Consider the following 60,912-nt stretch of genomic DNA (forward strand, 5'->3'; position numbering starts at 1 on the left):
GGGGGGGGGGGGGGGGGGGGGGGGGTAATTCTTGTACTCAAATAATACTATACTCAACTAAATATTACTCCGGTAACATATTTACCGTCAACATGTTAGCTACATGCACATAATATGTAATTGCAGACACACATAATATGCAATTAACATATTATGTGTCTACAGTTAACATATTATGTGCATGCAGTTAACATATATGTTTTTATTTACAGGCACATAATCTATTAACTAAATGTGTATATATATATATATATATATGCTAACTGCAGACACATAATATTTTTACCAGGCTCCATAATGCAAGGTGAATCCCATCTATGATATAACAATTGCATAAATATTGCACCAATAATGTCCTTAATTACAATCTTGCATTGCTATAAGCGCATCCTCAACATGATAAATTATACCATGGACTAGAGTCCAACTTGCATTGTGACCTCTGGTCCAAACTAACATTCAGATTATATGTCTACATTTAATTTATTATGTGCCTGGAGGTTGCAGATTATTTATTTATAAATAAATAAATTGCAAACAAATAATATGTTAATTGCAAGCACATAATATGTTATTTACAGGAACCTAATATTTAGACTAGAGTCTACAATTCAAGGTGGACCATTGTCCATGGTATAACAATTGCTCCAACCCTTCTCCCTTGGAAATTTATATCATGGACTATGGTTCACATAGCATTGTGAACCCTGGATCAAAACGACAAGATATAGAATTCATACTTGTAAAGTACAGAATTTCATAACACAAGACACAAAAAATCACAACACAAGACATACACATGTTATATACTTACTTATTTTTCAAATCTGATTTAGGTACATAATTTGTATTCATAGGCATAGAATTTCACAACACAAGACACTGAAATTAAGAAAATAAGACAGAATTACTAATTTGTTTGTAGTACGTTACAGAATTCATACTCTTAAGGTGCAACATTTCATAACACAAGACACAAAAACTCATAATGTAAGACATATACACATGCACCAGGTAGGGTCCATAGTGTAATGTGAATCCTGGTCCATGGTGTAAGGATTGTTCTCCCCTTATCTCTCTATTTTGTGAGTCTAACTCCTCCACATCACCCTATAAATCTCCTCTTTTTTTTCAAATCTTTCTCTTTTTTTCTCCCTTTTTAGTGGGTCATATACTCCTATAGTCCTACACATCATCTATTATTTTATTTATTTTTCAATAATTAATAATTCCAACTTTATAATTATAATTCCAAATTAAAATAATTTTTTAATAATAAAATATAATCTCATAAACTAATCAAAATATAATTTCATAACGAAATAAATTAATATTCAGAAATGGATACAAAATTTAAAATACTAAATATACAACAATTAATATAATTAAATTTTTTAAAATTAAATTAAACTCAAAATTTAAAAATAAACATAAACATAAAAATAAAAAATATAATACAAAAAACAACCTCAATGGTCAAATAACCATTGAGGTAAAAAATTTTAAACAAAGCTAAAAACAACCTCAATGGAGATTAACTTTTAGATAAACTATGCAAGCTTAAATAATATTTAGAGTTGTGGAATAGTGAATATTATTTTAGTTTGGTAAAAAGTTAATTGGGACTTACGAAAAGTTAAACCAAAGAGTGCTCAGTTTCGCTCAGTTTCAGGTTCGGAAGGTACGAAAGGCGAAATTTCGGAAAGTGCGAAAGATGAAATTTCGGAAGATTTGAAAAGACCGGAACATAGATATCCGGAAGGTGCATTTTTGGAAGGTAACCTTCCGGATGATTGCACTGCAAGCAATGAACGGAATGCACGTTTATCTTCCGATTGTTTTGAACGGAAGGAACGTTTGTCTTCTGATTATTTTGAATCTCTCAAAGCTGATGCTTCGCATCTGTGAAAGTTGACAAATTCGCATGAATGAAATATATTATATATTCTATTTGCATGGTCAAAATGCATCTAAGTTCTTAATGTATTTATATTTACTCATTAATTTACGTAAGTTCTGAAGTTACATACATTAATTTGTTTAAATCTCAAGTCAGATATATTTTATATATATCTTTGGAAGTTGGTTTCTAAATTGCTATAAATTTTCAATAACCTCTCCTTTTATCATTATAAAATCTTAAGGAGCTGAGAGACATATGATGATACATGCAATTTACTTGCAGAATATCTTGATATTTCACAGTTCTACAACTCTACAAAAAGGCCGCCTAGGCGCTAGACGCCCTTAGACTGAGGCGAATTGCTCTCTAGGCGTCTGCCTACGTGACCGCCTGCCTAGGTCCCAATTCGGCCGAGTTAACTCGCCTAACTCGGCAGAGTTAGCAGAGTTAACTCGTTGGTCTTGTTAATTTTTTATTATATTTATATACTTTTAAATTTATTTATTTATATAAATAAAAGAAGTAAGATATATATATATATATATATATATATATATATATATATATATATATATATATATATATATATATATATATGACATACACCCACACACATGCATTATTTTTTATTTTTTATACGCCGCTGCCTAAGTACTGCTTAGGCGCTGCCTAGACCGCTTAGGTGCTAGGCACTAATCTACCGCCTAGCGCCTACTACAACATGATCCCATAAGATTAAATCTTAAACCTCGTTGCTTTTGATAGAGGAAGATTTAAAACCTATAGAAAAATGATCACACGCCTGAAGATCTCTTTTCATCATTTCCCTTTGCCTCATATCTAAATTAACCAACAAGACCAACCTCATTAGGGAGGTTTTTTCATCCAGTTTTTAGTGCTCCAGCATCAACCTCATCATTCACTATCTCACTCAATCTCAAAAACTTCTCATCCCAACGGCTTGTTTTTTTTTATTTGTTATTTTATTTTTTAATTTCTATATTAAAATTTAAATTTATTATTTTTTGGTATTTAAAATTTGATTATTAATTGTTTTTATTATTTAATATAAAATTAAATTTAAAATTATTAATTATAGAGGAGTGAATAAAATAATAGATCATGTATAAAAGATGAACCCACAAATAATGATAGGAAAATGAAGAAAGATTGGACCTAAGGGGGTGTTTGGTTGGGTGTAATTTGGGGGGAGTTGTAATTCATTGAATTACAATTCAATGAATTTGACAACTACGGTGTTTGGTTGGAGGGAATTGCAATTCCGCGGAATTGCAATTCCCTCCAATTGGTGAATTACAATTCATGGGGGTACCCCCATGAATTGTAATTCACCAATTGGAGGGAATTGCAATTCCGCGGAATTGCAATTCCCTCCAATTGGTGAATTACAATTCATGGGGGTACCCCCATGAATTGTAATTCACCAATTGGAGGGAATTGCAATTCCGCGGAATTGCAATTCCCTCCAATTGGTGAATTACAATTCATGGGGGTACCCCCATGAATTGTAATTCGGTGGAGAGGAGGGGCATTTATATTGGTGTAAAGACCATTTTGCCCCTCCTCTCAATCCTTTGTCTTTTTCTTTTTTTTCTTTTTTTAAATTTTTGAAATTATTATTATTATTATTATTATTATTATTATTAAAAGAAGTATTGTTATTATACTTATTATTATTATTATTATTATTATTATTGAAAGAATTATTATTATTATTATTATTATTATTATTATTACTACTACTACTACTACTCCTACTACAACATAAGGGCTTTTTAGTCATTCTGTCGCTTCTTACCTTTCAATTCCCTATACTCCTATTCCTGCATACCAAACACTGTAATTTCAATTCCTACCTTATTCATTGAATCACAATTCCACCGAATTACAATTCTTTTCCCCCTTAATTCCCTCCTCCCAACCAAACGGCATGTAAGTGTTTGTAACCAGTTGATTTACCCCTAATAAGTGTTTGTAACCACCGAGGTTGCTATTATTGGTCACTAATTGATTTTTTGACTTTAATGTCCCAAAATAACACTTTCATGGGTTTAATTATAAATTTTAAAAGTTTATTGACCTAACTAATTGATTTTTCGAGTAAAGAATATGATCTATTTGAACCTTTACTCAAAAAAAAAGGCCAAATACATTCCAATTTTAGTCTCATAAGTTATTATAAATAAAAAAATTAGGGTGTGCTCAGTTCGCACATGGAAATCGAATCGGAATGGGTATCAAATCCTTGGTAATGGTAATGGGTTTTGCTGAAAGTATTTTGCATGTTTGGTAGTAAGGTGGAATGGGAATGATTATTAATAGTTGGTGAAGCGGAGGAGGAAGGGAAATGAAACATTTATTTTATTACGGAATAAGTTTTGCAATTAACGGGTAATCAAAACCCATAGTAATGTTCTAAAAACCTGTTAACTAAGCAATAACAATGACATTGATACTCATTTCTAATAGTTAAACCTGTCAACCAAACACACTCTTTTTATATTCTTCAATAAATATGTTTGTTAGGTAGTGGATGTGACAAAATACCCCAAGTGCCTATATAAGCACCTGTATTTTCCATACTAAAAACTACACAATAATAGGCAGAAGTAGAAGATGTGGAAGCTTAAGGTTGCGGAAGGTGGCGGGCCGTACATGTACAGTACAAACAACTACGTTGGCAGACAAACATGGGAGTACGACGCTAACGCCGGCACGCCAGAAGAACGAGAAGCGCTTGAAAATGCCCGCCGAGAATTTAGAAAAAACCGGGAGAAAGGTTCCCATGCCTGCGGTGATTTGATAATGAGGATGCAGGTATATTGTTCTATACTTTCTCAATCTTTTTCGATTTAAAGAATCAATACCTCAACATCAGGGCTGGATCTTTAAGCACCTATTTGGAATAATACTAGATGTGTTATCAAAAAAAAAAAAAAAAAACAGATGTATTATCACACTAGTTGTTGTAAAAATTGAGCCTAGGTGCCGACCGGCCTCTTAGATTTTCACTGTAGTCATGTTCTATGCGCGCCGACTAGGCCACAACAGACTAGGTGGCCAATTAGTTATTTGTTCCGTTTTTCTAACGAGTTATTTCTATCAAAATAACCCTAAATCATTCTATCCCAAATTCAAAAATGTTTTTTAAAAAAAATCTAAATCAACTACATATACTCTAATATTGATACTTTTTTTTTTGAAAATAATATTGATACTTTTAGTTGTAATTTTTTGGAATTTTGTTTTGATTTTTAAATTAAGACCCTGTTTGGTAAAATAATTAGCTTTTCAGCTAATTTTGACTTATTTGACCACTATTGACTGTTTGACTTAGTTAAACAATCAATATAAGTGTTTGGTTAATCAACTTTAATTTTTGTAAATTCAAAATGCTAAAATTCAAAAATCTATTTAAAGAACTTTTTCAATTAGCTTTTTGAGAAAAGGAATTATACCAAGCAGCTGTAAGCTAACAACTAATTTACCAAACATCATTTTATAATCACTAATGTTATCAACTAGTCATACCCTCTAACAGCTATCAGCTAACCGTCATTTACCAAATATGGCCCATATCTTTATACAATTTACAATTTCAGATGTTTTTTAAATTAATAATTAATATTTTAGTACTGACTATTAAAGTATTTAATAGTTTATAATTATCCAGTCTTAAAAATTTAAATAATAATAAAAAAAGATGTGAAATGAATGCATAGCAATTTTCGCAATTTTGATCACAATAAATAGTAGTTAGACACATTAACAATGGTTTATTTGTAGTAATTTCCAATTTGTTCATGATTAGCCAATTATATAATCTTTTATCTGATCTATAGATGATCAAAGAAAGTGGGATTGATGTGTTGAGCATTCCCCCAATAAGGCTAGGAGACGAAGAAGAAGTGAACTTCGAGGCTATCACAACTGTTGTTAGAAAAGCCGTACGATTGAACTGTGCACTTCAAGCTAGAGATGGGCACTGGCCAGCTTTGAACGCTGGCCCTATGTTCTTCACTCCACCCTTGGTATTATTCTATACATTTTTGTTCTAATTAATAATTTCTTTAGGGAGACGGTTTGTACGTTTAAAATAATTGTTTGAAATGACTTCTCCCACAGCTGATTGTGTTGTACATTTGCGGAACAATCAACACAGTTTTAACCTCAGAGCACAGGAAAGAAATTGTCCGATACATATACAATCATCAAGTACGTCTTTCTATCAAAATTTTATTAATTACAGTGACTTCGAAGACAAGACGGTTTCACTAATTCTTATTTGTAAGACGGGTCAAGTTAACTGTGTGGACCATACTATAAAATAATATACATTCAGTATAAAAAATAGTGTGCTTTTAGTATATTAAAAATGTACATTGTGCTCGTAAGGGCAGCCCAAGTGGTAAGAGAGTTACACCTGCAGCCAAGAGGTCGTGGGTTCGAACCTCAAGCCCTTGGGTTTGAGCTGGACAGTTATGGGTAACTTAGGCTGGTTACCTCCTTGTGGTCCTTTGCCGGCTATGGGTAACCTAGACTGGTTACCTCCTTGTGGTCCTTTGCCGGCTAGAGTCATAGGGCGAGGGTTTACTCACATACTCACACAGTGAGGAGTGGGGTTTACCTTGTTAATCCAAAAAAAAATGTATATTGTATTCAAGAGATGTACATTTAGTACACAGATAATGCACATTTTGTATATTAAAAATGTACTTTTTTATGGTCCACACAACACTATGTGGGTCATGGTCCACACAATAATTTTGCCTTTTCCAATTGACCCACCCTGGCTCACAGATAATGATCCGTGAGTAGAGCCGTCAAAACGGGCTTAACCCACTGAGTTAGCCCGTCCCACTAAAAAGGCGAGATGGACTTTGATATTTTGGGCCCGTATTTTAATGGACTTTTTAATTACCTCGGCCCGCCTAACACGCAGAGTGGGCTTGGACGGATCCTGAGACAGTCTTACACAAATTTTTCTCTATTAATTATTTTCTGGTATAATACAAGTACACAACAGCTAATTAGTAGTGGATTAGTTCCTTAAATTATGTGAATTTGTCATATTATGCTATTGTTTGATTGAAAGTGGGTTGTTATTTTGGTATGATAGAATGAAGATGGTGGATGGGGATTGTACGTAGATGGGCACAGCACCATGATTGGATCAGCACTTAACTATGTGGCCTTGCGTTTGCTTGGAGAAGTAGCTGAAGATGATGATGGTGCCATTACTAGGGGTCGCAAGTGGATTCTTGACCATGGCGGCGCCACTAAAATTCCTTCTTGGGGAAAGATTTATCTCTCGGTATGCGATATCAGTAAAATTTTCTTCAGATCGGGAAAAGATTTAGATACATAATTGAGATGATGACGCTAAAAAATGGCATACATTATTCAAATCTAAACCTAATTCATTACAATTTGATTATTATATGTTGCGAATTAGGAATGCTTCAAGGAAAATAATTTTTCATTTATTAAAAATAAGAAAAATTATGATTTATGCTCCTCACAAATATACCAATTATTAATGTCACTCATGAATTATTTGTAGTGTAAATGTTACTAATCAATTTTTAAAACGGGATAAATATTGCCCCTCTGGTCTCTTGGATTATTGGCGGTGTAAATGTGATTACCCGTCGTTTTCTCTATTTGAAGACCTCATTTTTTTCCTTCACTTATCCTTTTTTTTTTTTTTCGTTCGTTCTCCTTCCAACGACAACAATGTTTCTCCTTTTTCTATTAGGAGAGGGCTAATATATGTTAATGTTTTAAAGATTGAGATGCAACATTTACACCATTAATAATTCATGAGTGACATTAATAATTGACATATTGATAAAGAGTATAAATTACAATTTTCTCTTAAAAATACTATACTACGTGGTTAAAATTTAAATATTTTTTTGGAGCAGGTGCTTGGAGTGTACGAGTGGGATGGGTGTATGTAATCCACTCCCACCAGAATTTTGGCTTTTTCCTTCCATTTTCCAATTCCATCCTGGTAATTACTTTAGCTCTTAATTGCTTAAAATAGAATAAATTAAAGTACTTAACATAGACATAGAAATAATTCTCATTATAATATAGCAAAAATGTGGTGTTACTCTCGGACAACATACATGCCGATGTCGTACTTGTATGCAAAGAGATATCATGGGCCGTTAACCGATCTTGTTCTCTCTATAAGAAATGAAATTCATGTCAAAGCTTATGATCAGATTGATTGGAACAGTACTCGCATGGATTGTTGTAAGGTTGGTTCACACACAAATTTTTCAAGCCCCTTTTTTGAATTGTAGATAAAAACAAAGAGTTAATTCTATTTTTTTTCTTAAATTTATAGATGATAATCGTCCACTATTAGTTTTTTTTTTTTTTTTTTTTTTCATAACATCACCCTTTGATCCTAGTATTATTGTAGCATGACCATATTTGGTCCTCCATCAATAAAATCGTTTTGATTCCGTAAAATACAAGAGCATTTAGGTATTCTATTATGAATTTTTTTTCAAACAAATATATCTATAGTTTCAAATGTGAACCAATGCCATAATGTATGTGAACCAGTGTACCATTCAATATCGTTGATTTTGCTCAATCTTGTGGTTTATAATAACGATTTTGACAAGATAAATATACATCACTACACCAATTCACCACATCACTACACAACTGCACAACTGCATCGGATGCACCACTCCTCATATCATGGCCGTCTAATCTCACATCTCAACGGTGCGTGGAATTTCACAGGTTCACATGATAGTAACGGGTCAACCCAGTTTATATATTTTAAAATCAAAATGTCATTGTATTTAATAGCATTTCAATGATTTTGTTGACGAATGATAAAAAATGGTCATGCTACAATAATACTAGGACTAAAGGTGATGTTCTAAAAAAATACTAAAAGTGGACAATTACCTGTAAATCTAGGACAAAAAATAAAATTAATTCTAAAACAAAAATTAACTTGCATAAATGCAGGAGGACATGTACTACCCCCATAGTTTCATACAAGATCTGCTATGGAACACCCTTTAATATTGCACTGAGCCCTTCATGAGGCGTTGGCCTTTCAACAAAATGAGGGAAATGGCTATGAGAAAAGCAATCAAGTATATGCGCAATGAAGCAGAAGAGAGCAGATACATAAACATTGGTTGCATAATAAAGGTTAGAATATTTCCTTGCTATAATAATAAAGAAAGTTTGAAAAAGTATATGTGCCAAAATCTTATTAGTTAATTAATTGGTTAATAGTATAAGCATTATTATTATTATTATTATTATTATTATTATTATCATTATTATTATTAACTATTAAACATTAAATATTAAATTATTTAATATATATAGAAGTTTTTATGATTGCAATAACATATCTAGTAATCAATAAAATACTTGATTATTTATCTAATAATATTATTATTAGTATTATCATTTTTTTTTTGAAATCCAAAACAAATTTCAATTAAACTGAGAGAAAAAAGTAGCAAATAAATACAGTCAAGAGGAATATAATCTCAAAAACGAGAGTCAGATTGAGAGCCTACTGTGCTTGCTAACGTATGGGCCATCATGTTCACTGATCTCTTAATCAAACGACAAACAAGCAATAAGATCAAAGCTAGCCATGATGTTATAACATTGATTTACAACGTTATTAGTACTATCAATTATTAAACTATTTATATATAACATAGTTAAAAGAAAAATAGAAATAGCAGTCTATGTGTCACATTCTTTTTGGTTAATAATATAATAAATTATTTACCAAATATATTAAGAATTTAGTAATTAATTTAATATTTATTAGTTTAGTAGTGATATTTAATTTAATTAAGAGGGTTTTATTATGTATGTAATCAAAATTACGAGTTACATTCTAAATGACATTCCAATACATAACCTCCGCCATTTTTTATACTATCATTTGTTCTTTATTTATTTATTTTGGCCATTTTCTTTAAACAAATAAATTTTTATTAACTCTAATTTTTAAAAGAAAAAAAAAAAGAAGAATATAGATTAATAAAATAATGATAAACAAGGCATAATAATCAAAAGGAAAATGTTTACTTTCCTGCAATTTTTCACTCCTAACGTCTCTCGATGCTACTATGCTACTATGTTAAAATAGCCCATTAAACTAAAAACGTTGAATAGTCAAAGTATATTTAATGGTGAAAAGCATTCCCAAGTCAAGCAATTTTTCACTCCTAACTACCCACAAGGTTAAAACAAAACAAATCAAATTATAAATTATATAGAGTTAATACTAGCCAAGGTGTTTTGAGTTTGATGGTTTTGCCATCTATAGTCCTAAACTTTCAAATTGGATTTTGTAGTCCTCAGAGTTTCAATTTTTTACCATCCTTGGTCCAAGTTAATCACCATGGTCCTTCAAGTATTAAATTTTAACCAGTCATAGTTCTTTCAAAAGGATTGCGGTTGGTTAAATTTCGAAAGGTAAAGGACCATTGGCGGTTAAAATTTAATAGCTGAAGGACCATGATGATGGTCAATAAAAATTGAAACTCGAAAGACTACGGAATCCAATTTCAAAGTTTAAGACTATAGATGATAAAAGTATCAAACTCGAGGGACCTTGGCTGGTATTAACTCATCAAATTATTATTTGGGTATAGAGTTTGCAAATGATGTGCTGGTGGGCAGAAGATCCAAACTGCAATGAGTTCAAATACCATCTTGCTAGACTTCCTGATTACTTATGGCTCGCTGAAGATGGAATGACAATGCAGAGTTTTGGGAGTCAGAATTGGGATGCCACTTTTGCCACCCAAGCTATAATTGCCAGTGGCATGGTACAAGAATATGGAGACTGCCTGAAAAAGGCCCATTTCTATATTAAAGAATCACAAGTATGTCAAAAAATTTGTTGCTCAAAACCTAGCCTACATTTTTAGCTATACAATCTGATGCAATGCAGGGCCGTCCCAATAAAAATAAAGGTCTTGTGTGATATTTGAATTTGAGCCCCTTTTCACAGGAATATTTATTAATCTATAGAATCAAGGACATCTTAATTTTTTAGATCATATACGTCAAATAAAAACGAATCATTCGGTTTATCATTGTAACCAACATCATCTAAACAACCATCAACATTCCTATATCATTTTCATCGTCACAGTGATACTTATCATTTTTGTGCGCATTAGCATTTAAATTTTTTCAAGCCTCACAATCACCTTGATCTTTTTTATGAAGATTAAGTATTAGCATCTAACAAATTTTCATTGGCATCATCTTTTGCTCATCTATTTGATATTTTTTTGTAATGAATTTTTTCAAGAGCTCCTTTTGTGATTGAGTTAATTGCTCAATCCTTTTTTTCTTTTAATGCTTCTCAAACCCAAATGAATATTATTTTTAGAAAACATAATTACAAAATTCTAGAAAAAAATTATTTAGAATCTCTATCAATAAATAATTTATCAAGAAACAAAATCTTGAATATATTATTCAATATTTAAAATTATTAAGCCAATAAGCCATATTAATAAATAATAATTGTGAAATAAATTAAATAATATGTACAATTAAGTTAATAAGTTTTAATTAATAATTACTAGATGTCTCATGGTGAAAGTATATTATTTATGCATGTAAAGTACATTATTTGAATACTAAAAGTATACTATTCTATATACTTTCAAATAATATATATTCAATATACAAATAATGTACTTTTAGTATATTAAAAATGTACCTTAAATTCATGGTCCATACAATAATTTGTCCATAATAATCTCATATTATATATGTATATAATATTTTCAAAAACAAATTTGGGGCCAATTGTAAAAAAAAAAAAATGTATATATACTATACAACAGGCTACTGACTGTTGTATAGTATATAAACATATGATGTATTATGGCCTATGGGGCCCCCAAAAATTGGGGGCCCTGTGCAATGGCCCTGGGCAAACATGCCCAGGGCCGGCCCTGATGCAAGTAAAACAAAATCCAAAAGGAGACTTCAAAAGTATGTATCGTCATTTCACGAAAGGATCATGGGCACTCTCTGATCAAGATCATGGTTGGGCTATCTCTGACGGCACAGCAGAAGCGCTTAAGGTAATCTAGTTTTAAATTTATACCTATTATTTATTTTTATTTTTTTAATTTTTTAAGACTAATAATTATAAAGTATTTAATACTTTAATAGTGAATACTAAAATATTGAATATTAACCTTAAAAAATTAGAGTTTGAATAATTTAGGGTTATTTAGCTCAAAACAATGTCATTTTGAATGAAACAACCCATTTTTATATATATATGAGGTCTAGTCGGCGCCCAGGAAGTCTAGGCGATTAGTGACTAAACGACGCTTAGGACCACCGATTATAGTGATACGCTAGGCGGCTGGCCGATGTTAAGACACTGAAACAATACCTGTGTGAACGTTGCTGCAGTGCCTGCTCCTCCTTGGGCAAATGCCACCCGAAATTGTAGGGGAAAAGGCCGATGTTCAGCACTTGTATGAAGCTGTAGATTTTTGCCTTTATCTTCAAGTAAGACTTTCCCACATTCTTTTGTTATCTACATATAATTCTGTAGTTGAATACTAATCAAAATATATTTCATGTTGTTTACATTAAGAGTCCCGAAAGTGGTGGTTTTGGTGTATGGGAGCCTCCTGTTCCACAACCATACATGCAACTGTTGAATCCCTCTGAACTCTTTGCAGTTATTGTCGTGGAGAAAGAGTAAGATCTCAAGTCTTCTTACCTGAAATAACAACAATAATAACAAAAACAATAAATAAGTAAAAGAGTTAACTCCATAAGAGGCCCCTTGTCTTTGACGGCTCAAAATTTAGTCCTAGACCATCGTTTTTTATATTCAACATCTAAGACTAATTTTTTGGGCATTTTTAGTCTTTCTCATGACTTTTCTTATTTTTAATAAGGGCATTTTTGTCTTTTCATATTTTTCTTTAATTGGTTTAGGACTTTAGGCAACCTCTGAGTTTTAAGAATCATATTTTTCAACCGATTTTTAGTAAAGTCCTAAACCAATTAAACTGGTTGAAACTGGTAAAAAAAAATATGAAGAGACAAAAATGTTTTTACTAAAAATAAGAAACGTCATAAGAATGACTAAAAATGTATTAAAAATAGTAATAATTTGGAATGTTAAATGTCAAAAATGACAAATTAGGACTAAATTTAGAATTTCAACCAAAGACAATGACCTCTGGTGGAATTAACTCGTAAAATCCTTAATCTTCATACTAATGATTGTAAATGAAATTTTTGTGGTTAGGCACGTAGAACCTACTGGAACTATAATCAGTGCTCTTGTAGCCTTCAGATGTCAATATCCAAATTATAGAGCAAAAGAAGTTGATATCTGTATTAAAAAGGCAGTAGAATACCTTGAAAAACAACAGCAAGCAGATGGGTCATGGTATGGGTACTGGGGAATTTGCTTCCTCTATGCCACTCGCTTTGCCCTATTAGGGCTGGCAGCTGCAGGAAAGCATTACGAGAATAGTGAAGCCATTCGCAAAGCTGCTCACTTCTACCTATCAAAACAGAATCAAGAGGGTGGCTGGGGAGAATGTTTTGAACCTTGCCCAACCATGGTGGATTAGTTATTATTATTATTATTATTATTATTATTATTATTATTATTTTTTAAGATTAGACCCCTAGATGTCCTAAGCATGCCCTAACTATAGGAGGGCCTTTAAACTCTCAGACTAATCCTTGTTCGCATTGGGGCAACCTTGTAAGAGGGGTCTTTAACCTCGTACCATACTCAGACTAATCCCTGTGCGCATCGGACCAACCCTGTATGAGGGGTCTTTAAGCCCGTACCATACTCAGACTCAACTAATCCTTGTTCGCACTGGGCTAGCCTAATTAAGGGGAAAAGTGGACTCGAGCCATATCCCTTACTATAGCCGGATTGGTTTTTCCATACAAGAGGGAATTTGAATTCCGAACCTCTGATCTCTTAAGAGATAAGAGTGCACGGTCCCTCACGCCAACCAAACTGGTTTGGTAGATCAAATATTCAATATGGCCCATGTATAGTAGATACAACACTTTACATTTGTCAAATTCTCTTTCTCAATGGTAGACAATTTTGTGGAGCAGAAATACATACCATTGGAAGGGAATCGTACAAATTTGGTTCAAACATCATGGGCAATGCTAGGACTAATGTACACTGGGCAGGTTAGTACAGTTTAATGATACCAAACATTGCTAACTGTTTGATGTATGCTCAAAATACAGTGAAAGTGTTTTTTTCCTGTGTTTCCTTGTTAACTAGGCCGAGAGGGATCCAACTCCTTTACACAAAGCTGCAAAGTTATTGATTAATGCACAAATGGATAATGGAGATTTTCCTCAACAAGTAAGATCAACTAATTAAATTTGAACTTAATTACATGATTCAATAGCATTTTAAATTTATGAATTTCTTTCTTTACTTGCCAAATCTTTTTCTAATCATAAGTAGGAAAACAGGAAATCACTGGAGTCTTCGTGAAGAATTGCATGTTGCACTATACACTATATAGGAGTTATTTTCCATTGTTGGCACTGGCAGAATATCGCAAACGTGTATGGACATCAAAAAGCTACTAGGGTATGCTTGAAAACCAAGAAAATAACTTCTGAAAAATGTTTTCTGGAAGATGAGTCATTTTCCAAAAAAAATTTCATTTCTTGTATTTGGTTGTATTCCATAAAACTATTTTGTGTTTGGTTCATTTTCTGGAAAATAAGTAGAATTGTATAATTAAAATTTTAATTGTTGTTAACTAAAAAAAGATTTGAGGACAACTATATTTTGCCAGCTATTTTTTTTTTCAAATAACAAACAAAATATTAATTAAAAAAAAAAAGAGCAATGGTTTGTACTGGTTTCAGACGGAAACCAGTCTAGTTTTGTCAAAAACCAGTCAAGGTAGAAAGTGGATGATGAGAAAAGGAAGCCGAGGAAGCATTCTTAGAAGAAGCAAGGAAGAAGAAGCAGTTTGATCCAGAAAATGACTCCCCAAAATATGGGAAAGTCATTTTCTAGAAAAACCAAGCTATTTTTCCTTTGACCGGAAATCATTTTCCATTGAATTCAATTTTCCACCATCCCCAAACACTGAAAATTCAGAAAATGATTTTCATAAGTCATTTTCTGGGATTCCAAAGACACCCTAAATTGAATTCATATTAACAACGATATATTAATATGGTTGGATCGATAGATATATTGATTCCGGCCACATTTATTTTCTTCCCAAACTTCACGCATGTGACCAGTTGAGTTGTCAATGCGGACTCCGACCACATTTATTTATTCAAGTGATGTCCAGTACCTTACTATAAGATAGAATAATCTTTTATTTTTGGGCGACGAGTAAAATTTCCAACAACTACTTGAGGTTGTGTAAGACAGAATAATCTTTGTATTTCTTGAATGATTTTAATACATTTTATAGTAACTTTATATGGGTTTTGTATTTAAATCAATATATTTATAGTGTTTAAACAATAAAAAAATTTAACCATTTCTCATATATTAAAGTTAGTCAATAATTACAGCAAGCTGAGTAAAGTAATGTGCAAATTAAAAAGAAAAAACAGAAAGAATGAAGAAAGAGCAAAGCGGAAAGTGGAAAAGAATGACTATTTCATGGGTAACTGGAGCTATTCAAAATAATAAATTTTGCAAGCCATCATATCACACTATAAAGCCATTTTGTAAAACTAGTCTAAAGTAGATATCATAGGACATAATATTATTAGGACCATACTAAATATCACTACCATTATCATGTTAGAAAATATTACTATGAAAATAATATTTCTGAAAAAATAACAAGCACAAGAAATGAAAGGGTTTTTCATTTCATTCTTATAATGAATGAATTTTTTTCATGGCTTCATCTTTACTTTTCAGCAAATAAACATAACAAAATTGTGTGCTATCATCAATAAATGTGATAAAATATTTATTACCACCTCTTGTTTGTATCGATCTAAAATTGCACAAATCACTACGAATTAATTCAAGTGGTTCAGTTTGCCTTTCAACCGATTTGAAAGGTGCTTTCGTTAGCTTTGCTTCAACACAAATTTCACACTTAGGTTGTTATCTATGTCTATTGGAAACGTAGGAATATGGTTCATGCTTATTAATCTACGCATAGAATTAAAATTAACATGACCTAGTCTACCATGCCACAAATTGGAAGACTCAAGCAAGTAAACAGAATTAACTTTGCTCTTATTGATGATAACAGACATTACACTGAGCTTAAACAACCCATCAATTACATAATCTTTACCAACAAACATTCCTAGTTTAGACAAAACTACTTTATTTGACTCGAAGACCATCTTAAAGCCATGCTTGTGTTGCAACGAGCCAGACACCAGATTCTTCCTCAGGTCCAGAACATACAACACGTTAATAAATGTCAATTCCTTCCTAGAAGTCATCTTCAGAACCACTTTGCCTACGCCCTCCACAGTGGACTGAGTAGAGTTTCCCATCCAGACCTTCTCGCCCTCAACGGTCTCAAAGGTGCTAAACATCTCCCGGTTGCAACACAAATGCCTTGTTGCACTGGTGTCGATGAACCGCTTGCACAGGTTAGAGTCCACGAGGTTCACCTCCGTCACTATAGCCGAAAGGCTAACTCGGCCACTTTCTGACATACATCTCCAACAACGTTGGCTTCAAAACTCTTGTTCTTCTTCCTTGGAGCCTTGCATTCAGACGACTTGTGGCCAGACTTACCGCAATTGTAGCACTTACCATGGAACTTAAACTTGGTAACGGCACCTTTCGGACCTAGCTTATGCTTGTCCTTTTTAGCCTTCTTGAAGTTTTGACCGTGCTCCACCATGTTGGCCTTAGCGTCACCAATGATAGAACATTTCCTGTCAATCTTCATGTTCCCCTCCTCAACTTTGAGTCACTAGATCAGGTCTTCTACGCTCATCTCCTTTCTCTTGTGCTTAAGGTAGTTCTTGAAGCCCTCCTATCCTGGTTAGATTATTTAATTTCAATCTTGGAATCTCGAATTGGAGTTGGATTTGTTCTTCATTATTAGTAAAGTTCTCCTCCTTTATTTACTTTCTTTTCAGATTTTTTGCAATGTTTATGGTTATTTATTATTGCTCTACTTTATTTACCTTTATGAGACATGAGTAGTTAGCTTTTGGGTTTGGATTAGGGTTCTATTGCTATTCTTGATACTAGGTTTATGATTATTGCATAAAGGGGATAATTTATTAATCTAGGGTTTTATGTTTGAATTAGATTATAAATTCCTCTTATTGATAATTGATGCGCAGCTTTTATTGATTTGCTTTGGAGAGGATTTCATCACAACGAAAGTTCGGTGGAAGACTCAAGCCTTACCAATTTCAATCCAATTTTTCCTACTATGAGAATAGGAATAATTTGGGGGCTTACAATGCTTTTGCGTTTAAGGTTATGATTGATACATCACGAAAGGGGGGCAATCCTAGCCTAATTCTATTTTATTGATTACGAAAGTAGCTAAACTGAATTCTTGAGTGCATTGCTGATAAATCCATTGGTTAATTGTTTTCCCCTAATTTTGAGATTGTTATAACATCAAGATTGCAATACCCCTAATCTGACCCATTCTTTTATCATATAGTTTTTCCCTCATTTAATTTTCATCTTTTATTTTAATTCTTTAATCATCATTTACTTGGATTCTAGTAAACTCCAATACTTTAGTGTCTAGAATTTTACATATCTCACAAGTACGTGCCATAGCCCTAATCCTCAGCGGAACGACATTTTCATCTTCTTTTTACTATCACCATTTTACTCATCACAATTTTGGCGTCGATGCCGGGGATTGATTTATTTGGTTGTATTGTGTGATTGTTTTATTTCTAGCATTAGAGTTAGTAAATTCGTAAGATATCAAGTTTTTGTTTTTAATTTTTTTATTGTTATTTACTCTAACCCATAACAAAGTTCTTCCAATTGTGTTTTTTATGGTGCCTGTTAATAGGTTTTCAATCAAGAACTTGTAATTATGGAGGGGTACGATTTACAAGAGCAAAGAATGTCATTGCCCAATTTCATCAAAATGGGACGTTAAACTTAACGTTTCATGGGAGGTACCCCATGTTATCCTTTACGTTCTTGCATTTTATTTTATTGCATTTACTATATTTACTTTGTTAGATTTAAGATTTTAGTCTTTATTTGGTTTTCAAGAGGTTTGACTATGGAATTTTTGAGTGAGGATTGCTATATTTTGGCTTGAAGAGTGTGGGGAATGGTTAGGTATGGTGTGTTTATGATTGAGGGAGAGTGTTGGAGTGCTTTGGGGTTGTTTTGGATTGATCTACAGATGAAAATAGGCATTTGGCGTGAAAACAAGACTTTTTGCTAAATAGAGTGTCACCCTCACGGCCTCGCACATGGCCATGAGGGAGGCCATGACCTTTTTGCCCATTTATAGTACTATTTCGCATTTTGGGAGCCCGTGCACATGGCCATGCACACGGCCATGTACCTTGTCATGTGCATTTTCACAAAAAAAAAAAAAAAAAAAAAAACNAAAAAAAAAAAACATCTTTTGTTTTTCCAATTTCATCCCTAATCTCCCATTCTCCCATCTCCCTCCTTCTTCCTCATTTCCTTGCGAGCACCATTGTTGTCTTCCTCAGGTTCTACTGCTTTTTCTTCCATTTTACTTCATTGCATCAAGACTTCAATGTTCGATTTCCTAACTTGTTTGATTTCTATTTCTATTGTTTTTAGATTTTGTGCTTCATTATTGATTTTATTCTTTGAATGCCGTCTATTGTGCTCAACTGTTTGTCCATCAAGGACGATGTCCAGGTTTTAGTGTGGGGAGGTTCTGTTTTGGCTTTAAAAATAAAATTTTTGTTGAACTTGGCTTGAAGAACTCATTGTGCATAACTGTGGGTAGTCTATTTTCCATGTTTTGAAATTGTGACAACTTCCCTCTTGTTGGTTGGTGGTTTGTTTTGATGGTACTTGTGCAGCCTTGGTGGTTTGTTTTGATGGTACTTGTGCAGCCTAACTTGTCATGGATGATTCAAGGTTGAGCTTTTGTTTAATTCAGTCTCTTGTCAATAGTTGAGTTAACATCTAACTTAATTCTTGATCCTATGTGTTATGCATTGCTAGTAAAGGCTTATTGGAATTCCGGTGATATTTGATTTGCTATAGCTTGTCTCAGTGCTCTGATAGTGAAATCTAAGATTTGCATGCTTTGAACTGATTTAAGCCATTGTTGTTAGCCCAAGCCTTTAAACTTACCCTTATTATAATTGTTTTCCCTAGTTGTCCCCTTTGAGCCTTATTTTTGTTTAATAACTGCTAAACACTTTACCCCGTTCTTTGTTATTATTTTTTCTTGTTTAACCCTATTATGTAACCCTTAGCCTTTAGCCATATATTTTCATCCACCCTTAGAGAGAATGTAGCATTTGTTCTGTAGTTTAGAAGAAATTTCTTTTTGGAGCTTATTTTTATTAGAACTACTCTTGATATCTTTGTTCTAATGTGGGGGTTTGGTGAAAGGAATTAGTTGGTTGTTTTGTTTTGATGAAAAAAAAGTTGTTTGATGGTAGAAAAGAAAAAAAAAAGATTGAAAGAAAAGAAAAGAAAAAAAAATTGTTGTTGAGAAAAAGTTTGAAAAAGAAGAAGTGAAGAAAAAGGTTGTCAAAGAAAAATAAAAGTGCAAGTGGTTTACTTTGCTAGATAAGTTGAGTCCAACCCCACTATTTTAGAGTGTTCTTGTGTTCTCAACTGTAGTTTGCTCCATTGTCCATATTTGTAGTGTCTCTCATAGATTTAATTAGTTGTGAATAGGTGTGAAATTATCTGTTTCGTTTATTTTCCATACCCCTTCTTTGTTTAGCCACTCACCCTTAGCCCCATTACTTGATCTTAGCATGCAGTTTTAGAGTTGATCTATGAGATCTCATCTTAAGCCAAGTTCTGCATAATCTCAACTGAGTACTTGTGCACACAGGGTCCTAATCCACCTTAATTTTGGTGCCCAGTTATTGGCCTGAGATGAAAACTCATTTGTGATACTAAGATATTCTTAAAGTAGGTTAGGTTGTCATGAGTTAGTTGGTGGTTTGTTTGGTTGTGCAGGGAGGAAGTGTACGTGATCAGTCTTATTACTTGGAAGGTGGATTGTCCTTGGTAATTGCTTGAGGACAAGCAAAAGTTCTAGTGTGGGGTTGTGCAGGGAGGAAGTGTGATCAGTCTTATTACTTTAGATTTTCCTAGCATAATTTAGATTAGTTTTACATTAGATTATTTAATTTCAAGCTTGGAATCTCGAATTAGAGTTGGATTTGTTCTTTATTATTAGTAAATTAAAGTTCTCTTCTTCCTTTATTTACTTTCTTTTCAGATTTCTTGCAATGTTTGTGGTTATTTATTATTGCTTTGCTTTGTTTACCTTTATGAGATATGAGTAGTTAGCTTTAAGATTTGGATTAGGGTTCTATTGTTATTCTTGATGCTAGGTTTATGATTATTGCATAAAGGGGATAATTTATTAATCTAGGGTTTTTATGTTTGAATTGGATTATAAATTCCTCTTATAAATGTCTTGGTTAATTGTTTTCCCCTAATTTTGAGATTGTTATAGCATCAAGATTGCAATACCCCTAATCTGACCCATTATTTTATCATTTAATTTTTCACCCATTTAATTTGCATCTTTTATTTTAATTCTTTAATCATCATTTACTTGGATTTTAGTGAACTTCAATACTTTAGTGTCTAGAATTTTACATATCTCACAAGCACGTGAAATAGCCCCAATCCTCAGCGGAACGACATTTTTATCCTCTTTTTACTATCACCATTTTACTCATCACCCTCATCACGGATTTCGTCAAAAATTAACTGCAAATCCTCAACTTGACTTAGCACGATCTTTGAATCAACCATTTTAAAATCAAGGAACCGGCCAACAACAAATTTCTTTGCGCTGGCATCCTCGCTTTTATACTTATGATCCAAAGCTTCCCACAACGCCTTTGTTGTGCCAATTTTACGATATACATTGTAAAGGGCATCACACAACCTGTTCAAGATGTAGTCGTGGCAAAGGAAGTCTGAGTCCTTTCAAAACCCAACCGCCATCACGGAATGTGGATCATGTTCCTTCAACTCAGGAACCTTCTCGGTCAAGAACCGTGACAAGCCGAAAGTTGTCAGGTAGAATAACATCTTTTGCTGCCACCTCTTGAAGTTCGATCCCATGAACTTCTCCGACTTTTCAGTCGAACCACTTGGTACCGGAGGTACCCGCATCGTGGGGATATACCCATCGGTGTTCCCACCGTCATGTGAACTAACATTCACTAGTGGTGCATGGGAATGTGCAACATTGTAGCCATTCCCACCATTGTTGTTCTCAACAACATTCTTGTCCCCATCGTGAACTGGCAAAGCGGGGTTCTCCATTTCTTCGAGGAAATTAGATACAACAAACAAAAGGAATAAGGTTTTAAGTTTGTTAGGAAATATTACTACGAAAATAATATTTTTGGAAAAATAACAAGCACAAGAAACGAAAGGATTTTCTGGAAGGTGGTAAGCTTGAGTCGTGTAATCACTACACTGTCCTTAAAACCTTATTTGCTACCTCTCAAGGTGCTCGGAGCGTTGATATTGCATCCAATTGTGTCTACCATGAAAGAACCAAACATATTGAGGTTGATTGTCATTTTATACAAGAAAAGGTTGCATCTAGAGACATTATTACCACATTTGTTGGGTCAAATGATCAACTTTTTGATGTCCTCATTAAATCTCTTTGTGAACCTAGGATTGAATACATTTGTAACAAGCTTGAAACATTTGATTTATATGCTCCAGCTTGAGAGGGGAGTGTTGGAAATGTTGAAAATATCTTTCTTTGGGAAGCCTTTTTTCTGTAGCCATATTTGCTCTAGTTATTGTAGCCTTGAGGAGAGAAGTAGCCTTTCCTTGGGCAGTCTAGTATTTATTATGCATTTTTCCAATGTTTTATTTATGCCTATATATATGGTTGTAATCTAGATTACTTGGAATATAGATAAGAAATATTGTTTTGTACTTCTACACAGCTTCTTAACCTCTACAATCCTAATTCCTGAACTTTATATCATATACACTGAAGTTAGATACCTTTTGTCTATTTGTCTTCAGGGTAGACTCACTCAAGATGCTAAAATACTATAAACTTGATTTGATGTGAGCTAATGACCTCTAATTTATTGGTTAAGAAAAAGGCATTCAAGCCGGCATTGACAGTTCAATTGGTTTCTGAGTGGTAGATTATGGACATTCAAATAAAAAATTTAATTCCCCTGCATATATTGTGAAGTTGGAGTGTATCTGTCCAATTATTTGAGGACATTTGATCTTGAAAACTTGAGTGTTGCAATAGGTTATAATTTGTTATACTTTATGCAAAAGTATTGTATGAAATTGAAATGATATTGCTTAATAATATTGAATTTGAATACTGAAATTCATATTTTTAAATGAACTCTTTTCTGAATGTTGTCAAATGACTCACTTGCACTGAATGTTACCAACTACTAAATATTTACCTTCCCTCTAGAGCATGTTTTTCTTGGCCAAAAAATTATCTCTCTCAGTCTCTCTGTGGATTTTGGTTGATCAAGAGATTTAGAAGCTGCCTTCTCAACTGCTCTCTTAATTGGTAATTCAGAGCCAGATCTCTGTCCACACTCTCTTTAACAGTTAGGAGTTCTGATTTTCTTCTCTCGGCTGCAGCTATCTCAGAGTTATTTGAATGGTTAATGTTGCCTTTGAGTTCTGAAAATATCAACTTCAGCTGAAAGAAGGATCCATGTAAACAGTAACACCACTGACTAAGTGAACCTTATAATTTGTTACATACTTATATGTATTGCAATATTGGGCCAAACAGCTTATTAATCAATTTCATCGACTCCATTAGTGAGAAATGTATGCAACTCTTAAAACAAGGAAACTGAAGCCTAATAGTAACTCTCATGACTCATGGACTTCAATCTGCACTACTTCTAAGCTGTTTCGTTACAAGATTTTCTAGCATGATGAATAAATTGATAAATACTCATATCACCTAGCATGAGTTAATGTCACCTGGGATTCTCTGAGTATAGTGATTTTGTCACGTTTAGTCCTAAATTTTAAGCTAACCACACGTAGTCTTTCAACTTTCAAGTTAACCAACTATGGCCCTTCAAATTTCAAATTTTAACCATGGCCCTTCTAAAAGGACCACAATTGGTTAAGATTTGAAAGTTGAAGGGCTATGGATGGTTAACTTGCATGTTGAAGGACCATGGATGGTTAAATTTAAAAGTTGAAAGACCACGGTGGTTAATTTAAAAGTTTAGGACTTGCAGAATACATAAGCATTATTCAGCAGGCGATATTAATGAAAAGAAGCAAGCATAAAAAGGGCATGAAACAAACTTTACTGACCTCATTGGCATGACATCTCAATTCCTCTATTTGCACTTGGCATTCAAGTACAAAATTTTCCACTTGCTCCATGAATTCATCCATCTCCTTATTTTCTGAAGCGTAATACTTCTGCTTTTCTTTCTCTAGTTCCTCCAGCTCCTCTACCTCATTCTTCAAATATCTAATCATTATAAATGCCCTAAAAATCAATCTTCATTGCCTGCAATTCTCCCTCTACCAGACACCTAAATTGCATGAAGATAAATTCAAAATATGAATGCAGAATTGTTCTTTATCTGCACAAAGAATGTCTCTCCAAACAAAACTATGTTAATACCAACTGGGTCCTCCAAGTATAGTGGCACCGCCATATTTAGTCCTAAACTTTCAATTTAACCAAATCTGGTCCTTCAACTTTCAAATTTAACCACCCATGGTCCTTCAACTTTCACGCTAACCACTCATGGTCCTTCAACATTTTAACCATCCCGGATCCTAACTTTTCCCTTACTTAAACTAAGGGAATGACCATGGATGGCTAAATTTGAAAGTTGAAGGATCACGGATGGTTAAATTGAAAGTTTAGAACTAAACGTGACAGTGCAATTATATCGGAGGACCCCAACTGGTATTATTAACTCAAATCAAATGCTAGCTTATGCACAAAATTTCCCCACAATAAAAGGTAGTCAAGTATTCATAACACAGAGTTGTATACTGTGTCCACGAAGTAAACTCACTTGCCAAGTCTCCACCAAAATAAATTGATCTCTGACCCCTCTTATCTACCAATAATGATTTACTACAAACTTTGATTCATTGTTTCGTATTGCCAACAAAGAAAAATAATGGCAATTCTCCTGTAACCTTGACTCTCTCATTCACTAAGGCATTTCAGCATACACATTATGTGAACAGCACATATTCAGGCTTGAATTTGAACCTCGAATATACAAAAGCCTAACACATACATCATGTGCAGAGAACACTTTTGGCTATATTTCTGGGTAAGTATACGAAGTATCTATCACAATGTTCTAATCAAGCAAATGAACTAACCAAATTAGAATGACAGAGGAATTGCAGATATTCATGCCTGACTTTCTGTAGAGTGCTGAGATAATCAGAGTCAAGGCGATCCATTTCGGATTTGAGAGAAGAGATAGCGAAGTGTTGAGAAGAGATCTTGAGGTCGAGATTAAGGCAGCGCCGTTCTAGGGATCTGATATTCGAGAGCCTTGCGGCTAACACCTGAGATTTGGTTATCTGAAGCTCTTTCTCCGCCTGTACAATCACTAACTACGGATTCAAATTTTGCATTTCTCGTGAGGGTTTCTACAGAGAAAAATCTCGAAATGCGAGAGACCTGAAGTAGAGAGAGACGTTGATTTCTGGTCTGTTCCATTTGTTCCAGTCTTTCGCGAAACCCCGACGGAAGCGCCATTGCTAGCTGAGCTGAGCGTCGTGAGTAAGATTTGAGGAGTTGGGTTTCCCTCCAACCAATATAATAAGACTGAGGAAAATGAACTCAGAATTGAAATTCTAAGAATGTGAGGAAAAAGCATTTTATATTGTGTGTTTCATAAAGCAAAACTTTTCATTGAATTCGAAATTTTCAAATTTGGAGAAAGTAAATGTTATAATTATAAAATATGACACAAAAATATGGCTCATTTTGAGATTTGATTTACACTCCACACGAGAGAGCCTTTATGTTATACAATTTCCTATGTCTAAAAACGACTCTTGTATTAGCGGTGCAAACTCACTTTCCCAAATTAATGTGGGACAAAGGCATACTTTAAAGCTTTCTCTCCATTTTTCCAACTCAAATGAAAAAATGTGAAAATCAATTTCTCATTCACCCATTATCCGTTTTGTGTGTACAATATATAATCTTTTCGTCTAACTACGAAGAATCCGAATCCACTTTGACTTGACCCGAATCGGAAGTGGACCCCACTTATATTTGTACCACAAAATAACCACTAAAATTTTTCCATTTTATGTTATTTTTTCAACGGTAAATTCTTTGTTTTGTGACAAAAATACCTTTAGTCATTTTTGTTAATTACTTAATTAATATAGTAGTCTTTATACATGTTATTTCTTAAAGCAATATTTTTACAAATCAAATAATGGAATTTGCTTCGGCAATCTGAGTATGGTAATGTTATATAGAGTATTACTTTATTTGGTTTAAGTACAGTTATGATATTAGTTGGTAATGTTATATTACTTCAAAGTTAATGTAGTTGTACTGTTTCAAGTTAATATGATTATCTCCATTTTTTTTAGTTAATATAAGATTACCTCAAAATATTTCAAGTTTTCACTTGGTAACTAATCCTGATATTATAACAACAACAACAACAACAACAATAATAACTATAAAATGAATATATGCTTATATCAAATATACATATAGATGCCAAAGACCTTGTGGTCTAGTGACACCTGGTTTACACTCCCACATAAAAGGGATTGGGTTCAAGCCTTAGTGGAGGTGATTGTATATACGATGGTATTTCTGTCTGTAATTATGATCACACATTTAGAAATGTTTTACTGTGCATTTTTCTCTTATTTTTCTTTATTTTTTAAACGTTAGATTTACTAGATCGATGGGATTTGTAAATACTTCTCACCTAGAGGGTTGTAAATACTTCTCACCTAGAGTCGTCGGCCTTTGTACTCTTCATCAAGCACGACGTTGACTATAGACGTGGGTAGAAGACGATCAGAAAAGAAAAAAATCGCATAGATGGCCAAAAACACAAAAGTTTTACGTACGTATTGCAACATGGATTATTGTCGACAATATAATTTGTCATGTGTGGTTTTCTCACTTGAGACCTATAATATTTTTTAACTAAAATATAATATCTTTTTATAGATTTTTGAAAAATAAAAGAATTGCAATCTCATGTGAGCTGATCTAATACAAATTTTTGAGTCAATTAAAAAATTATTTCAGGCTATAGTTGTATCAATTGTTTGATGCAATATAAGGGAAACAAAAGAAATTTTTAATTTTAATTTGGAATATGCCATTTAAATTTTCAATTTTTCATTATTTATAATCTTATTTCTAAATTAAAAACAAGCTACAAGTATACATATTCTCAATTTGTTTCTTTTCTCTAATTTTTCATTTGTCTAAAAAGAATTTAAAAAAATATATCAGATAATTTCTACAAGTAATAAATGCACATTAAGTTTTACGTCACCTTATTATGAATTTTCATATAAGAAGTGCTTCATTTTCAATGATTAATTATAAATTGTACTCCGTATTATACAAATTCTTGATCATGCGTGCATTCAAATCTCACCAACCGAGATTATGTTCCGTAGTCCCTCTTTATAAACTTGTTTGAGAAATGAGATGCAATAATGGTTGATTATTCAAAATTAATAGTTATAAACTGTAATTATAAAAACCAAGCCATAATCACGCCCCGTCTGGCCCGCCACCCAAAAAGAATGGATGAGTGGATAAAACATTATTTTTGTATTTAAAAATTATGAGTTTGATTCTTGTCAACATCTTTTCAATCGAACCCACAACGCACAGGTCGCCCTATTGTAATTTACCTTTTATGTGTGATATACGAAAAATTACACAATAGCGAAGTTTATCCAATCTACACCATTGAATAGTGACAGCATACTTCGCTCATTAAAAAAGAATTAATAAATACATGTTCACAAAGCACTAGCCGCAACTACATGCATAAAACTGGTTTGAGGTAAAAATCTTGAATTTAGTTGGGCTAATTACCTAAATATAATCTTGACCTTTTTTACCTGACAGCCGCTGATGAATTATTACCACTAATTACATTAGTGGATATTGGATAATTTATTATGTGCTTTATTCCTTTTCATTATTGTTGACCCCAACATATATAGTTGTTCCACTCATCAAACATCATACAATTATTAATTTAATTTGGACTATGGTCTAATTTGGTTAGGCCCCGTTTTGCAGCGCTTTATCGACGTGTCGGATGAGCTAGCTAGCTAGCCATACCTTGACTGAATGGTTAGATCTTGTATGATGGGGGAAGAATGACAAAAAGAAAATCTTCATATCCAATTTCTATTTAACTTTTTCTTCTCTTTTTATATAATAATAATTGACAGGATAATTGGACAAGACACCAAACTCGAGTTCGCACTCACACTCTTGATCTAACCTGTCAAATAGTAACGGTCATGATCAGATAGGAAGTGGAACGGTACACTTAAAGCGCACTTATTGGTACGGCGACCCATAAAGAACAGAAGTTATAGAGGAGAGTGCACAACAATTACTAAGGAGTCACGACACTTAGTAAGGGGAGCCGTTGCACTTAATAGGAGACCATTGTGCCATTATACTAACCGTTATACTTAGTAGCTCACTATCCAGCATAAAAAACTGAGCCCCTTTGACAATAGGGGAGGCACGCACACAAACTTGTACTCAAACTTAGAGAGATACAACGTAACTACTCTACTTAATTAATTAAGTTATTTACCGTCATTAGTGCTCTCATCGAGAGCCTGAGATCAATTCTCAAGTAGGCTAATGCACGTCTTTCTCTCCCATCAACAAGCTTGAAGCAATGGCACGAAGTAGATCAAACAATGCCTATGGTTCCCGCAACCTCAACCCCAATGGTAGCTAGTGGAGGTGCTCAATCGACAAACTCATGTGATCTTTGTGACCAATTCAACAATAATCATATATACCCATGGTTGCAGTAGGCGCTAAGTGCTAGTCGGGTGGTACACTAGCGCCTAGCGCCTAGGCGGTCTAGGTAGCGCCTAGGCAGTGCCTAGGCAGCGACCTATGAAAACAAAAAAATAGTGTGTGTGTGGGTATATGTCATATATATATCTCTTACTTCTCTTATTTATATAAATTATATAAATAAATAAATTTAAATATATATAAATATAATAAAAAAAATTAACAATACCGACTCGCCCGAGTTAACTCTGCTAACTTTGTCGAGTTGGGTGAGTTAACTCGGGCGAGTCGGTTGCCAACTCCGTCGAGTCAACCTCCAACTCTGCCTAGTCGGCTGTGTTAAGCTCTAGGTGGCCACTTAGGCGGTCAACCACCTAGGCGGCCTAGGTGGGCAATTTTTGCAACAGTGATCATACCAAAGGGCAGCAAGGGCCCGGAGCACCAACTACACCATTGGACTTCCATTCAAGCTTCCATACCATTCAACAAGCAACAACAGCGCTGACCCATTTGGTGACAAGAGTGCAAAATCTGGTTCCCTCGCTGCCGCCCTTAGGCGATGTTGAAGTGATGTCATCGCTATGAGAGAAAACCCAACGGCAAGGAGGAATACGTACACAGGGCGGCCAACCTCGTTCTTAGGGAAAAGAGGCTGAGGGCCAAGACCAACACACAGAAGTGAGGGATGAATGTGTTCAAAGTGGAGGGTCGGCGTACGACCTATCGACTCCAAATGCGTCCTAGAGCGGTTATGCGAGAGGGCACCGGTCCGGGAGAGATTAGGCCCACAGTTAAGGATCGAGGGGTCATCTACCAAGGGACCACACCAAGACAGAACCAAGACATTGAGTGAGGGAGAGCAACTTCCTTGGTCATAAATAGTGTATGAGTTTGGAGGGCCGCTCCTCGTCGATCCACTATGCAAAAGCGAACCCCAAATGTGCAGGAGGAGGTGGTGGAGCAACTATAGTGGAAAATAAAGGAGTTAGAAAAGAAAATGGAGGTGAGGGAGCAATCACCGGAACCCAAGGTAAGGATGGTCACATACACCATTTATCCTGAGTATAATGGACGCGCCCCTTCCTAAGGATTTTAGACTTCCAACTATCAAGGCATCCACCGGGACCTCTGACCCGCACACACACACATGACGCGATACAAGGCGGCTATGGTTATTGTTGGGGACAAAATGACGCGATCATGTGCAGGGTATTCTGGATGGCCTAGGATTAGTTCAACGCAATCCCAAATTTGTCAATATGAATGTTTGTCGAGCTTATCAAGGTGCTTAGATCTGGAGATTTTCACAACCAGTTGAACACCTACTCCCTCGCTCCTACAAAGATTTGATGAGAACGACGAACCGCTACGCAGAAGCAGCAGAGGAGGCCGATAAGAAGAAAAAAGAAGACGAGGAAGACAATGGAGGAGGAAAGTCTAAGAAAATGAGTCCAACCAACCAGATGTCATGCTCGGCTCAATCATAGAAGGGAGGTAGGGATCAGTTCTCAGGAGGACCCCGTTTGGTCTCCTTGCACCATTTAACCCCACTGACTCATCCAATTAGCGTGATCTTGGATCATGCCAAAGAGATGGGGATAGTGCAATTTCTATATGAATGCATGAAAGTTTCCCCGAAGGAGACCAAACTAACTAATGCCTGTTCTACCGACATGTTGGCCACGACGACACTGACAAGTGTCATGTTCTCAAGAGACAGATAGAGAAACTAATTCAGCAGGATACTTTAGTCAATTTGTTAAGTGCTCAAGGCAACAACAAAAACATCAACAAAAGGGTTGACCCAAAAATGTATGGTTAAAGGGCAAGGGTCCCGAGCCATCTACCTCTAGCACAAAAAAGATATGGTACGGTCATATTGCGGAGGAGGGGGACAAGGAGTTAGAGAAGGAGCCCACGCAAGGTAAAGAGCAAGTTAATTATTCGCTGAGAAGTGGAAGATCGGCAAGAAGATTATAAAATAATCTTGTAACTATTTATCATGGTTTGCTCTGATCAATCTTCTTGAATAAAAATAAAATAAAATAACTTATTTAATTTTAATTCATAGAGTCCTCTGTGTTAGCAGAGCGGGAGCTCGAGGCCGTGTCTTTGGCCACCATAATCGAGGCCTGTTCTTGGCAACTATGACTGAGGCCTATCCTCGGCTAGGAAGAAAAAATGGGGAGTTAGAGGCCGTGTCCTCAACCTCATTTGACCGAGGATGGGGAGATCAGACCTCATCCGATCCATCCAACAAAAGTAGTGGTCCCTAAGCTACAAGAGCATTGAAAGTGTTACTAAGGGCTCTCTATTGTTCGCAACTCTAATAGGAGCATGGGGTCTGACCCTTACGACACACAACAAGTAATGAGTTCCATTGAGAAATTCATGGTGATTTGCTCGATGACATCCTAAGCACACCCATATCCAAGTTCAAACCACGACAATTCGAATTAAAATTTCGTGGCTTATCTTGTTACCAAAAAGCAAAACAACAAAAAAAAAAAACAAAACAAAACAAAAACAAAAACAACCAAAAAGACAAAGAAAACAAAAAATAAAAAATAAATAAATACTCACCGAGGCTAGTCCTCAGCCATATACTCTGTCCGGCGTCGTAAAAAAATTAATTAATTAATTAAAGATAAAAAATAAAGAAAATAAAAATACTTTTATTATCAAATTAAAACAAATTAAAAAAATTGTTATTAGTTCCTAGCCAGCTTCTCTCTACGAGCAGGGGTTGGTGACGGGATAATAATAAGTCAGCACTTTATTACTCGATAGCCGACTCTGCTGCGTCGTAATAAGTAGGGGGCTGGTAACAAGATAATTAGATAAGACATTGGACCCAAATCGGCGCTCTTGGTCTAAGTTGTCAAAGTAGTGAAGACAATCAAATAGTAACGGTCATGGTCAGATAGGAGGTGTAATGGTACACTTAAAGCGCATTTATTGGTACACCGACCTATAAAGAGCAAAAGTTATAGACTTATTTCTATAGTTGTCAAAGTAGTGAAGACTTATTTTTTATTTGACGACATATTTCTTTAGTCATCAACTAAGATTACACGTCAAGACTAATTATGTTTGTATGTGTCAGGTAAAAGACCTTTGATTAAGTTGTGTCAGGTAAAAGACCTTTGATTAAGTTAAAAGATACTCTGATCTCAACATTCCTTCACAAATTTAACCTATCTCACAAATTATAATCTATGAGACGGTCTCACATAAATGTGACTCAAAATTTATATAAGGGTGGGTAAGTGATTATAATTTTTTAATTGGTTTTCATGAAAAAAGTTGATATAGGGAATTAATATAAGTGATAGTAGAAATGTCATCTGCCAATGCAGCCTGAACTTTACCCATCCAATGCACATGCTACTTTACGTGTAAATGCGGTCGCAAACCGTGTTATTCCACTATTCCATTTATGTCTGTTTTCTGGCCGGAAAAAGCACCAAACCGCCGGACGTGATATGTTTATTACTAAAAGGTTCCCAAAAAAAAAAAGAAAAAAAAAAGAGCTCAATCATTATTGATACTTATAAACCAAAAACTAAATACCTTATTAAGAAATTATCAAAATACTCTCATATTTTTTTTGTCTAGTTACAAATATAATCGTAACTAAAATAATAAACCAAAACTAATCATGTTCAAGTTAAGTATGTTCCGAAAAGCAAATTCAAGACATCTTGGTTAAATTGAACGAGACTCATGAAATTTCATATCTCATAAAATTGCTTTAATTTCTATACAAGTCAAAATAATCATGGAGCTGAGTCTCGTCATATTACTTTGACGACCGGTGTTTTAACTAAGGCCTTATTTGGTATATAAATAGATTGTATTTGTTGTTTTGACGGGTTGGTTAGCGTTAGCTATTTGTAGGATAGATGATAGGTTTTGAAATTAATTCTTTATTGCTAATATGTAATATGATTTATTAGGATATGAATATATTTTATTATTTATGGTGTTGTTAGTAATGATGTTATAATTATAATTATTTATAAAATGCAAATCACTCATTTTAAAATTAATTCATTCATATTTTTCAATAAATCAACCTTTATTTTTAGACAATAAGGCAATTTCCATTGCCACGGTCACATTTTTTATCCCCATCGCCTCCTCAAATTTGAAAGGAAGTAGCGCTAACCTCCCTAACATGTCAAGAATGTTTATTAAAAGAACCCCTCCCCCCCCCTCCTCACCCCACCCCAAAAAAATGATTGTAGTCACGGTAAATGTCTCAAAAGAAGAAGGTAGCATAACAAATAAAGATGATGATTGTTATTATTATTGTTACTATTATTGTTATTATTATTAAAAATGACATATAAGAAAAAAATTGACATATCATTGAATTTTTATCGGTAGTATGTTAGTCCGTAGTAAAATAAATTTAATTGTATGATTATATATAATTCAAGAACTTAATTATAACTTTTTAAAATTTGGTGATTTAATTTATGTTTTGCTAATAGTTGATTGATTTATTTCATATTTTTTATTTGGGGTTGGTTGAATATCAATGCGGGGTTCATGTGCACCATGTTAGCTGATTTTGGACAAAAACTTTGTTTTCTTTGTCAACATATATAGAATGTCCAAAGCTCCTTTTCGTAAAGATAGCCGCAGGTGACTATGCAGTCTACAGTGCTAGCTGACGGTTATGGCCAGGTAATAAAGCTAGGAGCCTCCTAGGAAAGTTACAAATTTCCTAATCCATCTTATCATGAATTAATAATGTTTTGTTTGAATTATATAGAAACTCATCATTACTATTTAAGAGTGTGAATTAGATAAATATGTAATAGTCAATAAATAATATAGAAGAGATAAACCAATTAAAAAAAATTTTATGTGACGAATTCGTCTCTATTGTCAGGAGGGCCGGAGACGAAGGTTCGTCTCCCACACATTCTGACAATGGAGACAAAGGTCTTCATATCCATTGTTGGAGACGAAAGTCTTCGTCTTTGGTCATGGGGACGAAGATGATCGGAGACGATTCGTCTCCGACTGTTCTTGTTTTTTTTTTTAATGTTAATTAATTATTATATTTAAATTATTTTTAAAAAATTATTTTTAAAATTGATAACCGCCACATCAGCACACTTTCAGGTAAACAAGTCATTTTGACTTGATTACATGAGTTTGTGTTGTTCAGGGACCCAATTACATTTTTCTTTAATAACCTAATTGCAGTTTGGTGTGCAGCTCATTTGATCCTTATTCTTTTTTATATATTTTTATATGTATGCACCAAAAAAAAAAAAAAAAAAAACAGTTGTTGCGGAATCCACATTCAAAAGTAAAGATCTTTAATTGTAACCCATAAGAGGATTCTGATCCTCACAAGATTTGTTCTCTCAATGAATTCCCTCTTCATTGATTAAATAATCATCATAGAAAAGAGAAGTGTACATGTACATTCAATTTCCTAATTCCATAATCAAAAGATAAATAAAGTTAAATATTCCTAAAACGTATAACGAAACATATTTACTAATTAATCATCGTCATTTGTCACACCACATTTCAGTAATGTGTCATGTCTAGACTTTCTAATCCCGGCCCTTCATCCATCGTAGTCTTGACCCTTCAAACTTTTGGGATATGTTGTGGTTGATCATATGGTGTAGGCCATGTTTGGGTCGTGATCGATCCTTCATGAAACTCTTCACTGTTGCGATGCCAAATGGCCCTGGCAACACCTCAACATTTTCTTGCTCGAAATGTGGCAGGTGCGAAATTACATCCAAGCCCCCACCATTGCTTTAGTGTTGTCTTCTAATCATAGCTTGCCATGCCAACAAATGTACAAGCATCCAGAACCCCAGACTTTGATATTCCATATGCTCTACCTGTTTGCCAATAATTGTTGCAAAGATGACCAAACGTGGGACAAAAGAAAAAGAAATTAAGTATTAAAATACATTATGTACGAAAAATAAATACTCCGTAATAGATAAGTTACGGAGTATAAGCAATAAGACTTTAATTTCTATTTAACATCATTCTATATAATACTTTATTCTCAAAAAATAACTCATAGGCTTTGATATCAATCATAAGAATTTGCTCCAACCCATCTAAATTGCAATTCTAATTCCTCAATTTTGAGGAATTACAAATCATACCTATTTCTACGAATTGCAAATCCATGATATGTGAAAAAAAAAAAAGGTTATGAAAATAAAATTCTCTCTCTAATAATCTTGCATCCTAAAGTGAGAATTGTAATTCTATAAATACTTTAGTCTTTATATTATATATTCCACTTTCAATTTCTATGTAAGCCAAACATTAGAATAGAAATTCCTAACAATTTTATTCCTATCGAACCAATTATAGAATTTGAATTTCTACCTTATATCCATAGAATCCATATATCTCAATATCCTTAAATTGAATGAGACTATATTGCATACTAAAAAAGAAAAAAGGTGTGTGCATTGGCAAACCTATCCCCAACAACATTCAACTTTAATTTCATGTGGGTTGTACTATGCGGGCTTAGCCAACGCTCAACAATCCCTAGTCAAGTTGCATAGCATTCTTGACTAGCCTATCTCATTCGGGATTGGACTCGACTACTGTTTTGTTATCATTTAGCCGACGCCCAATAATCCCCTCCCTGCCCAGTAACATGCCTATTGCCCATCCCATTCGAGACTAGGTTCGGCTAGGGTCTCGCTATCGATTCGAACACGTGATTTTAGCTCCGGTAAGTTAAGGATGCTTAACCACGAAGTTTTTAGATTATTTAGTTGTCACACTTTTTTTAAAATCAATTAATAAGTTGGTAAACATTAACCATTTAATCACGTTCTGAATCGAGCAGCTCAACTCGGCAACCCCAACAATTTGTTTCAAAATTTTAAATGGAATTAGAGGAAAAGAAAAAAAAAAAAATTCATTAGCTAAAGTGGTTACCTTTGTAGCAGAGGAAGCCAGGGAAACGGAAGCAGATGAGGGTGATGAAGAAGCAGAGGTAGAGGACAACAGTCCGACATTATAAGCCATGGTCCCATCAGGTTGAAACAACCCATAGTTCCTCTCCGAGGTCGGCCCAGGCTTCATGTCTTCATTAAACAACGCGAAAACATAAATCTCCAATCTCACGTTAGGCCGCAACGGCGTCCCTTCATTAAGCAGCTGCCTCCTCATCAAATTCCTGTTATAAATCGCCGCATTCTGGAGCGAGGCCCCCACCTCGTCGGCGTCTCCCTTCGACGGCCACCCCGTCTCCGACACCCTCACCTCCACGCCGGTGAACCCCATCCGCGAAATGGCGAAAACCACCGCGTCCACCTGCGCGTACAACATGTTGTCGTAGCGTAGCCGAGTGTAGGGGTCCACCATCCCCGCGTTGGGGTTGAACAGAACGTAGTCCAGAGAGATTTTCGCCGGCGAGTCTTTGTATGCGAAATACGGGTAAGCGTTTATCCAAAACGGCGAGCCCGTGGCGGCCAAGAACTGCAGAAATTGCTTCATCACTCCGGCGATCTCCGGCTTGAAATACCCGCTCGACGGCGGGAACGAATTCCCCAGAACCGCTAAGGAATGAGGGGACGATATCTGTGTAAGTTACCAAGAACAAATGAGTTTAGTAGTAACAAAAGTTACAACAGGAATGTATTTAGAACTAGAAAATATAACAACCTGAATGTAACGGTCAAATCCCTGTTTGACCAGAGCTGCATGGATGTTGACCATGGCGGGTACGAGGTATCCCATCAATGACGTGTCATCGTCGGTGATAATCTCATTCCCGACGGAGATCCCGGCGATCTTCGCGGCGGGGAAGTAGGGCTTAATATTGGCGCTGACCCACTGGTTGGCCTGTTGCGGATCGCCGGCCAAACTGGCCAGCATTTCATTCTCGACCGTCACGATGAGTTCAACGTTGGAGTTCGCAAATGCCGTCAAGATTTCCGGGTTGGTGTCGTAGATTCTTGTCTTGGTAATCCTCAAAGCTTCCAGGAGTTGCAGAGCTTTCTCCGGCGCCGGCAAATTATTCCCGATCTGACCATAATTGATCCCAAGGGATTCCACTTCTCTAAGAAACCCAAAACCTGTTCAACATTCCAAGAATGGGTCACATCACATGCAATATAATCAACAAATTAAAATTTAAAAAAAAAAAAAAAAACACGAATTGACAAGAAAGCGGGTGGGATTTAGGTATACCAGAAAGGAAAAGAAGGAATTGGAGAATAGTGATTCTTCTAAGAGAAGTATTCATGGCAATGAAGAAGAATTGGAGAAGAAGAAAGTGATTGTTATTTTGAGGTGGAGAATGGTGGTGGGCAGAGTGCGGCGGCCGGGAGACATGAAAGAAGTGGCAGAGGGGATTTTATAGGGAAGCTAAGTATGATATTTGGGAATTCTTTTCTTTACTTGTTTGCTTTTTATGGTTTGGTTTTATTTGAGGGTAATAAGTTTGCCTGGCTTGGTCTACGTATCCTCTAGTATTCTCCCCCTCTTGCTTTTTATGGTTTTATATTTGAGGATAATAAGTTTGCCTCTTCTATAATAATAATAATAATAATTATTATTATAATATCACAAAAACTAGTTTTTGTAAGACTCTCTCATAGATTCTTGTCTAATCCGTGAAACGGATCGGGTCAAGGTGAAAACTGTAACACTTATACATGAATAAAATATTTGTTACTTAGAAAGGAAGCATAATATTTTTGAAGGATAATTAGTACTTTTACATTTCAATTTACAAGTATTACATTTTTTAGTATAAATATTACATTTCTATATTGACTCAACCCGTCTCACATATAAAAATTTATGAGACGATCTCATAAGAAAGTCACTTTATAGCAGTTACACCATACTAATTTATATAGAAAGGGAGTTGTATTATATTTAACTAAAGTTTAGAAAGTTAAGTCTTCTAAGTTAAACAATGGGTTTTGGAATTGCTTCCTATTTAAAGTTTAATTTGCTAATAGTTCGACATTAAATATTATTGTTGAGTTTTTCTTTTTAAAGGCAATAGAATACCTAATCATGTATTATTAATATTATTTATCATTAGCAGTTGATTCAAATTTTGGTATTGATATTTTCCTTTTTAATTATTGAAAATTTCGATTTTGTTTTACTTTTAATTCTCGACTATAAAAATTATTTTACTTTTAGTTTAAAATACTCAAAATTTCTCTAAGTTGTAATTTTTTTTTTAAATAATGTTAAACACTTCTCTTAAACCCAATCATCTCCTTCTAATATGATATTATATGATTGAATTTTTCAATATTTGATTATAATGATGCCATTTCATAAGCACAGAATGTAAGGAATGTAATACTACAAAAATAAAGGAGGGAAAGAGTTTCTTAAAACTTCCCTTTGATGTTCGGAGTAAACTTATGCCGCATTTTTAGATTCATTTTTGGATTTAATTTGCCTCCCACCTGCGCGAGAAAGAGCTTCTAAGCTAAACAATTTAAATTCCATCTAAAATGATATTGTATATATAGTGCGCCTTAGTGGTGCAAACCCACTTTTTTTTTCAATGTTGGAAAAAAGGCTTTTCAAGTCTTTTCACCTTCATTTTCCAACTAAAATGAGTCTAATTTAAAAATTAATTTTTCATTTGCCCATTATCCTTGTTCAACATACAATATATCAATTTTTCATCCCACTACAAATAACCTGAATCAACTTTGTCTCGATCCAAATAAAAAATGAACCTTATATATATTTGTATCACAAAATAACCACTTAAAATGTTATTTATGTTATTTTTTCATCAACTATTGGACCATTTTGACAAGTAAAATCTTAAAATTAGCAATACTTTCTTCGCAAGAACGAAAAATATGATTATTTTATTATAAGGAAAATGGCAGTTTTAGTCCATTAGTTATGCCTAAATTATATTGTACACTCAATTCATAAATTATTGCTCTATACAAATTTTCCCGTTTAATTATGTTGAAAGTGGCAATTTCGATAAATCCATTACTCATAAATTTTGTTAACATTGAAATTTTATTTTGATTTGACAAATTATTAGAGGAAAAATTGGTCATTTTGTAAAATTTTATACAGAAAAATTTTACAAAAATAACCAATTTATCCTCTAATAATTTGGCAAATCAAAATAATTTTTAAATAATAAAATTTATAAGTACTGGATTGAAACAAACACTTTCAACATAAAGGAAAAATATTGTATAGAGAAGTAATTTATGGATTAGTTTATGCATAATTAATATAATAGACTTTTTATTTTTTGAATACTACTAACTCTATTACAATGCAGTATCTGTTCATAACTACTTTCTCAACCTATTGAAGCACAAGGGTCAATATTGACTCCACTGAGGCTCGAACCCAGGTTTGATGCCACTGGACCACAAAGTCCTTGGCAATTAATATAATAGACTAAAACTGTGATTTTCCCAATATTATACTCCGTATACTTTTGGCAAATCAAATAGGAAATGCGAATCATCAATCCTTATTCCTTAATTTTGGGCTTCGTAACATCGTTGCATTGTGTAATAATTAGGTTAAAGTGGTTGCCGAGAAGGCGAGGATCTTGTGGTCCAATGACACCAAGTTACTCCCTCATGTGAGAGGTTGTAGGATCGAGTTTTAGTGGAAGCGATATTGACTCTCTGTATTTCATAGGTTGAATAGATATTGCATTGTAATAGAGTCAATGGTTCATTATTTTTTTTTTGAGTATGTTACAATGTAGTATATGTTCATAGCTACTTTCTCAACCTACTGAAACACAAAGAGAAGAGTCCCATTATCCATGTGGAAATGTTAACCGGGACACCGGGTGCCATTATCAAATTTAGCTCTTTATATATATATATATATATCATATTACATCCTTAACTTTTATTTACTTGCCACAATTAGTCATTTATTTAAACTTTTGTCATTTTAGCATTTAATAAAGATTATTAACATAGGAACATGTAATTGTATCATTCATGCATCCTGCCATAACATGTAATTTCTCTTCTTCTCTTGTAAATTCTTTTAATTGAATGATTAAATTATATGTTAACCATATTTATTAAATACTCCGTGGTAAAATAATAAAATTATAAGAGGACAACTAATTGTGGCAAAAAAAAAAGTAAAAGATTTAATGTAATAAAATTAAAAGAGCAGAAGTAGATGTAGTAATATCACAATAATTGATGATTTCTTGAAAATATTTTCTGAAAAATGAGTCATTTTTAGAAATTCTGTTGTAGTGTCTGGGTGCATTCTGGGAAAATTGTTTTAATTTGTTTGGTTCATTTTCTGAAAAATGAGTAGAATTGTATATTTAAACATTTTTATTATTTTATTTGAAACATAAAATTTTTATAATAATATTAAAAATAATGTTATTTATTAATTTGTTTAAATAATGATGGTTTCCAAAGGAAACCAGTCCGTTGGAAACGAGAGCCTTGGTCTGGTAAATGTAAAGATTTTCTCCAATCAACGGAAAATGTTTTCCGTTGACTGAATTTTTCAAGTGCGTCCAAACACTAGAAACTCCTAGAAATTATTTTTCGAGTTTCCAAGTAAATTTTGGTGATTATAAATCGTGTGTTTGTCCAATTTTAGTTAGATCTTAATTTGGTTCGACCATAAGTACCAAGAAAAAAGAACAAGTAAAGTTATAGGTGGCTTAGATGTTAGCTAGTATAATTATAACAGTTGAGGAGTAGCCAATTAGGTAATCCGTTTAAGGAATTTGGAGCACCAAAAGTAAAGCAACCTCAAATAGAATATACACAAAGATGATGTCAAAAGTCATAGTATCATAATGACCATCTTCATTACAATATTTCCATTATTACTGCGACTAAAGGCTATTGCCGTTTCAATAATCATAATAAATTCGTTATGGAAAGAGAAATGATTAGTGATGTGGTCATTATAGTTTAATTTATCTTAAATAAAGCTATCAGAAGCCCTTTTTTGACAAAGAGACAATTAACTAATTAAGGCGTGGCTAAATTGCATTTTTTTTCGTCAATAACTTTTTATGAACAAACTTTCTTTTACCAATTATTATTACTATTATTATTATTATTATTATTATTATTATTAGAAAAAATTACACTTTTCATCCCTAAGTTATAGTATAATTGTAAAATCCGTCCCTAAGTGTTGGTCGTGCTCACTTTTCCCCCTTAAGTTATTATTGGTGTTGCATTTTTCGTCATTTTACTAACTTCTCATGTTCACTTTTTGTCATTGAGCTACACTAAAGTTACAAAGTCCGTTCCTAATGCTTTGTTAGTAAAGGGATGAAAAGTACAACTCGCCAATAATAACTTAGAGACAAAAAGTGAGCATGACTAACACTTAAGAACAAATTCTGTAGTTATCGTATAACATAGGGATGAAAAATGTAATTTTCTATTATTATTATTATTATTATTATTATTATTATTATTATCATTAGTTAAAAACTTTCAGGATGTTGAACTTAACCCTCCCCTCTCAGCGCCTGCTAGCCTCAACTACAAATTCCTAAGCTACTCTTAAACCAATTGTCGATCAATTAAATACTACTATATCAAAAGTTATATCTAGTAGCATAGATGTAACTTTATCTTTTTTTATACTTGCCTAGCAGGCGAGACAACATTTTGATAGTAATTAATATTTAAAAGAAATAAGGGTCAAATAGGTTATCAAACTACACACGATAATGCAAGCATGTCACTGAATCTAATTTAAAAAAAAATCTACAATTGAATCCCTAAATTAATCAATTTCATGCAATTCTTTCAATTTGTAGGTCTCTAACAAGTAACCCTAAATTTAATTTCTTTAAAAAAAAAAAATAATTATTAGAAAAAAAAACAGGATTTCATCACCACGGAGACAAAGTCCCTTTTTTCTAAAATAATTATTTTAAAAAATATTTTTCCATTTAACATATTTTTAGTAAACTCTGATTTTTAGTAATCATATTTTTCAACCGATTATTAGTAAAGTCCTAAACCAATTAAGTGGGTTGAAGCTAGAAAAATAACAAAAGAAAAATATGAAGAGACAAAAATGCACTTACTAATAATAGAAAAAGTCATGAGAAAGACTAAAAATTAAAATCCAAAAACTAATAGTCTGGAATGTTAAATGACAAAAACAATAATTTGAGATTAAATTTAAAATTGCCACCAAAGACAAGTGACCTCTTGTGGAATTAACTCTATCATTCTTTTTTTTTTAGTACTATTGACTCTATTACAAGCTGTATATGTTCTATACTTTCTTTATCTATTGCAGCCTAAAGAGCCAATATCTCACCACTAGGTCCGATCTTGTAACCTTTTTCTCAAGGGAAAAAAAGTAGAAAAAAAAAAGTGCCTTAAAAAAATTAAACTCATGATCAATAACTTTGCTCCAACGTTTAATATTGATTTAAAATCAAATATACGAATGAGACTGTATTCTTGTTGTCGCTGAAAAGATTAGAATCATCGTCGCACTAATTAATTTGGAATTGAATGCAAAATTCAAAGATTGCTCACACATATCTCACATAGAAAAGCAAAGCAGTGTATGTTGGTGAAGTGGATAGGGAAATTAATACGTCGGAATGATAAGACATATGTGTCCTTATCACTTTTCTCCATTGTTATTTCTCTGAAAAGTAAAAATCACAATTTTTCAATTAATTTTATAAGTTTAGGACTTAAGTGCAAAAGTTTTTTTAGATGACATCTCACTTTATGTTGTCCATTGGAATTTTCTTTACTTTTTTTTTTTAAAGGACTTTTATTGCGCTATGAAACTTCTCACTCATCAACAACCAAGTTACTTAGTTTATTGATTACTAGTATTTTTACCCAATCGATGTACGGAATGAATTTGTTATAATATATTAAGAATATTTATATCGATATATAATTATATAAATTATAACATCAAAATATTATATAGTGCAATTGAAGATATAATTTAGATCGATTATGTTATCTAATGTTATCTTTGCTTGAATTCAAGTAAATAATTGCTGAATTAATAGCTAATGTGTAGATGTGCACATGCAGTGCTGAAACAAAAGTAAAAGCAACAGTGAACATGCTCGTCTCAAAGGGTTATTGTCAACCGACTCTCTTTGAGTAAAAACAACAGTGAACGTGCTAAATAGTATATGTATAACATAGAAATAAATAAGCTATCCTAATATGTATATGACGGTAAATATGGTTACCGAGTATATTTGTGTAATAGTGAAATGAAATACAATGAGTAATTAGTTTCAGTACAATAGTGTTTGTGTGTAAGAAAACCAGAGACCCCCTCTCCATTACAAGTTCATTCTTTATACTGAAGGTGCAACGACTCTTCTTCTGGTGAGTGTAACGGACTCGGGTAATAATGGTGGGAGGAGTAACGATGGGGAGCCGCGGAGTAATTCCCCTCTTCAATGTGTTGGACTAATGCACTGTTATGTGGTTGTTTGACTTCCTCGTGACAACTTGCTTTGCCTGTAGTGGTTTCGGGTCGGGTGCTTGCCCAATTAATTATCCTGTCACCAGTCCCCCACTCCCTAGCAGTGAGAGTAGTCGAAGTGGCTTAGGAGTATTAACTTATATCATTAAAGAACATTGAATAGGAATCAAACTCATAACCATTTTTTCTTTTGAAACCACGGCGAGCCGAGACGGCTTTGCGTCGACACTCAAACCCACGGTCAGCCGTGGCTAAGGTCGTGCTGAGGCGTGGCCAAGGTCGATTGCGGCCGAGGCCCATAGTGGCCGAGGGGCGGCCTCGGCCAACTATGGCTGAAGCGGCCCTGGCCAACTGTGGCCGAGGCGCGGCCTCGACCATAAGCATATATTGTTTTGTTTTTCTTTTTTGTGTTTTTTTTTTGAAAGAGATTTTTTTTTTTTTTTTTTTTTGTGTGTGCGCACTTATAGCCGACTTTGGCCATAGGCTCCGTCAAAGGTTGGCTCTTCTGTATGGTAGTGAGCGAGGTTAGGCCCCGCACTATCCCTTAGGCGATAGCGTTTTCGCAATCAAACTTTAAGCTTGACCAAGAAAACACCCTTCTGTCAGGTAGCTACCGAGATCGAATCCCGTGCCGACCCTTAGGAATAGAGTGTAAAACAAAATTTATATTATATATATATATATATATATATATATATATATATATATATATATATATATATATATGGTTCTGCCATAGGAGATTGAAGAAGATGATGATTTTTTGAAATCCCAAATTTACCCTTTTAGTTTGTCTGGACAAATAAACTGAGGACCATTTTGTGTAAAAAAGCATAGTTGGGGACTAAATTGAGAAATTTTGTTAGTCAAGGACCAAATTGGTGAAATACTTATAGTCGAGGGACCAAATCGGAAATAAACTCCTACAAGTAATAAGTAGTTACAAGTGGGTTGCTAAAATAGTGCAGGTTGCAATTGTAAGATGCACTTTATGAGCAAGTTGCTACAAAAGGTGCAGGTTGCAATTGCAGGGTACAATTTATGAGCAGGTTGCTATTATAAAGTGTGAGTTACAAGTGAACGGTTACACGGGGTGTAGACCGCGATGTAGAGTGACGTTGTAGGGTGAAGATTACAAGTCGGAAGTAGTCGTTATTACAATGAGATGATCATGAGAAGTGAAGGAGAGACCCTCCTATTTACACAAACAAAGTCGGTCTACGCATTTAATGCACTTACTGGACACAGTGTACAACTTGTCCTACAAATATATAGCAATTGGATTGCAAAGAAGTAGGTTTAGTGGTTAAGTGTGATAGTTGATCTTAAGCCATGTAGAGTACCTAGTGGGTAAGGTTTTTACTTGTACACTAAAGATGAGTGACAAGTAGATATGACCAACTGATCGACCAGGCAAGACTGTACTGGTCGGCCCGGAAAAAATCTCAACTGATAGTTTCGGGAATCAACAAGTGAATGTAATCACACATTCAATCGATCAAGATCATGTAGGTTGGGCCTAGATTAACTCAACCGGGCAAAACTCAAAGGAATAGGCCGGAGATTTTTTTTTGACCACCGAGAGGTCTCATTGTTGAGAAGCGAGATAGATATAATACTCGACTGGGCAATATCGTACAAGTAGGACCGGGATAACTCAAACGAACTAACCGGGAGTTTTTTTAACCACCGAGAGGTCTCATCGCTGCGAAGCGGGATAGATACAACACTCGACCTGGCAAGATCGTGCATGTAGGGCCTAGATAACTTAACCGGGCAAAACCTCAAACTGACCAACCACGAGTTTTTTTTCTTTTTTTTTTAATGACCATCGAGAGGTCTCGTCGCTGAGAAGCGAGATAGATATAATACTCGACTGGACAAGATTGTGCAGGTAGGGTCTGAATAACTCAATCGAGCAAAACCTCAAACAAATCAATCAGGAGTTTTTTTTTGTTTTATTTTTTTTTACAACCACTGAGAGGTCTCATCGCTGAGAAGCAAGATAGATACAACACTCGACTAGGAAAGATCGTGTTGGTAGGGCTGGAATAACTCAACCTAACGAAACCTCAAACGGACCAACTGGGAGTTTTTTTTAATGATCACTGAGAAGTCTCATCGCTGAGAAGCGGGATAGATATAACACTCGACCAGGCAAGATTATGCAAATAGGGTTGGGAAAATTCAATCGAGCAAAGCCTCAAACGAATCAACTGGGAGTTTTTTTTTTTTTCATTTCTTTTCTGTCAACAAGGATAAACCATTACAGGTAGGGCCGGGGATGCTCAACCGATTAAAGCCTTTACAAGTTGAGTGGAGAGTAGTCACTCGTTTAAAATCAATTTTAATATTGACGGTCAACCGACTGCTCTTCTAGTGTTATTTCCCTATGTTCCATAGTCCTTTGAGACTTCAACCTTGAGTGGCTTTGGCTATCCTGGGGCTCAATCGAGACTTGATACTTTTTCGAATTCGGTCAAAAATACTTTCTCGTTGAGTTACGTCAGGTTGTTGGTGACCTCCACATCCTTCCTGATTAGGTCTTCATAGTTGGTCTTTCACTTTTATTTCCTCCGACTACTCGATCGGTCTGTTTGAGTTACCTGGTCGGCCTGCCACTTTTTTCTCCTCCAAGACGTGATTTTGGGGTTGCGGGGACCATTGTTGGACATGCCACGTAGCTTGTTGATGCTGCTCCGCAATTGGAATTTGAGGAGTGGATGCTACAAAGTAGTATCCGGGGGTCCCTAACCATGGTTGATATGTCTGGGAAAACGCTTGCAATGGATACAACACATCTTGTTGTGGAACACCTAGATGATATTGCACTATGGTCCTAGCTGACACGCACCATGTTAAGGATAACAGGGTATACGTTATAGGTACTTGGATATTTGGACATGGCACACCACTCAAAGCTACCAAGACGGTTAGATGGACTATACTCTGACTGGTCAGTTGTTCACTAGCTGGAGGCGATGTCGTTCACTAGCTCTCTCGATCGATCTAACTATCGTCGCAAATTGTTTTCTTGGAGCGTTTGGCCATATTATTGGGATAATATTTAACCTGGCGGGTTGAGCCTTCCCATTGCATATAACTCTGGCTCTGACTCTTCCTATTGTTTGCCATCTCGATTAAGCAAGGTGGATTTTGACGTGAAAAAAGTAACGAGACAAGTAGAGTGTCTCGCTCGGGTCCCCACAGATTGCACCAATGATAGCGTAAATGGAACCGGGGGTTACGATTACACTAAGAATACATATATTTTGTGAACAAGTGGGAGAGCACTCATAGGTCAACTGGTCGGTCTACCGTAGGGTGATCGGGCAGTCCGAGGCTGAATAATACTACAAATAGTAAGTAGTTAAAAGCGGGTTGCTAAAATAGTGCAGGTTGCAATTGTATGGTGCAATTTATGAGCAGGTTGCTACAAAAGGTGCAGGTTGCAATTGCAAGGTGCAATTTATGAGCAGGTTGCTATTATAGAGTTCAGGTTGCAAGTGAACGGTTACACGGGGTGTAGACCGCGGTGTAAAGTAACGTTGTAGGGTGAAGATTACAAGTCGAAAGTAGTGGTTGTTATAATGAGATGATCATGAGAAGTGAGGGGGAGACCCTCCTATTTATACAAACAAAATCGGTTTATGCATTTAATGCACCTGCTGCAAATGGCTTGACGTGGCGTCTTCTTGTTGGCTTAGTTAGACAGCCGCTCCGCAGGCTACACTTAGGTTGACTGGTCGAGGTTGCAAAGCCGCTATGTACGCAAGCTGTCAATCGCCGCCCTATAGGCGCAAGTTGGACTGGTTTGCTGGTTGTGTAAGTTACGTTTTCGGCTAACAGGTTGAGTCACCTTGTAGACCGACCGATCATCCTACGATAGACCGGTTGTGTGGCTTTTCATCGGGGTGATTCCAAGGGTGATCCGAGAGCATCTTCTTTTGTCACGAGGCCTATCGATACGAGCGGTACGGTTGAGCACAAGTGATTCATCTTAGTCGGGTTGATGGCTATGACGAATCGATTCGGTGACTTCCTCACGAAACGACTATACGGATTAGTACTTTATGCGTATTTACCCATCAAGACACATAGCGCATTATGGACTTAGCTAGATTGAAAAGACAAGGTACAAAATTCATACTTGTAAAGTACAAAATTTACAACACAAGGCACATGCACATGTTATATATTTACTTATTTTTCAAATTTGATTTAGGTACATAATTTGTGTTCATAGGCACAAAATTTCAAAACACAAGACACATAAATTCGCAACATAAGACACAATTACTAATTTATTCCAAGTTCAGAATTCATACTCATAAGGTACATAATTTCATAATGCAAGATACAAAAAGTCATAACACAAAATACAAATGCATGAATCAAGGTTCATAGTGTATATTGAACCCTGGTCTATTGTATAATGATTGGAGCCTCTCAGAGGCCACAAAACCATGAGAGAAAATGACAAATTTAATATTTAAGCATGGTGTGTTAATGATCTTCACGTGGCATTGTAATAATATTATCCAAAGTTACAAACTAACATATGTTTTGTTGAGAACATGTTTTGTTTTTTTTGTTTGTTCTTTTTTTTTTTTTTTTGGTTGTTTTTGTAATTTGTTATATGAAGATTTGTCTAATTGTTTCACTTGCATTTTGCACTTAAACTTGTTCCAATTGAATTTAACTATATTAACTAAAACCGAACAAAAAAATCATTATCAGTTTTATTTTTGTTTGAATTGTTATATAATCTAACCAATTTGCAATGATTTTATTTTTTTATTTAACAAATAAGTTGATCCAATCCCAACCATGCATATACAATCCTAATAGATTCACATATCTTAACTTAGTATGGTTTACTTTCATGCGGTCATTTGCCGACTAGGGTCGTAACATGAGGTTTACTCAATACCGTGGTTGAAAAAATCGTTAGGCGTTCCTTGGGCGCTAGGGGGCGCCCAATATTTTTTATTTTATTTTTTAAAAATTTGTTTAAATTTTTTAATTTTACGACTTGATAGTTATAAACTATTTAATACTTTAACAGTTAATTCTAAAATATTAAATATTAACCTAAAAAATGATTGACAATTGAACTGTAAAAACATGAGTGTTATCACTTTGTTTATACCTGCTGTCTTCTTGATTTCAGATATCAAACTTCTCAACTTATAGTAATCTGACCGTTGTACTGCTCTGGATCGTAATGGGTGTACTGGTTTACTACATAAAAAATATTAGCAGCGAGGTAATTGCTAACTATGATCTTTAAGCACATTGCACTGATGCACTCTATGGTGCCAGTTCTAACTATTTCTTTTATGGGGAATTGTCTTAATGCAAAGAACATTGTTTGCTAACTTATATTTATATCATATTTGGTGCATAAACTCTAAGTGAATAAAATGCCTATATATCTGTTGCAACAATAGTTGTAGACTCCTTAGACCGCGTTTTGTTTTTACATGTTTTTCTGTTCCTCTTGCTTTTTCTGAACCTGCTCTCAAGCAGGTCTAGACTCTAGAATGGCTTTCTAGCATTTAGCTTTACAACATGGAGGTAAAATGTTATATAAACACTTCATTGAGGTTACTTATTTCAGCAATCAGGGGCAAAGGCAATGCTTTTGCAGAAATGGCGCTTTATTATTTATATTATGAGTGTGTGAGTTTGTACAGGATAAGTAGAGTTAGAAATAAGGGCACATCTAGTAACCAGAAAAATTAAAACATTTCTGAAAACATGTTTTTTTTTTTTTTTTTTTTTTTTTTTTTTTTTTTTTGGTTTGTTTTTTGTAATTTGTTATATGAAGATTTGTCTAATTGTTTCACTTGCATTTTGCACTTAAACTTGTTCCAATTGAATTTAACTATATTAACTAAAACCGAACAAAAAAATCATTATCAGTTTTATTTTTGTTTGAATTGTTATATAATCTAACCAATTTGCAATGATTTTATTTTTTTATTTAACAAATAAGTTGATCCAATCCCAACCATGCATATACAATCCTAATAGATTCACATATCTTAACTTAGTATGGTTTACTTTCATGCGGTCATTTGCCGACTAGGGTCGTAACATGAGGTTTACTCAATACCGTGGTTGAAAAAATCGTTAGGCGTTCCTTGGGCGCTAGGGGGCGCCCAATATTTTTTATTTTATTTTTTAAAAATTTGTTTAAATTTTTTTAATTTTTACGACTTGATAGTTATAAACTATTTAATACTTTAACAGTTAATTCTAAAATATTAAATATTAACCTAAAAAACATGAGTTTGAACAATTTAGAGTTATTTCGCTCAAAATGATGTCGTAGGAGCACATCCCTCCATGGTAAGCCAAAGCGTCACGTCTCGAATCAAGCAAGGGCTAAATTCTGCCAACCCAGTCAATGCCCAACAATCCCCCTCCCAGCACCTGCCACAACCTTTGAACACCTAGCCCAGTTGCGCAGCATGCCTGACTTGGTCCTTAGCCTACGCGCACCCATCATCCCCTCCTGGAACTGGACTTGGCCCGACTTGCGCCACATCCCATTTGGGACTAGACTCGACTTTCGCCTCGCCATCGATTCAAACTCGTGACCTCGGCTCTGATACCAATTGATGGATGAGTTCCTTGGCTACCTGGTTGCCATATCCTTCTCAAAACCAATTGGTGATACCCTCCATGGTAAGTCACAACGTCACGTCTCGAATCGAGCATGGCCTGAACTTAGCCAACCCAACCGACGCCCAACAAGAACAATAGCTAATCGGCCAACTAGGCAAACCTAGTCGGTTTCTAGACGGCCAGCCGCCTAGACCACAGATTATGCTGATAAGCTAAGCCGTCGGCTAGCGCCTAGCGCCTAGACGCTGATTAATTGGTGCCTAGGCGAAATTTTTACAACATTGCTCAATACACACATTCAAATAGTGGTTATGAGTTTTCCTCGTTACTTTAAAAATAAAAATCACACATTGAAACTCGAACTTCCTCAAATTTATAAAATAAAAATAAAAGTAAAAATAAATATCACACAAATTTTAAACACTCAATTGGTATGTACATAAACACCATGCATTATGTGCAAATTTCACCAACTTAACACACAAATGTATCAAATCTAAATTGGATTGTGAAGGTTATGATTTGCTTAACTCTTAAGAACCCAACAAATTAAAATATATAATTAAGAAGAGTGCAGTGCAGTCTCTTAGTCGGAACAATATATCATTTTCAGACCGTCACCTCCACACTATATATCCACCAGCTGTAAAGAAGGGCATAGATAAAATCTCTGTATTCAGACTCTATATTATATCATAAATCTTTTATTTTTATTTTTTAAAGAAGGGCATAGATAAAATCTCTGTATTCAGACTATATATTATATCATAAATAATTTTTTTTTCTAGCAGCCATGTTCCCAATCTATTCCCTAAGATGAATGTTCAATCTTACTTTATGAATGTGGATATCAACTCAAATTTAATAGACAATGGATATGAGCCGCTAAGATTAGGGGTGGACATTTCGAGTTTTTTTTTCTTTTTCTTTTTTTTTTTTCGATTTTAAGAATTTTAAACCATTCGGTTTAACATTAGAATTCAGTTCGTTTCAGTTCGATTTCGGTTCGATTTAAGTCCGTAAATTTCAGCGTTTCCTAATTTTACGAACATATACTATCACATTATCCATATCCAAAATCTACTAAGTACTAATTGTGAGCTAAAGAACAATTATAGCAAACAACAAAAGCGCAAAGTAAAGAACACGCTATTAAGAAATCAAATAAAAAATTTAAGAAAGATACTAGTGAGAATAGGAATTAAACAACGAAGCAGGCATCAAGGGACTTAGATTTACTTCATTATTATTATTTTTATTGTTGTTGTTGTTGTTATTATTATTATTTTTTATTATTATCATCATTATTATTAAAACTTAACAAAGTTTGGTTCCGTTCGATTTTTACTAACCCGTTCGGTTCGGTTTAATTTTTAACCGAATCGTTCGTTTTACAAGAATCCCGAACCGTTCGATTTTGTATTACTAGTTCGGATCGGATCAGGTCGATTGGTTCGGTTTGGCTCGGTTCGGTTAAACCGAACTGAATTGCCCACCCCTAGCTGAAATGAGACATTTGACAAATAATCGATTAAAACTAAGGGCAAATTATTCTGTGGTCTGCGTCCTCCTTGCAAGGTGGACTAGAGTCTAAAATACACAATTTATATACTAAATGTTCACAACTAAATGTTTACAATTTACATACTGAATGTTCACAATTTGAATTGTGAACCATTAGTATGTAAATTGTGAACATTTAGTATGTAAATTGTGATGGATCCACCTTACAATGTAGATACGGCTCCATGGTATAACTATTGAAAACTAAGAGTACTAAATACCAAATGATGGAGCATGAAGTAGGTATCATTTTAATTACATTTTAGTTTCATTTGAAAATATTGTTCTGTTTTTTAGTTTTATTTTTCACGCACACTAGTTTCATTATAGCAATACCAAAGTATCATTTTAATTCTAATATAGTTTCATTTGACAATATACATTATTGCATGAGTTCTATTTGTTGGTTTCATATTCCACACACAATAGTTTAGTTATAGTAATGCTGAAGTATTATTTTAATTACACTTCGAGTTCATTTGACAATATATGATATTGTATAGCTCTGAATTTCAGTTTCATTTTTCACACACACTAGTTTCATTATAGCAACACTAAAGTATCATTTTAATTATACTACAGTTTCATTTCACAATATACGTTATTTGAATAAGCTCTCTTTTTTAGTTTCATTTTTCACACACACTAGTTTCATTATAGTAACATACAATAAAATATCATTTTAATTATACTATTATACTTTTTCATTTGACGGCCATTGAATGATCCACACAACGCTGTGTGGACCATGGTCCAATATATAACAATTGCTAGAAACAAATCAATTGTTATATGGTGGACCAAGTCCTACATGCATATTGTGGACTTTATTCAGATTATGTATATGCAGTTAATATATTATCTTTAATTAATAGATTATGTATCTATTGCAGTTAACATATTATGTGTGTGCAATTAACAAATTATGTACATGTAAATAAGTTGAAGGTACAAATATGTTAACTGAATGTACTTAATATTTTAAACTGTTAATACATAATTTGAATCAGGGTTCACAATGTGTATGGACCCTAGTCTATGATATAATTTGTGGTAAACAAATAAACTAGTAAATATCGAGTTAATACCCAATTTAGTTTAGACTATAGTGAGTTTTCTTGGTTTAGTCCTAAACGACTTTTTGTGCTTAATTAGGTCATCAACTTTGATGGTTTTACTCAATTGAGTCATCTATTAAAATAACTTGGTAATTTCACCTCTACTAATATCTAATTTAGCCATCGTCTACAGTAATTTTACCCAAGATAGTCTTTGACTATAGTGATTTTTTCTAATTTAGTCTTCGACTATAGTGGTTTGTCTCGATGTAGTCCTTCATTCTAACAACCAGCAAGGACTCAATTGGGTAAAACCATCAAAGTCGATGACCTAATTAAACACAAAAAGTAGTTTAAGACTAATTTTTTTATAAAAAAAAATTACTATAACCTCGGAGGACTAAATTTGATATTAACTCAGTAAATATCACTAAACATACTAATTAAATGAAAGATTAATTTGATTAATAAGTATTTTGATTTTAATTTCATATTCAAAGTAAATTCCTTTAATTAAGTTTTCCCTCCTTATATATATATATATATATATATATATATATATATATATATATATATATATATATATAGGATCCCGTGCAGTTGGCTTTCTCCCGGTGCAGTTGTGTGGTTGTTTAGGTGCGGAGTTTTCCTTAAGGTGTGTGGTTTGTGTGCTTAAGGTGCGTCAGTGTTGAAACTTAAGGTGCGTCAACTAAAGCTTTAGGTGCGTGGTTTTCCTTTCTTAAGGTGCGGCGTTGTTTTCCTTCCTAAGTTGCGTGATTTATATGTTTAAGATGCGCTAGTTGTTGAAACTTTATGTGCGTCATTTTAAAACTTTAGGTGAGTGGTTTGTGTTCTTAAAGTGCTTTGCTTGTGTGCTTAAGGTGTGTGGTTTGTGTACTTAAGGCGCACCATTTTATAACTATATAGGAGTGTGATTTGTGTTCTTAAGGTGCTTTGTTTTGTGTGCTTAAAGTGCGCTATTTTAAAGACTTTTATGAACTTTAAAAGTTTGGAGGTATTCAATTCAAACTTTTAGAGAGTATTTAAAAGTTATGCGGTATTCGATTAAGATTTTTAAAAAGTTTTTAAAAGTCATGTGGTATTCAATTAAAACTTTTAAAGAATCTTTAAAAGTCATGTGGTATTCAAAAAGTTATGAATTTGTAAGGACTTTTTAATTTTAGAACTTATGTAGACTTTTATATACTTTTCCTTCTCAAATATAAATAGTTGAAATCCAACCCCCAACCCTAAGATTTCAAAATTTTCTTTCTACTAACACGGAAGGTTTTTTTCTCTCTCTCTCTCTCTTAAAATTTTAAACTTTATAAACCTTATACCTAAATTCAATAAATTATTTTTTCTTCATTATCCTATATTTTCTACATACCTAAACTCTACCAATTTTTTTCTCTCTCCTAAACTTTACAATCTTCCTCTAAAAATTCAAAATAATATTATTTTTATTTCATTGTTGCTTGTATATTTTGATTTTTTTCTATGAACTTTTTATCCCTAACTTCTAAACTTTTTCTCCTAAATACATGAACAGAGTAAATTTTTATATCTATCACCGTCAACTTTTACTATATGTTTCATAATTCATACTATTCATATGTTTATTCATAATATATTTTTTCTTTTTTATTTTTAACAACATGCTATTACTATACGAATAGTGAACTATTGTTCGCAATAGCAATTTGAGGCTACAAAGAGAAGCACCTTGTTGTTGTTAGCAGTCCCATATTGTTATTGCAAATAATAGCTCTTTGCTTGATACCTAGCAGTATATCAAATATAATTTATATATATATTATTAATTTTTTTTATTTTATGAAACTAGTAATTATATATTTTTAAATATTAATTTCTCAAGAAAAAGTAATTATATTTTTAAATATTTTATTTGAACAATTCTATAACTATAAATTTTAGTGTTTAATATTGTTATGAATTGCTTATGAAAGTTTGTAAGGATGTATTCAATTTAGAATTTTAATGACTTTTGTAGACTTTTTAAAATAAAAAAGTCGATAAAAGTTTGTGCAAGTTTTTTATACAGACTTTTATAGAGTCTTACAAAGTTTTAAAAAGTTTTGAATGACTCTATGAAAGTCAATAAAAGTTTATTAAAATCTATCATTTTAAAAGTTTTAAAAAATCTACAAAAGTCATGATTGAATACACTCCCTTTAATGTGCGTCAACCGCACAATCGCACGGGAAACTATACCCGCAGCTGAACCCTTCCATATGTGTCTGTGGGTGAGGGGGTGGGGGGGGAGGGTAAGAGGGCTGGGGAAAGATTCGTATGAGATCACTTATTTAAGTGAGATTGTGAGATTAAATCTTGTACATCAATTTACTAAATTTTAATGATCTAAATTAATTTAGATCAATCGCGTTCGTACTCACTTAATCTAGATCAATCTAGATCATTAAAATTTATATTTAAAAATGTTGAATTGATTGGTACTTCCCAGGCCATGCATGTGATCACATTAACAAAAAGAGCTCTCGAAAAGGTACTGTATCTAGGCTAGTTTGAATCATATCTTTAAAAAAAAAGAATTAATAAATTAGAGTACCTTTAATTAAAAAAAATAATAGTACTCAAAAAAGAATTAAAAAATAATAAAAAAGAAGAAAAAAGAGTAAGAGAGAGAACTATGTTATCGTTAACTATATGAAGATATTGATTTTCTTTTCGTAAATTGACACAAGAAGGAAACACTAAATATTTGCATATTTATTGTGGATTAAATAGCTATAACATAAATGTTTACAGATTTCATTTATTTACTTTACTCCCAAAAGGTTCAATCCCCAGCCCCAAGGTCACGCCCGATCCGACAAAGCATCTGCAATGATGTAAATTATGGTAACTCAATTGAACACAGAGGTTAGACATTTGCTTACAGCGCACAAGGAGCCCCCTCACTTTGAGATGTTCATTTACTTGCGCAAATTCATTGGTAGTCAAATAGTTGGCGACAACATGTGAAATCTCTCGCCCAAGAACACTAGATTCTGACTGAACATGATGATAAAGGATAAATCACGATGATTCAACAACTTCTCAAGTGGGAAGACCAGTGCCAGTGCCAATCATATTGGGTGTGTACTTTTGTGTATTTTTTTTTTAGGTTAGTGTGAAAGATTTTGAAATTGAAATTCTCCCCTTAATTATATTGTTGGAATAAAAACTTCATCATGAATTAAATAATATTTTTCGTTTTCTTTGTTTTGGTAAAAAAAATTATAAAAAAAGAGAGTATCATCTTTCAAAGCCAAGGCATATAATTGGTCTCAAAAAGAACTTATAGTAAACTTTACATATATTATTCACCAAAGGAGAGTGTTAGATATCTAGTTGGAATTTGATAAGACTATCCTTTAAAAAATTATTTCATCTACAAATACAAATATACACCTAAAAACTTAATAAGAGCGAATAAAGTTATGTCCTAACGAGAACTAAAAAATGTTGGTGTAATTGTTAGTTGAAATGAATGGTTCGTATTATTTTGATTTTAATATTTTTTTATTATTTTTTCTACTTTAGCCTCTACTATATCATTTACTTTTCCTAAACATTCTTGCATTCCGTCAGTGTAAACTTTAGTAACAGAATATTCCGTTAACTATTTATTATTCTTAACTTATTCATTAATTTTCATATGGAAAGTCTTAAGTTCGAACTCCATCCCAATCAGGATTGGCATAATTGTTGAATATATACTATGAATATGTTAGAGTGTATTAAAAAAAAATTAGTTAATTATTCAAAAATTTATTTATGGCGAAAGTAGCAACAAGAGGAAGCATGAATCAAGCCAACTAGTAAAATTAATAGGGTTTTGTGTTGCAAAAATTATGCTTGAGTACTATCCAATGAAGACATTTCCTTCTAAAACTGCTATTGTACCACTTAATCAAACATTTCTACTACAGGTCATATTTATTATTCTTGAAATCTTTACTTTTATAGAAAATTTGATAATATTGCATTGATGTACGACATGATACCAAATGATACTTTGATAAATTCTGAAACACTAATTTAATAATATACACGGGACATTAAAACATCCACACAATGCGCATGTGGTAACTAATTTTAACAATAAATGACAATAAAGCTCATTTTAAACATTGATTTTCACTCTCTATATATATATCTATTCAAATGTGGTCGCGCCTTCTCGTGCGGTCGGTGCGAAATACACCGCTATGTATACAAATATACACCACTCAATGTTAGAAAACACACGACAATGAAAATACACAAAAACACCAAAAAAACACACCACATACCCAAAATAATGCAACATAAGTCGCCTGCCCCTAATGGTGCATTTCCTAACATTGTGTGGTGTATATTTGCATACCTAGTGGTGTATTTTTTGGTGATGCTTACCTAATGGTGCACATTTGTGTGGTGCATTTTCTAACATTGAGTGGTGTATACCTGTATACATAGTGGTGCAGCCGCACGACCGCACGTTAAGGGACGACCACACCTGATTATGACCGTACCATATATATATATATATATATATATATATATATATATATATATATATATATATATATATATATGCCACACTTCTCAAACATATATATAATTCATTTAGTATGTGATTATGGTTAATTAGGTTAGTCGGTTGTATTGATAGGTATAGATAGCTTTCTAATAGAGTTGAAAGATGAATGTAGTAGTGAATATATATGTGGAAGTGTGGAGGAAGATCATGGGATGTCCCATGCAAGCATGTTAGTTGGTCAATGCAATAATCTTTATGCTTTCAAATTGTATGTATATCCAGGGGAGAATAAAGAAGGGATGAATATGGATTCTAAAGAACATGGATATATGGCTTTTGGTAAAGCCAATGCGTTTGGTGGAAAAGGAAAAGAAAAGTTATGAAAATTGTCAGCACAGCAACTATATATGCATGAATCATGAATGCACATGAATCCAAAGCCTTACAGTATGGGGAGAGGGGGGGAGCTAAGACTTCAGTTTCCATGTCAGTGACATCATATTTTTTAAATAAATAAATAATAGAGAAGCGCACTTTTAAAGAAATTACTTCTTTTCCCTTTTTTTTTTTCAATTACATAATATAATCAAGATACATTAATTTATTTTTTTTTTTTTTTTTTTAGAGAACCAGTTAAGCACGAAAAAATAAAAGAAAAAACGCACAATTGTAATTTCATAAATATTACAAAATTTGAGCACATAAAAAGGAAAAATTCACGATACATTCGTTGATATATTATGGTGCATTCAATTTAAGTGTACTGTTACCTATCATGAGTGCACTACGTACTCTGAAACTAGCTAGTATACTTTCAGAGTTTGTAATAATTACTAAGATACCACTTTGATTTGTTTATTTATTTTCCCCTTATTTTCAACTCTTGATCAATCCAAATTGACAAATGAAATTATTTCTCATTTTTTACAAGAAGCGTTTTTCTCTTTTTTAGTTTAATTTGATTTATGGTTTTACTTTTTACTTTTTAGAGTTTAATATTTATAAATACTATGGTAAGTTTTTGAATACTATGGTTAAGTGTTTCTCTTTTTAGTTTGATTTATGGTTTTACTTTTATTTTACTGCTTAGGGTTTATATAAAATATTTACGATTTAGGATTAGGATTCAACTTTTTGGCTTAGGTTTAGTGTTTATTTTGAAATATGCCTCTATAGCATTAAAATTACACTTTCAAAGTTGGAGAAAATTACCAGAATACTATTGTATTTCTTTCCTCTCGAATTGCATAAGATCCATTAGAAATTTTCAGATCAGTGATTAAGATTTATTCTTAATTTTCTCTTGTGAATACACTCTCATGTGAGTATGTATATTATATCTGACTTTGATGCCGTTATGCCAAAAAAATGTAAAAAAGCAACACTTTTATCTTTATTTTTAAATCACCGCAAATACAATCAAAATATTTCACTCAATCATATATTAGAAAGAAAGTGTATATATATATATATATATATATATATATATATATATGCGGAGGAAATTAAAGATCTGTGTCTTTACTCAAAGACATGCTTCTTTTCAGTGATTCTAATTAATTACAAAACTTTAATTTAATGGATTTGATTTGATTTGCAAATAAAACAATGATGTCCCCAATCAAAGGTTTCTTGAGCTATATATCAATATAATATGCTGGAAATCCATTACATTGTTCAATGTGTCAAAAAGGAACGAGCCATACTGAATTGCCCCTTTTGGTCGCGAAATTGCTGCCAATATTTGTATCAATTTTTTTTTAATATACTAAGGGGTGGGTTTGAAAACTGGAAAATATTTTTTTCAAAATTGACTCATTTTTTAAAAAATATTTTTAATTTTTTAGTGTTTGACTGAATGTTAGAAAATTATCATTTTTTTGTTTGGCTAAAAGTTAAAAAAATGTATTTTTTATGTTTGGAACATATTATTTATAATAATAATAATAATAATAATAATAATAATTAATAATAATATATGGTTGTGGTGGTGGTGTGGTAGTGGTGATGGTGGTGGTGTTGGTGTTGGTGGAGGTTGTGATGGTGATGTGGTTGCGGTGGTGGTGGTGATGCTAATAATAATAATCAGTAAACTAACTTTAAAACAAACAAACAAACAAAAAAGGAAAAAAAAAAAAAAAAAAAAAAGAGAGAGAGAGAGAGTGAAGCTAGAGAGATGGAAAATAAAGAATCAGAAAAAATATCTTCTAACTAAGAAACAAGGAAAACATTTTCTACGAAATTGGACATTTTTTCCGTTGACCAGAATGAATATATTTTCCTTTAATTTTATTTTTCTTGAGTAACCAAACACAGGAAAATTCAAAAACTAACTTTCAAAAGTCATTTTTCGGATTTTCAAACAGACCCTAAATTCTATATTATCTGAGTTTATAACATGTTTTAGTACTCTTCATACTTACTAATATAATTATCCACAAATATTACATCATATTTATTATGAGTTAATTAATTATATACTTTTTATTAATTTTTTTCACAATCTGCCGTGTTAATAAAATATTTTTTATTCTTTAGTTATCATAAATTGATCAGTCCACATTGCATTAAAAATGAATATACTTATATTTTCACGCCAGATGATGATGAATTTTTGTGAAAATTTTAGTCCGGGTAGCTTGATACAATATATAAGTTACATAGGATTATACAAGATAATATTCGGTGAAAAAGATTAGGAAAAAAAAAAAGAAAAAAAAGAGCTAATTCAGTACTAGTCAGTAGTCACTTGGCTATAATAATGCCATTTTGGTTTTTTGTTCTCGACTTAAAATTTTTTTTTTCCGTTTTTAATCATCATTTTAAAAAGCATTCAACTCTGAGTCTAGAATATCCTCACTTTCTAAAAATATTATCAAACTTATTCATATTACATCCAAAAGTATTTTAAACTAAAAGTAAAATTTTAAAATTTGAAAAATTAAAAGTGGAACATGCAAAAAGTGGAAGGCAATCGAAAAGTGAAAATGTAAATAAAAAATTAAAAATAAAAATAAAAATTGGCCCCAGTAAGAGACATCAGTTTTTGATGATTTAATTTGATGTATCCTAATGAAGCCAATGATTATATCAGGAACACACCAATTGTGTTAAGAAACTACAAAAATGAAATTCACCAGCGCATCACATAAAAAAATGTAACATACCTCACCACACCTAATGGTCCGTTTATGCGTACCTAATGGTGCGTTTTATGGTGATGCATAACTAAATAATGGTTTATTTTTTGGTCTATTGGTGCATTTTGTTGTTGTGCGTTTTCTAACACTATTGGTGCATTTTTGCATACCTAATGGTGCGGTCACACCGACCGCACGTTAAGGTCTGTCCGCATTTGAGCTTCCATATATATATATAAAGAGAGAGAGAGGTCCTTAATCAGGTGAGAACGTAAGGACAAATCCAAACCATTGATCTAGTAGATCTAACGGTTGAAATAAACAAAATTTTGTAATATTTATAAAAATGACCCCGCTCATTTTTTACTTGATTTCTCATCCGTCAGATCTTGCAGATCAATGGTTTAGATTTGTCCTCACGTTCTCACTTGGGGCATAGTTCTTATATGATTAGGATTCTATATATATATATATATATATATATATATATATATATATATATATATATATATATATATATATATATATATGATGAGATAAGTGAAGTAGAAGAATTAGAATGATATTCAGAAAACTGGTTGGCTATAAGTAGATAGTGATTATGATACATGTGCCATCTCATCTGCTTATCATCAGCAAATCTCTCGGAAAAACTAACCACATACAGCTTCCGAGGTGCCCACCAGGAAGTACTATTATATATACATGTTTTGTGGTGCTAAGTGAATGAATGTGCTTAGGGTTTTCATGGGGTTGGAGCACATATAAAGTTTTGCAATGTATAGAGGGTTTGATTTGGATAATTTGAACTTTTTTGAGATGATGACTACTCAGAGGTTGGTAAAAAAAAAGAGACTTTACACACATTATTGTGGATGATTCCTTTGTCTTCGTCATAAGGATTTGTTTATTAATTAGAGATTTTTTCTTTAAATGGTAATTAAATTTTAAAAACTAAAATACATTTTTTTCTTATTCTCCAAAATGTTCAAATATAAGAGCACACCTAATTTCATATATAATTACCGTTTTCCTTACTTTTAGCTCTTGACTTGTTTATGTGTTCCACCACCCACCTACACACCCTTAATTAACACTTGCCTACCTATCTATTTTATTGTCTACTCATAGCTAGAGCTGTCAATATAGGCTGGCGAAGCGGGGCAGGCCAAAGCCCAGTGAGCCGTGGCCTAAGTGGGCCGGGCCAAAAAACCCGTCCCTTGGCGGGCCTGAGTTTCCCAGGCCCGGACTGCCCACCCTAGGCCCGCAAGGGTCTTTTTTTTTTTTTCTTTTTTTTTTTTGAGTT

General features: G+C 33.5%; 2 protein-coding genes and 1 pseudogene across 2 annotated transcripts; 1 reads left to right on the plus strand and 2 right to left on the minus strand.

Moving 5' to 3' along the window:
• Positions 1-4,540: 4,540 nt before the first annotated feature.
• Positions 4,541-14,709, plus strand: LOC116031537 (annotated as a pseudogene).
• A 7,815-nt stretch (positions 14,710-22,524) lies between these two features.
• LOC116031579 lies at positions 22,525-24,888 on the minus strand. The gene is made up of 4 exons (XM_031273818.1): positions 24,811-24,888; positions 24,541-24,728; positions 23,463-23,625; positions 22,525-22,824 (listed from the first exon to the last, which is right to left on the minus strand). Exons 1-4 carry the CDS (start codon positions 24,886-24,888, stop codon positions 22,621-22,623), a joined length of 633 nt encoding a protein of 210 aa, XP_031129678.1. The 3' UTR covers positions 22,525-22,620.
• Positions 24,889-33,528: 8,640 nt separating this feature from the next.
• Positions 33,529-36,635, minus strand: LOC116031564 (glucan endo-1,3-beta-glucosidase 14-like). Its single transcript, XM_031273805.1, has 4 exons — positions 36,397-36,635; positions 35,869-36,281; positions 35,140-35,784; positions 33,529-34,067 (listed from the first exon to the last, which is right to left on the minus strand). The coding sequence occupies exons 1-4, from the start codon at positions 36,449-36,451 to the stop codon at positions 33,981-33,983; spliced, it is 1,200 nt and encodes a 399-aa protein (XP_031129665.1). The 5' UTR covers positions 36,452-36,635; the 3' UTR covers positions 33,529-33,980.
• Positions 36,636-60,912: the final 24,277 nt, after the last annotated feature.

This window comes from Ipomoea triloba, chromosome 10 (genome assembly GCF_003576645.1).
Source record: "Ipomoea triloba cultivar NCNSP0323 chromosome 10, ASM357664v1".
Lineage (NCBI taxonomy): Eukaryota > Viridiplantae > Streptophyta > Magnoliopsida > Solanales > Convolvulaceae > Ipomoea > Ipomoea triloba.

Bases quoted from the DNA above. Each gene is read 5' to 3' on its own strand.
- LOC116031579 (XM_031273818.1), bottom strand. From the start codon at position 24,888: ATGGCGCTTCCGTCGGGGTTTCGCGAAAGACTGGAACAAATGGAACAG. The intron at 24,729-24,810 runs GTCTCTCGCATT...GTGATTGTACAG, and splicing joins AACGTCTCTCTCTACTTCAG to GCGGAGAAAGAGCTTCAGAT. The intron at 22,825-23,462 runs GTCAGTAAAGTT...TCCTTCTTTCAG, and splicing joins TGAGATGTCATGCCAATGAG to CTGAAGTTGATATTTTCAGA.
- LOC116031564 (XM_031273805.1), bottom strand. From the start codon at position 36,451: ATGAATACTTCTCTTAGAAGAATCACTATTCTCCAATTCCTTCTTTTC. The intron at 35,785-35,868 runs GTTGTTATATTT...TAACTTACACAG, and splicing joins GATTTGACCGTTACATTCAG to ATATCGTCCCCTCATTCCTT. The intron at 34,068-35,139 runs GTAACCACTTTA...ATTGGCAAACAG, and splicing joins TGGCTTCCTCTGCTACAAAG to GTAGAGCATATGGAATATCA.